The 72089-nt window shown below is 40.9% G+C and overlaps 2 protein-coding genes across 2 annotated transcripts; one reads left to right on the plus strand and one right to left on the minus strand.

The window, feature by feature from the left end:
- Positions 1-17614: 17614 nt before the first annotated feature.
- SYK (spleen associated tyrosine kinase) lies at positions 17615-55043 on the plus strand. Its single transcript, XM_054178852.1, has 12 exons — positions 17615-18061; positions 22816-22976; positions 34505-34643; positions 36030-36111; positions 37097-37146; positions 48177-48267; positions 48947-49124; positions 50084-50293; positions 50760-50949; positions 52179-52319; positions 52555-52667; positions 54099-55043. Exons 1-12 carry the CDS (start codon positions 17648-17650, stop codon positions 54169-54171), a joined length of 1842 nt encoding a protein of 613 aa, XP_054034827.1. The 5' UTR covers positions 17615-17647; the 3' UTR covers positions 54172-55043.
- Positions 55044-64291: 9248 nt separating this feature from the next.
- Positions 64292-65131, minus strand: LOC104301132 (tubulin polymerization-promoting protein family member 2). Its single transcript, XM_009901474.2, has 3 exons — positions 64962-65131; positions 64669-64822; positions 64292-64522 (listed from the first exon to the last, which is right to left on the minus strand). The coding sequence occupies exons 1-3, from the start codon at positions 65129-65131 to the stop codon at positions 64340-64342; spliced, it is 507 nt and encodes a 168-aa protein (XP_009899776.1). The 3' UTR covers positions 64292-64339.
- Between the last annotated feature and the right edge of the window lie 6958 nt (positions 65132-72089).

Genomic DNA, 72089 nt, shown 5'->3' on the forward strand with positions numbered 1-72089 from the left:
CTCTTGTAAGAAAATGAAGCCATGGGCTTTACAAGACCCTTTCCTATTCTTGTATGCAGTAGAGGATAGTATAATGCACAATTACAAATACTTATTTTTTGCATAGTAAAAATACTTTAATTGCAGAGTTGTTGGTCAGTATTTGCATTTTCCGCTTTTAATCTAAGGTGTCAGCAGCAAAGTTGAGTTGATCTTGTCTAGTTTTTAATTCCATGACAGGGAAACATGGAGGCATACAATTAAGCAGAAGAAAACTTTTTGCCACTGACTTCTGCTTTGCTTTTGGAGGTCATGGGGGAACATTAACATTGCAAGTGCAAGAAGTATGAAGAAGCCTGTATGCTGCTACATAAAATGAAACAATTCCAAGATTTGCTGTAGGAAAGGATAATTGATAAACATTGGTAATGTTTGACACAAAGTATCGCTTGCCTCAAATATTAAAGTTTTGTAGTTTGCCTTTACATTCCGAAGTTAAAATTAGATCATAGCTTCCGGTCCCTGTACACAGGATGACTAAATGACCACTTCTTGAAATGTGGTTGCTTTATAAAGGAGCCAAGGAGGGAAAACACTTTTGCGACAGGCATCCTAATGTTCTAAGGAGCAAAATGCAAAATGCCACAAACCTTCCCATTATACCACCTACGAGAGTAACTAATGAAAAACTAACAAGTGTTAGAAGATAAATAGCTAGTGTACAGGAGTATGATATGAGTAGTTTGTGCATACAGATAGTGCTTTAACTATTAGCTCAATTTGTGTAATGCTTGATGTTGAAATGTATTAGTTTGACCAGCTAGGACTACATTGTCATTTCCCCAGCTTTGTTGTATATTGCACTGCAATATTTGTCTTCTGAAGGGCTATGGGGTGCCAGCTGTCCTGAATGGACAGTATGTTCAACAACATATCCAAGAACTTCTCTTCTTTTCAAAATAGAGTGAAGCAATGCAAGGCATCTCTCAGCACTGACACTAAGTAGAGTTAGGATGCAAGGTGTTAAAAGCTTTTGTAAAATACAGACATGTAAATCCATGAGTAAACTTGGAGACTGGGGATAGAGTTGTCATTGGCAGGAATGACAACAGTAGATGGAAGTAGGTAGAAGAAACACAGGTGGAAAATGTTAGGGTAGAATACACACCAAGGAGATGGCCATACAATGTCTAAATGTTTTAAAGTCATGAAGTGGGAAAAAAATCCCCCAAAAAACCAAAACGCTAAAAAAACAAACCTCCACCAACCAAATGAAAAATCAAAAAAATCAAAAGACTTCTAGCAACAGGTTCAGTAAGGTGAGTAAAAGTAGGAGGGGTCATCATCAAGTACATCAGCCACAGCCTACTGCTATCCTCTTGAGTAGTCTTTCTCTTTTTTACTTTTTATCCTGTTTGGATAAAATTATTAAGTGAGAAAACACATTGGGGAAAAAAATACAAAACCACTTTTGAGAAAAAAAACAACAACTTTTGAGGCCACAGCCTCTAGAACATACAGAAGCCAGTGTGTACTGAGTCTTAGGTAAAACCAGCATTACTCACAGCGGCTGCAGGATGCGAAAGCTAAATGCTGAAGTGTGTGCTGGTGTTGACCACTGAGTGTGTTGTTCTGCTTTTAAAAATTTCATTGCTGAATTCAAACGTGGATTTACAGATTTCAGAGGAGTTAAGCTAATTTTAAAACAGTGTCTTAATGTTTTAAAGAAATTATTTGTCTTTATTTTTTGATAGTTACCTGAAAAGATTATTTTGTTAATCCCTATTTTAGAAGTGAGGTTGGAAACTCTCTTTAAAGACATCCCCACTCTCCCCTCTCCCCCCCCCCCCCCCCCCCCAAATATTTTAAAATATGTTGGAGAAAAACTTAGAGACATATTTCATCATTTTATTTAGTGATAACATAGAAAAGGGACCTTGTAAGTGTAGTAAGCAGTTTTTTATGGATAGGTTCCTACTCTGGGAAGCTGAGTCCAAATTTGGTAACTTGAATCAAGCAAACAAGTTCACTCTGTACAAAGCACAAAGCTAAGATGTTGGCAAACTGAAAATCTCAAATATCTGATATATAGGAAATGTAAATAAAGGAGCATTATTTGTCTTTGTTATACTGCTGAATGTCAAAAGAATACATATGAATTCCAGAGTGTCTTGCTCAAAAGTGAGTGAAGCAGCAGGATAGCTTAAGTACAGATTAACTTTGTGTGTGATATTATCTATTTTTTGAACCAGTAAACCATCTTGCAAGTTTGAGAATGATAAAATGGCTATCAAGAGGAAGAGTGCTGCTCTGGGCTGTTCTGGTCATACATGCAGCAGGACACTCCAGAACTGAAGTAAGCATCACAGGAAGCCTTGAACAACTCTTAGTTTTCTTGTGCAGTTGGTAAGAAATCTTGTGTTGCCTCAGATGAGCTGGACAACTGTGTGACAGTCTTCATCATCAGTGGATGTAGTAAAGATCTGGTCTCCTAGTACTCCTGTGCATAGAAGTGCAGAAAAATTGCAGAAAGGGAAGAGTGGACTCAAACCCATTGGAGCCAGCTTTTTGCAAAGGCTGCAGAGCTGTGTTCACCTGGAAGCAGTGGCGTGCTGGAGTGATATTGCTAGTGTGAAATCCAGTTGCCTGTATCTCCCATGAGCTGAGTTTTATCAAATTGAATCAGTTTTTTGGTGTTCTGGTGTAGTAATATCTGTAGCAGCAATTACAGATGAACCATTTAGCAATGTAACTATTGATGCTGTGCAGAGAACTGCACAATATTAGAAGCTTGACTATGAGCTATTTTTTACCAGCCTGGCAGTTCGTCATGCAAGGGCTAGGGAAATTCTGCCTCTTGGCCCAGAACGCACGGAGGCCAGGTGCATCCTTTCTCTGTCCAGAGTGATAAAACAGGCCTTGTCAAAAGTATTTCAGTGGTCTAGGTGTTGCAAAAAGACTTCCTTCATGGTAGGGGAGGAGAGGACTCATGCTTAGTGTTTCTGGAACATTCTTAAGTTCTGTGTGAGAAGTGAGGTTGCAGTTACTCCAAGTGGTTGCTTGCTGGCTAAAAGAGATTGCTGTCTCGCTGAGATGCTGTTGGATCCACTCTTTACAGTGATGAGAGGTAAGATTTATCTGAGCTGCTTGTTACAAAGATTTAGGGTGTATGGCATGAGAACATGGACTTAGCCTTTCCTGGACCACTGATCCACTAATGCACTAGTTGCTATGAGAAACCTATTTTGCTCTGTATTCTTCTTTTCTGATGTACACCTTGACAAAAGCTGGTCAGGAAGAGCTGTCTCCATTGCCAGAGGATAGTGGTTTTGAATAGAAGCTTTCCTTTGATCTAGCTTCTAATTGAAAAAAAAAAAAAAAAAAAAAAAAAAAAAGAAGAAGAAAAAAGGGCTGCTTCTTCAGTACCTGTCTGGGTGTGAACTCTTTCTGAGTGTAATTGCCAGCAAGAGATGAGCCATTGTCAGTTTCAGTGCTTCTATATAGCAAAACATTTACCTTGCTTTATCCTCCTACCAGTAGATTTTCATGGTACAGCTTTTACAGACTCTAGAAAGTGACACTGAGAAACCTTTATCAGTTTTGTGGAAACTTGCCCATTCTAGGAGTAAGAAAAGCTTGTTATTTTTGTTCCTGCAATAATTTCTCTACTTTTATAAACCAGGATGCTCTAGTCTGTTTCAGATTACAGGTAACCTTGGTCTGAAAAAGGAACCTGCCTAATTTTGCCTTGCTGACTTGCAAGGCCAGTCTATTGAGATATCCATTCAGCAACAAGTTTTAGTGATCTTGGTGATAAAGCAATACGTTTTAGAGAAATCAATGAAGTGTAGTGGGATACAAATGTTAGGTTTGTTGTGCACTTAACAGTACACATTTGCTAATATTTGTGTCTGAGAAACTGAGATCATGATCTACGTTTGTCGCCTTTAAGTTAGAAGTTGAGTAGAGAGGGACAAAGCTGCACAAAGAAAGGGAATAATAGATTTTGGAAAAGTCAGACTTCAATGGCTAAACAACTGGTTAAAATAAAAGTTAAATAAAGATACTTGTGAATGTATCTTTTGAGTCTGCTCACTGTTAAAACCAGCCGAAAAGGACAGCGAAGGAAGGAAGACTGAGAGAAAGTTCCCAGCTCCCCTGGGTCCAATCTCACCTCCCACCTCAACTTGGCCAATGAAATTCGTTTAGAATACCAAAATATTTTATAAACATTTAGCCAGTGTGCCCCTTTCTTAAAGGCACAGCCTCAAACTGCCGCAGCTGTCTTGGCCAGAAGTTTTGTCATGGATGTCTTTTTAGTAAGTCTTCTGTAAAGATAAGAACATTCCACCTAGTTCTGGCAGTGGAATTAAATAAACCTATTAAGGACCGTTGCATATATGAAATGGCATTTCTCTGTGCAGTACTAGGCACACAGCGGGTTGTTCCGTGTGCACCAGTTGTTTATCCATGAGCTTTCACAAAGTAATGGCTACCTAATACAATTAATCCACCTACCTATTACATATTCACAGGGCATGTTTCAGCAAAATACCTGTGTGTCAGCACTTGCATGACGCATTCACAGATTTTCAAACCCCCTCCTCACATTATCTTTTTATGGCACCAAGGATGCTTTTGGTGGTTTTCCTCTCATATTTAGTCCTCTACAAATAAAATATTCCATTGGCATTCTTTCTTGTCTATGGTTTCCATATTTGAGTCACACAAATGGTCATGAAACTAATTAAGAAAATAAAAACTTAAAAAATAAGTTGCGATCAAAACAATTTGTGAAAAACACTTAAAAAAAAAAAAAAATCCCATGGCAAACTCATGTGACCAATCCTTAAGGTCTCAAGAAAGTTAAAAACCACAGTCTTGCTCTTTGCAATTCAGGCAGGCTGAAGAGGTGGCTTTAGAGTGCAAGCTAAGGTGACAGTTCCCTCTATTTTTAATGATTCTCCTTGCAAGTAGGCTGATAATGTTTTTTGTTTTACACTTCACAAGTTGTCACTGAATTTGAAGTTTATTGCAAAGCTTGCTCTGTGCAGCTGTAGTAGCATCTGTAGTACAGATGATGTCCCCAAACTGAGTTCTTACCTGGTGTGCAAAAACCAATCAACACACAGAGCTGAGGTATTTGTTTTCTTCCAATTCTGTGCAGAAAAGGGTGGTAGGGGGTAATTCATAAAGGAAGCACACCTTATGAGAAATAAGCTGATAACACAAAATGACAACAAAGTCAAAACTAAGAAAAGTCAGTGACTGGTTAGTCATTGCCACACCCTACTTTGCATATGAAACCAGAAGTGTACCATTCTCTGGTCACCAGGCATCACCTGTCCTTGTTAGAGATGAATGTGCTGTTATCAAGGTTTTGTGCTCCTGGTCTCCTCAGGTGAAACCTGGAATTTTTGTAACTGCTACCCCTTTTCTTTTGACAATGATATGGCCAAGGCAGTTTCCTCCTGATCAAAACAGAGGAACCATTTTAGAAGAAAATTACAAGCGTAAAGGTTAACAAAAGCAGAAGAGTCCCAAAAGGGTGATGGTGTGGGAGAGAGACAACAGATTCTTAGCATCAGTGAACAATGTCCTCTTTTCAGTCATCAATGCTCCTCCATGACCTCAGTGCAGAAGACTGTATAGGAACCCTCTGAATAACATACCAATGATGTGATGCATTTTCTAAGCATCCATTTGCTTATAAAGGGGCAATAATAGTGCTACCAAGATGAGTAGTATTTCCTCAGGAACTATTTCAACAGCTAGAACACCTGGAGTAGTCAGGTATCAGACTGTCAGATGCAATTTAGGATAAATGGGTGCTTTTCTGCCATGTTTCAGTGGAGGTAAAAGCATCTATTTCTCTGTCTTTAGTGTAGGTAAATTGACTCTGGAAAGCAAATCCAAAGAAGAATATTTCTAAAATTATAATTTAAAAAAATAATCATTATAGGCATGTTTGTGATTTATTTTTTTCCTTTCTTTTTTTCTACATCCTTGGATGAATAGCTTTTTGATACAAGAGAGGAGATAAATGGTCTTTTCCCTAAACCTAGCAGATGCAGCACCAATACCACCTGTTCAGCATGCAATGTTTTGTTCTGATATGGCCAAAATGCTGAAGAACTACTTAAACAAGGGCAAACACAGTTTTCTCTTAAGCTGACAAAGGTAATCGTGGGGACACTTAAGTTTCAGAATCCTGTGAACACACAAAACCCCTCACAGACTGGACAATCCCCACAGGTGTTACTAGATCCAGGCTGTGAAATCCCCAACATAAAAGTGTTCTGAGCGCATACCTATTTGTTCCCAGACAGACTTCACATAAACTATAGTTCTGTCAAAGAATATATCTCAGTGTTTAAAAACCCAAATAGAGGAATGCATCTTTACAGAAGCTGGAAATGCCTGAAAGAAAGAAAATACTTCTGAAACTGATCTGGTACAAAGTAAAACGTGGAACTTGGCACCCAAGACAGATGTGTCTGGTAAAAGGGCTAAGGAGAGAGGTCAAAGGTTAAAGACATAGTCAAAACAAAATTTTCTTAAAAACTAGCATGTATGTTTTGTTTATCCATCAACATTGCCTGTCTGTGTGTGGAAAAACAAGTAAACATTTGGAGCTGAAAGGAGACACATTTTTGAGTCTGAAGTGCTGGGAAAAAACCAGTCAACATAATGCACAGATCATCAATAAAAGGATGCGGTGATTAGAGGTAGGCAGTTGATTGCATGAGGAAAACTTCTCATAGACAAGTTGCAGAAAGCACCTGAAGAAGGAGGCCCAAACACGAGTGATAGGCTGCTGTAAGGTGGTTGGAGATGCAAGAGGTGGACCTGAGACATGCTGAGGCACTGGTACACAGCCAGGGCACTTTCTGGAGGAAGATCAGCGTACTGGAAGAGACATACTGGTCATGTCATATGTTAGTTTTCTCTTCAAGGCTGTACTGGACACATGTCCTTCAATATGATAAATGGGACATTATTTGTCGCTGTTTTAAAAGGTTGTAAAATCATTGGTGTTGGCAGTTGAGTTAAACAAGAGTTCAGGGTTTTTATTCAGTAGGTCAGGAAGTTTACCTTAGTGTCCCAATCAAACTGTGGTTTGTTTGAATAACTGAGAAAATAGTATTCTGCTTCATACCCTTCTGTAATGACTTAGTTTTAAACTCTATTGTGTCTTCTTTACTTTTCTCATGAAAGTTCCTCTTCTAAGGTCTGAATAGAAATTAAACCTTCATGTTTATGGAGGAAGGTAAAGAAGAAATTTAATCTGATGAATCAAGACCACCATTCAGCTGCCTAGACAGACTGGAAGGTCATTTAAAAAGTAAAGAAATGAGAATAGAACAATTGTTTAAATCCATTCTATTTGTTAGAAAAAATGTAAATATCTGCTATAAATGTGAGGCAATAACAATTAATTTATAATACCTCGATGGTAATTATTTCAGAATTTACATCATTTTTGAGGAAATCATTAAGGTTATCGTAAACCCTGAAAGTACCAAAATATTTAATGTGTATCTCTAATTTTACACATGTTTAATTCCTTTCAGCTTCTAGATGTGTTGCATAAGATGGAAATAACAGGAAAGAATCTTAGAATGAAGAACTGTAGTGATTCTGATGTCTTGATTCCAAGAAGTCTAATTAAATACAAATTTAGGAGAAAAAAACATGCATATTCACATTGTTCTAAGGTTATTGTATTAATTTTTTTTTATATGAAGAACTGTTGAAGTTACAAACTGGATGCTTGAAATACAAACCTGTGCTAGAAATAATTCAGCCAGTCTATATTTTCATAATTCTGCAGTGTCTAGTGGATCTTTCTTAGTGGGTCTTTTCCACGCAAAAGATACTTGCTCAAAACTACTTTCACACATTACTTATGGAGTGCTATCCCTGTAAAACAGTGGAAGGTGAAAAACATCCCTTGTATTCAAATACAGATCTTACACCCATAGACCAATACTTCTGTTTTTAGTTTTTTGTTTTGCTCACAACTATTCTCCCTTTATCCTCGTCTAAAAATAAGATGTGAAAGAGAATCAAGCTCAGGGTAGTGGTGTGGTCCACATAGATTGTTTTTAATGTTTTTCAGGTGAGTTTTCCTGAGTTTTGCTATTCTGTCTTGTAAGAAAGTTCTGGTTGCCTGCATGCATGAAATGTGCGACATGCTAAACTCTTGCATTATATCTGGAGTACTCGCTGTATGCAAGACTGATGAGGAAGCTGCCTGAAAGGGAAGTGGGTACCGAATTTTCCTATGGATTTGCATTTTTTTTCGCTCTCATGTAAGATAACCAGGCTTGAATTTGTAACTTCCTTAAAAATCAAATTTAATGGCTATGGGGAGTGTTGCACTTTAGACTCTCTTCTACTGTTACGCTGAAGTGCATCTCTCGGGTAACCATCCACACTTCCTTCAATGCTCCCAAGGGTAAAGGCTTACATACAGCCCTTTGGGGACTTTGTTTTCCTTGTACAACTTCACATCTGTAAAACTGTTGATTTGACAAGCTCAGCATTATTTGTCACTTGGAGGAATTTAGAGGAGAAAAGTGTGAAAACAAATATATTTTTCTTCTACTCTATTACCCATTCTAGAAGACTGTTAAATATCCAAAAGGAAGGTAATATTTTGAAAGTCCAGCCAAAGAGAACAGATATTTCAAACTCAGAAATACTTCCAAAATATATAGGAAGTTTTTAACCATTGCCTAATACTTCGTGTATTTGTCCATTCACATATCTATTTGACAGATCAGTTCACACATTTCCTAATATTGCTACACACTAACGACTCCTCATATGTTAGACATATAAATGTGTGTAAATACAAATCAGTCCTTTGCCATTGGACACAGTTATAAATAAGTCACTTGTGAAATGTAAAAGATCACAAGAGCCATGCTGCTATTTTTCCAGTGATTATTGAGAAATCTTCTCCATATTTTGCAAACTTTTTATAGCAGGCCTCTGTATTTGTTTGAGCTTTGAACTTCTTATTTCACATTCTGAAGAATTAAGAGATACTCCCTCATACTGCCACTGCCATTTCATCTGTTTGCAACTGGTGAACTTATTTTTCCTGGCTGGTTCCTATTAAGAACTGGTAAAAAGAACACCATTTTAAAGTGTATTCATCGCAGGAAAGTATTTGGCATAGTGTTGAAATGCCCTCTTTTTTTAAAAAAAGTGAAGAAAATAAATTTTTTTTCTTGACCTTTAGCTAACATCTTGACTAAAAACTCATAAAATTATAAGAAAAATTATGAGGTTTGAGAATAGTTATGGCTGATCTATGAAATGCAGAATACCTGTAGAGAAAAAACAAAACATACATTTGGACTACTGAATGTGTCCCATTCCAGGGAAAACTTTCAAGATGAAGTAGCAGAGTGATAATAATAAGTAGCTGAAACCATGCAGTGCTTACCCAGCTAGAATAGACCAACAGTGAGTATTGGCAGTGGAAGTTTCAGTATTCACATAATATTACACTGATATTTTTCATAGTTTAATTACAAACATTTAACTGATGTTTTACAGGAGTAGCATATGATAATTTCACAGATAGTATATAACAACATACAGCATTAAAGGAGGTCACTGGTGGGCCTTGCCTTTTTGTGAGATGTGGTAATAATACTCAGGAAAGAACGTGAAAGTTTGTATGTATTTGTTGCCTGTTTAGCTGTGTGTATATAAATTCTTGCTCTCTGTAGAAGGCTTTGTGGTTTTGGTTTAATTTTTAGGGAGTGGAAGGACTGAGTTACCCACACATGAGTTTGTTCATGTTCAATGTTCTCATATATATATCAACTCAAGATCTGATGAGTCTCTAACAAATGTCAATGAGACAGTCTGGTTTTTTAGTGAATGCTTTCCCTTAAAATCATCATAAACCAAAAGCCTTTTACTGGTTATTTTTAAGATAATAGAACCTCTAGACGGTCTAGAAAAAGCACCCTGCTGCAGTGTGGTGGGTTGAAAGGAAAGGCCCACTAAGAAGAACTAGCCACAGCCAACTCAGCTGGTGGAGCAAAAGGGAAAAATGCTATATTTACAAAGCAATGATTGCAGGAAATTTATGTACACAAATATACAGAATTTACAATATATACAGAAATATACAGCAAAGAAACAAAAACAGGAATAGGACCCCCTAACAGAGGAGGCTTCCTCCTGTACCCCCTTCACCCCCCGACCTCCCTTCTTCCCCAAAGAGGGTTAGAAAGAGAAAAGGCGAGTTGACAAAGCAGAGGGCCTAGTACAGAAGGATTAGTTCTTATCTGTTATTTGGCCAGAAGCCCAGAAGCAGTCAGCTGGAAGGGTGAGCGAAGGAAGCAAAACTGCCCGAAAGTTCCAGCCGCCCCGGGTCTTAAGATCTTACTCCCACCTAATCTACCAATGAAATTCATTTAGAATACAGTATATTTACAAAATATTCAGACAGAGTGTCTCTTCCTTAAAGGCACAGCCTCAAATGGTCACATACAGCAGAATCACTTATAATAAACAGGCCAGGAACATATCCAGGCAGGTAATGAATGCCTTTAGAGACAGAAACTCTACAGCCTTTTTGGGCAGCCTATTCCAGTGCTCTACTACCCTCAAAGTGAGGAGTTTCTTCCATATGGAAAGTTTGTGTCCATTGTCCTGTCCCTGGACACCACTGAGAAGAGTCTGGCTCAATCATCCTGGCATTCACCCTTTAGATATTTGTAAACATTAATGAGATTAACCCCTCAGTCTTCTCCAGGATAAACAAAGCTCACATAGCCTTCCCTTGTCAAGTAGATGTTCCAGCCCCCTAATCCTCTTTCTGGTAATGTTTTGTTGTGACTGAAGTTTACCAAAGAACAAAGACTTGTTGAACAAATGTTCTGGAAAATTCTGGGATATTGTAGGCAGTTTGGCCCCGCAGGTGTGCAAGTTGCTGCAGCTATGTCATTGTCAGTGCTAGAATTAAGTCATTTCACAAAGTGGAGGTTGCAGATTGTATTACTTTACCAATGACTGCAGCTGGAAGAGGTCATAGTGTCAATAAGGAATCCAAGAAGCCTGAATACAGATCAGTTGTGCACACCTACCTTTTGCTACTCAAGACTCCACTGTATTCTAATTCTTCACAGTGTTTCTATCTCAGTATGTGCCACTGCTTTACTAGGGACCAGACTCTCTTGCCTTTTGTTCTGTTTCGTACTTGAGAGAATTCTGAATTTGCTGTAAACTGCTAGGTCACATTTCAACTATTTTTGCCTGTTTTTCTAGAAACTGTCAGGTTTTCCCTGAGAGCTTTTTACTTTGGGCCTAATTTGTCAGAGGAGAAGGTCTTACTGATAATCTGGACAAACATTTATGGGCAGAAATAAATGTGTCCAGAGGAGAGCAAGCCAACACACTATCTCCATTGCCTTAAACCATGAGCCCACTATGTGCCCATTTTTCTAAGCCTGCAAACAGTAAATTCATGGTTGCAGCAAGTGTTTCCCTGTTCTCCAGTAGCTAATGGAATAGGAAGAAGCTATAGGTACTTGAATAGATGCTTGTGACAACTTTTGGAAGATGAAGCAAATGCAAGTCTAATCCAAGGAGCCTGATTCCTTTCTTAAAGATTGTAGTTCATAGAGAACCGGACACTGCTCACAGAGCAGTGTGCTGTTTGAAAGAGCATAGTTGGAGTTGAAAAGGAAAAGAAGATGTAAAATAAAAAAAAAGGGTTTTTGCAGGCTTCTAGACACTATCTGGTTCTAAAAACTGGGTTTGATGGAGTAGAGTGAGAATGGCTGAGCCACTTGACTCACCCTCTGTGTTGACATGGTTCTGACTCATTCACCATGCTTTGCATATTTACCAGTAAGGCGGGTACCTTTCAAAATGTCAAGGAGTGTGAAGAACAGCACAGAACCCAATCTGTATCTTTAAATAACTGCACAAAATGCATCTCAGTGACTCCTACAACAGTCAGTGTCTTTGGGAAAATTTCATTAAACTCTTTGTAAAAGAAATAGTTTATTTCTATTTCATTGTCGTGTTTAAATGCAACTTAAGCCCCCCACCCCGCAAAACACAAACAAAAAACCACCCCAAACCTACTTCTCTCAATAAGAAGCAAACAGCCCTTAAAATAAAGATCTATAGCAGCAGTTAAATTTGTGTATTTTATTTCACCATTGCTATACCTATGTGCAATGGTGACATTTCGGAGTGCCTTGTTTTAGATGCGTGCATCTCTGACTCAAATCCACAAACTCTAATTGAGTTAACAAGGCTAACTATCAAATCTAGACATAATATCCATAACTCATCTACCAGAAAGGGATGTATGAATACTCAATTTCTCAAAGCAATAGTACCCTTTCACTTGCAGACTTGAACCTGAATGCTCAGGGTAACAAATTATGGACTTCTAGCATAAAATACATCATATTGGGTTTTAAGGGAAATTGAAGAACTCTGTGTAGAACTGCAGCCTGTAGATACTAAGAGAGTCCAGGTTAATACCATGACATAGCAGAGGGTCAGACAGTTGAGGGTCACTAGAATACAGGCTCCAGCAAGAAGTAACAAGGACCAGTTCCAGTCACAGTTTGAATGACAAGGTGCAGGTGAAGAAGAGCCCTCAGAAACTTGCTGGATCTCAGCTCTGATTGTGCAGATTCCAGCTTCAGCTTTGTTGCTGCCTAGTCACAGGTGAACCCCAAAGGTGTGGTTGTATCTTTTGTGGTTAAACTGTTTTCAAGTCTAATAGTTTGATAACAACAGCCCTGCCAGAAGAGCAGCATGACACTCAGCACTGGTTAGGTTTTTTAGCATTTGGTTAGATTTCTAGGTCAATGTTTAAGCCCCAGTGTATCTCCTATGTTTTCTATATCTGAGATGAGTAGTTAGTTTAACTTGCTATGCCTACACATGCTTGACCTTTGCAGAGTGGTTTGGAACATCTTTCAGAAAGACTAGAGAAATTTTAGTTAGGGGCTCTTGGCCCTGTTGCTGGGTATACCTGTGTTTGCATGTGCTGTGACTTCTTAATGAATAGATACATTTTTTTAGCATTTATTTTAATACTCATAAACATGATGAGTTGTCACCTATGGAAAAAATTGGCATTACAGATTGCACAAAAAGCAGACCATCAAAGGAAATGTCCTTCTGGGCCATTGCATCAGGATCTTTTGTGTCCAAGGAATGTGAGTATACCCTCTATTCATACCTCCCAGCCTGCTTTTATTTATTTAGCTCTTAATTTCATTCTGAAGTTCTTAGTAAGTTTTAGACATCAAGGTCCTAACTTTTTTTTTTTTAAAGTCTGAAACTAAAGGTATGGAGAAAGGGAACTTTCATGAAAATAAATTCCTACAGATGAGGAATGGGGTAGTAAATTTCTTCACTATAACACTACTGAGGTGCTTTGGACAAGTACTGCAGTGCAGTACCATCCTTTGCAGGGTAATTGTATGGGATTATTTTGGCCTTTTCACCGGACTAGGTGTACAGTGCTTACAGGGAGTCAGTGTGGATCATTTGTCCATCTGTCCATCAAATATGTCTGTGTCCAGGTGAACTTATCAAACAATGTGCCAACAGAAAACTTCTGCCACCTCAAGATTAAAATTTGGCGTCTCTGTCCTTTGTGTCCCACCTGCCTCTGCTGTTGAGATTCATACAGGATTTTTTCTGTTGTTTTGGTTGTGGTGGAACATGATTTAAACTCTTTCTTTATTAAAAACTTAGTAGCAAATCTGTTTTCTTCCAGCCTTTTGAAAGTGAGATTGAAGATGTGAAGCCTTCCTTCAAAGAGCACTTTGCCAGGGGTGGAACCATGTATGTTTGTCTCATAACCAGCAGTATTTGTGTTGTAGAGTGGTGTAAAAAAGAATTATGTGATGACATAGAATTGTTTTGGTTGGAAAAGACCTTTAAGATCATCAAGCCCAACTGTTACCTAACTGCCAAGTCTGGTGCTAAATTATGTCCCTTAACATTATCAATCCATCTCCTAAACACATCAAGAGATGGGTATTGAGCCACCTTCCTAGGGAGCCTGTTCCAGTGTATGATAACATTTCAGTGAAGAAGTTTCTTCTAATATCCAATCTAAACCTCCCCTGTTGCAATTTCATACAGTTGGCCTCAACTATTAAATTCTGCCTGTCCACGTCACTCCACAGAGCCTTCCTACTTCAAGCAGATCATCATTCCCTCCCAAATTAGTGTCATCTGCAGACTTACCGAGGGAGCACTCAATCCCCTCGTTCAGATCACTGATGAAGATATAAACAAGGTTGTCGCCAATACTGAGCCCTGGGGAACATCACTCGTGACTGGCAGCCAACTGGATTTGACTCTATTCACCACCACTCTTTGGGCCCACCCATCTAGCCAGTTCTTAATCCAGTGAAGCATTTACCCATCTAAGCCATGCACAGACAGTTTCTCCAGAAGGGTGCGATCTGCTACAGTATTAAAGGCCTTGCTGAAGTCCAGGTAAACAACATCCACAGCCTTTCCCTCAGCTACTCTGTGGGTCACCATGTCACACAAGAAGATTGTGTTCATCAAGCAGGATATGCATTTCATGTACCCATGCTGGCTGGGCCTGACCACCTGTTTGCTCTTCACGTGGTGCCTAATGGCACTCAAGGTGATCTGCTCCATGACCTTTTTTAGCACCAAGATTAGAATGCCAGGTTGTTAGTTCCCTAGATCCTATTTCCAGGCCATCTTGTAGATGGGCATCACGTTTGCCAGTCTCCAAGCAGCTGGGACCTCCTTGGTTAACCAGGACTGCTGATCAATGATGACAAGTGCCTTGGTGAGCACTACCACCAGCTCTCTAAGTACCATTGGGTATATGGCATCTGGCCCCATGCACTTGCATATGTTTAAGTGGTGCAACTAGTTGCTAGCCATCTCCTCTTGAATTGTGGTATCTTCATTCAGCTCCCCATCCCTATCTTTCAACTTATGGGGCTGGGTATCAAGTGAACAACTGGTCCTGCTATGGAAGACTGAGGTGAGAAGGTAATGAGTACCTCAGCATTTCCCCTCATCCTTGGTCACTGTGTTTTGCTCTGTATACATTAATGGACAAATTCTCAGTAGTCTTTTTTTTTTTTTTTTTTAACTGCTATATCTGGCACATGAATGGAATTAGGAATTTCTGATTCTGTTGTCCTTTTCTAGTCAAGTTAATGGAAGAAGGGAGAAGAGCTCTGCAGGAACCTGAATAAAATAGAACTAACTATTTTGTAAATTGACATTCGTAGATTTCATATTCAGCATATATACATTTTACTTAATATACATATATACATTGGAAAAAAAGAATACAAGATGTGCACTGATCTTGTAAAGACCAGGAAGGAACAGTGGTTTTCCTTTAATGTACTTGTAGTATTGCCTGGTTAGCCTAAAATCTGCATAATACAGATAGCAGAGTCTGTCAGCTATTTTATACACTTGAAAGTTTGTCATAATCAAGTTGCCACAAATGAGCTTAAAAGACAAGGAAATAAAAATTTTCATGGTGAAGTTGTGAGATACTTCATAAGGAAAAGTTTAATGTAAACTTTGCCCCTCAGTTAAGGAAGGATGTTGACTTGCTGGAACTTGTCCAGAGAAGGGCAATGAAATTGGTGAGGGGTTTGGAACACAAGCCCTATGAGGAGAGGCTGAGGAAGCTGGGGTTGCTTAGCCTGGAGGAGACTCAGGGGTGACCTTACTGCTCTCTACAACTACCTTAAGGGAGGTTGTAGACAGGTGGATGTTGGTCTCTTCTTCCAGGCAATCAGCACTAGAACAAGAGGACACAGTCTCAAGCTGTGCCAGGGGAGATTTGGGCTGGAGGTTAGGGAGAAATTCTACACAGAGAGTGATTGTCCATTGGAATGGGCTGCCCGTGGAGGTGGTGGAGTCACCGTCATTGGAGGTGTTCAGGAGGAGACTTGATAACATGCTTGATTGCATGGTTTAGTTGATTACATAGGTTGGATTAGTTGATAGGTTGGACATGATGATCTTAAAGGTCTCTTCCAATCTGGTTTATTCTATTCTGTTCTATTCTATTCTAGATATATCTCTCTCTGTCTCTATCTACCTATATCTATATATCTCTATCTATAAATAATACAAACATAAGCACATGCTGCTAGTTTTACTCATGTGTTCTCTGAAATTTTAATGATGGAAGTCTTTTTGCAGATGACAGGCAATAATATTGGAATTTTTATTTTCTTTCTAGACTGAAATAAGATGTTAAACTGTTTCTAAATCGATTAAATTTCTTCTTATGCTGCACAAACTCTAGATGTAACAGCCTGTGGCTAGTCCTGATTAACCAATGATTGGATTGTGGAAGTATTTGAAAGAGAAAATATGTGAAAAAATCATAATATTGCAGGAAACGGTGACTCAACTGCTGAAGTTGTGATTATATAAATAATTACATTTGTGGACCACTTTATTGGACAAAAAACAGCTTGCAAATACTCTTTCAAGAATAAAGGTGTCACTGGTGTCAATATATTCACTTCCTATCCACTTAGATGTTATCAGCAAGTAGCTTCCTTGTATCTATTAGATACTTCTGAATAATAAACTAAATACAGCTTTTGTGTTCTGTTGTCTCCTATTGAATAACCTGAAAGAGACAAAAGTAATTCCAGCATGATAGTTAGATTGACAGGGAGTATAGATCTGTTGTGGGGTTTAATGAAAATAAATTTGTCTGCTGACAATGTGGGTTGAGCCTGGGGCAACTCAGGAAAGACAGGACACAAGGAGAACAGTATTCCTGTAGCTAGTGTTCTTGTACATGATTTTTGGTGGGTTTTTTTTTACATCAGTATATATAACAATAAAATCTCTTAAATGTGTGAGATTATGCATTAATTATACTTAGTTTATTGTTAAGAATAAAAGAATTGAAGCTGTGTAAGTTATATTCAGTATTCTTCAGAGATTCTGACCTTCATTCTCCTCTATGGTTTTGCTGGTAGGATGCCTTTGTATTATTTCAATATAAGTTGTTTTAAACAAAAACTGTTCAAAAAAACCCCACTACCCCTTCTGGGTTTTTTCCATTAAAAAACATTGGTAAATGTTTAAGGAGGAGAATGTTAACTATCTTAGTACAGGACTTGTGTTCATTCTCAGCTCACATAATGGCCTGTTACTCTTATGAGCAAAATTATGATGGCACAAATCTGGATTGAAAAACTGTTCTCACTGAGTCTGTCTTACCTAGTTAGTTCCTTTTACTGGGAAATGCTCCAAGGGCAGTAGAACAGGATGAACAGAGGCATTCAGGCAGTTGAAAATGTTCTCACCTCTATAGGGCTAGGCAAAGGAGCAGAGAAGGAAAGAGACAAAGGAAACTTGTTCAGTTATAGAAAATGTTTATATTACGGAATTACAATGGAAAACTTTCTACTGGGATTTAGAAAGATGACTTCTAACCAGATACAAACAAAAATATGATTATCATCTTAACGTCTTTATTACAATATGTTACTAACCTACCACATTCAAACTGCCATGCTACTGGTTTATCCACATTGTTTTCAACTGACACTTACGCCTCGGTCTTTGTTTTTTTCAGATAGAGAATACTAAGTCTGTCACTTAGAAAAGACAAGACATGGCTTCCAACATGACAAACCCTGCTAACCACTTGCCATACTTCTTTGGCAATATTACACGTGAAGAAGCTGAGGAGTATCTGATGCAAGGAGGAATGAGTGATGGGCTATACTTGCTTCGCCAAAGCCGGAATTACCTGGGAGGCTATGCCTTATCCTTGGCCCATGGAAGGAAGGTACATCATTATACAATTGAGAGGGAATTGAGCGGCTCATATGCTATTGCAGGTGGCAAGTCACATGCCAGTCCTGCTGAACTCATTAACTATCACTCAGAGGAAGCAGATGGCCTTATCTGTCTACTGAGAAAACCTTTCAACCGACCACCAGGCGTTGAACCCAAAACAGGACCATTTGAAGATTTAAAAGAGAACCTCATCAGAGAGTACGTCAGACAAACTTGGAATTTGCAGGTAAATCCACACTGCTTTTACCACAAACTAGTATTTGAGTTAGAAGAGTCATAGACTCACAGAATCGTAGAATGGTCTGGTTTGGAAGGGACCTCCAAAGGTCATGTAGTTCAACCCGCTTTGCAGTAAGCAGAGGCATCCTCAGCTGAGCCCTGCTGAGCCTCACTGTGAATATCTCCAGGAATGGGGCCCCAGCCACCTCCCTGGGCAACCTGTTCCAGAGTTTTACCACCCTCATGGTAAAGAACCTATTCCTAACATCCAATCTAAATCTACTCTTCTCTAGTTTGAAGCCACTGACACTTGTCCTATTCCTACAGGCCTTTGTACACAGTCTCTCTTCATCCTTCTTGTAGACCTCCTTCAGGTACTGGAAGGCTGTTATTAGATCTCTCCAGAGCCTCCTCTTCGCCAGGATGATCAACCCCACCTCCCTCCGTCTGTCCTTGTAGCAGAAGTGTTCCAGCTGCCATTTTTGTGGCCCTCGTCTGGTCCTGCTCCATCAGGTCCATGTCCTTCCTGTATTGAGGGCTCCAGACCTGGATGCAGTACTCCAGATGAGGTCTCACCAGAGCAGAGTAAAGTGGCAGAATCACCTCTCTGGATCTGTTGGCAGTGCTTCTTTTGATGCAGCCCAGGATGTGATTTGCCTTCTGGGCTGCAAGTGCACACTGCCTGCTCATGTCCAGCTTCATGTCCATCAGCACCCCCAAGTCCTTTTCCACAGGGTTGCTTTCTATCCCCTCTATCACTTCTGCTTTCCATCACTGTTGTAAAGTATTTTTTCATAATGGAACCACAACTGTTTGAGTTTTGAACAGTGTGGGGTTTTTCCCCCAATGCATGCAGTAACTTGACCATAAGTGTGGTTTTTCTGAAATTTTACAAAACTTAGAACTTCTGAGGCTAGCACAGCCTTTTCTACTGGTGCACTGACCTACATCATCAGATTTCCACAGGCACCACAACTGAAAAACAAGCTAGACAAATGGTTTATGCAATTGCTTTAGATTCTGAATTTTTATGGAGTGAGTGATGTGCAAACAGGCATGGCAACATGATGACTTACTTACATTCTTCCCTCTTAGATAGTTTTGTTTCTTTGATGCTTATTTAGATTGTGTCCAAAACAGGTCTCAACTGCAGAGGTATCAACTGCCTGTAAGATAAGGTACTGTGTGTGAGTAAAGCAGGAATGTTCTTTTCTGAGGAAGACAGGCTGTTTTTTACTCCTAGAATGACTATGAAATCAGTCTTGACATGAAACACTAGCTGACAAGGAAACGTTAGTGTGGATTCCGAACAGGAATCTTACTTCACCTTGGGATGCCACTAGTTACCAATATACACTCATGGAGTGATTCTAGAATAACTCATGGAATTATCCCAGGTTTTTCATCTCTTTTGGTCTAGCAAGTAACCTGTGTGTTCTGCTCTGTAAAATACATGGAGTAATGCCAAATTGCAAAAATCCTAAAAGTTATACTACATTTACTATAACTGTTAAGACTTATAAATTTGGGGTTTTTTTCTGATCAGTCTGAGCCCAGTCTAGAAGGAAGTTGATGAACTCAAGTTGAAAACTGATGCTAGCAGTTTTCACCATAAGATTCTGGGCCAAATTTAGAAGGGATAGGTTATACCTACAGTATTAACATAGTTCACTCTTAAAGTGAAACTGTTCTGTCTGCTTTGGGGAAATTTGCATTCATGTATTCAACTTAAACATACTACAACAATGCAAAATGTGTTCAATTTATTTCAGTAAACTACTGCAGGATAGCTAATATGGAGCCATGTTATGACATCTAAGTGTGAGTGTGACACTGATTATATATAGCTTTGTCTCATACAGTGTAAAAATACAATGTAAATTCCAGTTGAAATAATGATACACTTAATGCCTTATTTACTGATTATATTTCTTTCTGTTTCTCAGAGGTAAAGGAAGACTCCTATCTTTGTGATGTTTCGATTCCCATATGCTTGTTAACAGTTCTAACATCTTTAACATAACACTGTTAACATCTTGTTAACAGTGTCTGTGGGTGAGAATTAGAGGGAAGGCCAAAAAGGCTGATATCCTGGTTGGAGTCTGTTATAAACCACCCAACCAGGATGAAGAGGTTGATGAATTATTTTATAGGCAGATAGAGGCTGTCTCAAGATTGCCAGACCTTGTTCGTATGGGTGACTTTAACCTGCCTGATATCTGCTGGGAGCAAAACACAGCAGGGAGGAGGCAGTCTAGAAGGTTCTTATTCCAGCTTCTGCTGGGGTACCCCAGGATAGCTTCTGACCCCAGCTGCTGAGTGAGCCTACCACGAGTAAGGCTTTGCTTCACCTTCTTTCTGCCAATAGAGAAGGGCTGGTGGGAGATGTGGTAGCTGGAGACTGTCTGGGGTCCAGCAACCATGAGATAATTGACTTTTCAATATGCAGTCAAACTAAGAGGGGCAGCAACAAAACCTCCACTCTGGACTTCAGAGGGCGGACTTCAGGTTACTCAAGGAACTAACTCAGAAGGTTCCTTGGGAAACAGCCCTTAAAAACAAAGGGGTCCAGGAGAGCTGGGACTACTTCAAGGAAGAACTCTTGAAGGCACAGGAACAGGCTGTGCCAGTGTGCCGGAAGATGAGCCGCTGGGGCAGACGGCCAGCCTGGATGGGCAATGAGCTTCTGGGTGAATTAAGGGGGAAAAAAGAGGGTGTATCACCTTTGGAAGGAAGGAGAGGTAACCCATGAAATGTTTAACGATGTTGCTAAGTCATGTAGGAAAAAATTAGAAAGACAAAAGCCCAGTTAGAGTTAGACTGGCCTCTGCTGTGAAGGACAACAAAAAATGCTTTTACAAATATATTAATGGCAAAAGGAGAGGCAAGGACAACCTCCACTCCTTGGTGGACATGGAGGGGAATATTGTAACAAAAGATGAGGAAAAGGCAGAGGTACTTAACACCTTCTTTGCCTCAATTTTTAATAGGTTGTCTTCTAGACAACTGGCCTCCTGAGCTGGCAGATGGAGGCAGGGAGCAGTATAGTTCCCCTGTGATCCAGGAGGAAGCAGTCAGAGACCTGCTTAGCCACTTGGATCCCCACAAGACCATGAGACCGGATAGGATCCATCCTAGGGTGCCGAGAGAGATGGCAGATGAGCTGGCCAAGCCTCTCCCCATCATTTTTCAACAGTCCTGGCTCACTGGAGAGGTCCCAGAAGACTGGAAGCTGGACAATGTGATGCCCATCCACAAGAAGGGCTGGTTGGAAGAGCCAGGGAATTCCAGACCTGTCAGCCTGACCTCAGTGCCAGGCAAGATTATGGAACAGGTCATCTTGAGTGCAATCACACAGCACTTAGAGGATGGCCAAGGGATCAGGCCCAGCCAGCATGGATTTAGGAAGGGCAGGTCCTGCCTGACCAACCTGATCTCCTTCTATGATGGATGTGGGGGAGGCTGTGGATGTAGTCTACCTGGACTTCAGCAAGGCTTTTGACACTGTCCCCCACAGCAAACTCCTGGCCAAGCTGTCAGCCCGTGGCTTGGACAGCAGCACTCTGTGCTGGGTTAGGAACTGGCTGGAGGGCTGAGCCCAGAGAATGGTGGTGAATGGTGCCACATCCAGCTGGCAGCCAGTCACTAGTGGTGTGCCCCAGGGATCAGTGCTGGGCCCCATCCTGTTCAACATATTTATTGAGGATCTGGATGAGAGGATTGAGTCCATCATCAGTAAATTTGCAGATGACACCAAGCTGGGGGCAGGTGTTGATCTGTTAGAGGATAGGAGAGCTCTACAGAGGGACCTTGACAGGCTGGACAGATAGGCAGAGTCCAAGGGCATGAGATTTAACACATCTAAGTGCCAGGTTCCACACACTGTCCACAAGAATCCCATGCAGAGCTACAGGCTGGGGTCAGAGTGGCTGGAGAGCGGCCAGGCAGAGAGGGACCTGGGGGTACTGGGTAGGCTGAACATGAGCCTGCAGTGTGCCCAGGTGGCCAAGAACGCCAATGGCATCCTGGCCTGTATCAGGAACAGTGTGGCCAGCAAGAGCAGGGAAGCCATTGTGCCCCTGTACTCAACACTGGTTAGGCCACACCTTGAGTCCTGTGTCCAGTTCTGGGCCCCTCAGTTTAGGAAAGATGTTGAGATGCTGGAAGGTATCCAGAGAAGGGCAATGAGGCTGGTGAGGGGTTTGGAGCACAAGCCCTGTGAGGAGAGGCTGAGGGAGGTGGGGTTGCTTATCCTGGAGAGGAGGAGGCTCAGGGGAGACCTTATGGCTGTCTATAACTACCTGAGAGGAAGTTGTAGCCAGGTGGGGGTTGGTCTCTTTTCCGAGGCAACCAGCACCAGAACAAGAGGACAGAGTCTCAAGCTGTGCCAGGGGAGGTTTAAGCTGGATGTTAGAAAGAAGGTCTTCCCAGAAAGAGTGATTTGCCATTGGAATGGGCTGCCCAGGGAGGGAGTGGAGTCGCCATCACTGGAGGTGTTTAAGAAGAGACTAGACGAGGCACTAGGTGCCATGGTTTAGTTGATAAGATGGTGTTGGGTGAAAGGTTGGACGTGATGATCTCAAAGGTCTTTTCCAACCTGGTTAATTCTATTCTATTTATAACAACCTGATCTTTTCTTCACATACAAGTATGTACAGATTTTGGATGTTCCAAAAGCAATCCTGTACTGGGATTCAACCTGTCATGTTTTTGCTACAGAAGACAGTTTGACTGTCCCACTGTGTTTTTACCACTCTATAGGGTCATGCTCTCGAACAAGCTATCATTAGTCAAAAGCCTCAGCTGGAGAAACTGATTGCCACTACAGCCCATGAGAAGATGCCATGGTTCCATGGGAGGATCTCTCGGGAAGAGTCAGAGCACCGTATCCTTGTTGGGTTAAGAAACAATGGAAAATTTCTGTGAGTGCTTTTCCTGTTGTATTGCTGTTTGCCACCCATGTTACTAGAGAGCTGCTTTGAGTGAATGTCAAGTGAGAGTGTGCCATATAAGATGGCTTGTTGACAGTTCAGCTTGATATACATGACAAAATAAACCCTGTATTAATGAAGATTAGACTTCCACATAGCTAAAGTACTGGGTTTGATCATCAAGTACTAGGCTTAATTCTAAAAGGATCATGAGAGAACCACAATGCCAAGAAAAAAATAATTGAATTTTGTGTTGTAACTGAGAAGCAGTACTAACTGACTATTACAGGTTAGCCTTGGCTGCTGTCACACTCCTCCTCCTCAGCAGAACAGGGAGAGAAGACAGGATATAAAAGCTGTTGAGTCAAGATGAAGAAAGGGAGATTATGTAGCACTAACTCTCACAGGTGAAGGAGACTTCAGTCAGGGAAAAGTAATTTAATTTATTGTCAATCAACATTGATTTGGACAGTAAAAAATAATGACAAACATGAAAAAATGCCTTCCCCTCACACACCCACACTCCACTTTCACATGCTCAGTTTCACTTCTTCACACCCAACTGCTCCTTCTACCAAGCAGCATGGGGGATAGGGCAGCTGTGGTGAATCTGTAAAACAGCTTTTCTCTGCTGGTCATTCTTCCACATGCTGATCCTGGCTGTAATGTGGGCCTTCCACTGGAAGCATCTTTAAGGAAATAACCCATCTTCTCACAGGCCTGCAGTGTGGACAACTACTCTATCGTGACTTTTCCCATGGGGTGTCAGGGGCTCCCTGTTCCAGTGTTCGGAGTCACCTCCTCCCCGCTTCCTCTGCCCTTTGTGCTGATGCTTCTGGTATATGTTTATTTTTCTCTGTTGCCTGCTAGGCATTTTTCCCACACTTTCTGTATGGTTTTCACTACATACATACCTGAGGGGCTTGGTAGTGTCCTGCAGGGATGTCTATCAGGGTTAGCAGGAGCCAGTTGTGACCAGCCGTGGCCTCTTCACAGAGCCTCTGAAGGCCCACTGTGAAAGCCTAGCCACCTGCACCAGATAATACTGACTTAACAAAGTAGTAGAAATGCAAACAAACTGCCTATGTTAATGACTGTTGGGATCCATAACTGTAAGTTTTCCAAAGGCCAGTGGTATTATAGTTAAGCAACAGAAGGAATTGTTTTTACCTTGGTAATGTCATCTTGGGTCTGCCACTGTCAGTGTTTTATTTGAGCTCGTGATGTTTTATTTTCTGAGTGCAAACATGTCATTTAGGATAATGACTAACAACCATCATCTTGCAAAGACTAGAACCAGTCAAAATCTTACAATAACATTTTTCTTTTGGAAAATTTTCTCTTGTAAAAAAAAATAGTCAATGTTTTTGCTAATCCATTTTCCTTCCTCCCCACCCTTAAACAGAAGTATCTGTATAATCATAGAAAATTAAACTGAAAGGTCATGCCCAAGGAAGACTCATATGGAGCTGTATAATCCCTGAGAGAAATTTCATCACTTAGCTACGTAGTCTCCTTCAGCAGTCAGCTACCTTTGGCTTTTTTTCAAAGCTAGTCCAGAGTAAAACCACGGGAGTGAGTGTGGGACAGATATGCTTCCTCGATACCAACTTTCTCATAATTGTGCCGCACTAATTCCTAATGTAGATGCAGCCTTCATGTGTTTCTGTGTTTCAGTTTTGTCAGGGAAACAACAACTTCTCTAAATACTTCCAGTAGAGTTAATTCCTGTCACATTGTACCTATGAATACTTTGATTGTACTGACATCTCATTTCCGGAAGTCCATTTTCTTCTCTCAGTCCTTGAATTTTTTCCTGTTTCATAGTCACTCTCACTCCCAAGTGTCTTCACATATTCAGTGTTGTACTCCCTGGTTTTTGTGATTCCATCTAGAAGGTTTATCTGGTTGCTTCTGTTGTCATTTGTAACCAAAAACAGTTACAGAAGTTTGTGGAGCCAAAGATTCCCATAATCAGATTTGTCCTTTCTGAACATTTCTCCCTCTAGCACAGGCTAAGTTTCATCAGTTTGCTGATCATAGTTGCTGTTGTGATTACCATGACAGCATTATCATACCACCTCACCTTTTCATTGCCCTGTGATGTTACTAGTTTATTCTGCTGCTTTTTAGACATAGTTGGAAACAAAGCAGCAAGCCTTTCATTTAATGACCTGGTTTGTCTAAAGTAGTACTGCTTTTGATAGTAACTTAGTAAATCAGTGTTACATTAGCTGGGTCATGTATTAAAGCTTGCTGCTTTTCCACTTTACCTCTTGCATGCAATGTTTTCTGTCTGTTCAAAGTGCTTCTCTTGGGGAAAGAAAGGAAGTTAGTTTTTCTTCAGAGAAGTGGATGCCTTAGGTAACATTTCTTAATGACAGAAATGGGCTTTGGAATGATTGAGTGTAACTTTTTAGCAGATTTGACATTTTCAATCTCTGTTATAGGCCCTGGTCTCTTTTTAATCTTTTATACAGCTTTAAATAGAAGTATCTCCCCAGTAGTTTCCTGTTTCCCTTAGAGATGGCCTAGGAGGCATTGCTGGAGCTGTTTGTAGTGACATGCTTGATAAGCTATGGAGAGAGCAATCGGACCTTCTCTTGTGGGACTGGTTATGCCAGTGGGTGTATATCTTTATTTAGCTCTGATGGAACTCAGACAGCTGCTTTCACATCAGGTAGACAAAAAGATAGAGAGGAAAATGCTAGTTTTAAAGCTCAGTTTAAAGCATACAAGTGCCACTGGAACTTAAACAATACGAAAACATAGCTGATAGCTTGTGTTCCTCTTGCTAAGGACAGTACCATTTACTTCTGCACCTGTAGGATGCCTTCTGATGCATTAATTGTTCTTTAGAGCACAGTAACCATGTAGCTGGTTTTCACTCTTATACTCACAGGGAATAAACAGACTGAGATCTTCATCTGCCTGATTCAGCATCCAGAGCAGCAGGAGAAATAAGGTGTTGTTCATTTGTATCAGAATTGGTTATTTTTCCTTCCAGAGCTCCTGAGCAATCAGACTGGTAGATGTTGAGGCTTATAGCAAATGACAAAAAAAATTGATTACTGTCTGTAATCCACAGAGGTTTTCTGTTCTCTGCAGTAGTGTGCCTAGCATGGACTTCCTCAGCAGGTACTGAGAAATGTACCACTCATTTGTTACCTAACTAAAAAAAATAGCAGCAAAATTACTGAGTGCTAGGGAGGCATGTTGTTTTGCAACTCAGGCAGAACTTTTTCCTTAACCTAGCAGAGGCTCATGTCAGAATCTTCTGTACGTCTGTGGACACCTTGTGCTTGTGAATGTAGGTCTGCTTTTCTCACAGTGATGGAGACCCTCAAGCCTGGTAGGTGACTGAAAGGAAAAATTTAGAAACATTGAATGTCTAAGAGGAGTTCACTTGTGTCTCGGTCCGGAGAGGGAAAGAGACTAGTTCTTTTGAATATTCCCGTGTTGTGAAATTAATCGGCACAAACGAGGCCAAAATATCAACAGCTAGACTATTTATTACATAAATAAAATGGAAATAAGAAGGGGAGAGCGAGAAGATAGAGAGGGAGAGAGAGAAGAGAGAGAGAGAAGAGGAAAGGAATCATATTACCACACCCCTCACCCACCCCAAGACAGTTTGAGTCTGTGGAGGAAAGGTGCTGCAGGAGGTGCTGGGTTTGTGCTGAGGCTTTGGCTGGAGATGCGATGTGATCCCTCTGGGCAGCCTGGGTCTGTAGAGAAAGGGTGCTGACGCTCTGGCTGGAGAATAGATGAGGTCCCTCTGGGCAGCGTGGGTCAGCTCCATGAGTGGCAGCAAGCGGGACTTAGGACATGGAGAGAGGGTTCAGTCTGCTTCCTTCCTTCTCAGTGGCATGGTCCTCCTTCAGCGTTTTCCTTCCTCTGCGTTTTTCTTCCTCCGCGTTTTTCTTCCAACTGAGCCAGTAGTGGTCAAGTCTTTTATACAGTTTTTAGTCCTTAGGTATGTGTCCGAGCATTGTCCCTCAGGAATTCAGGAGCCAGGAAATCATAAGTATCCAGGTATCGTTCCCCAGGAAGTCTTGTTGTGTATTCATGTGAGTTTGGACAGTGGTCTGGATGGTGGGGGGGGAGGCCTCCGCCTCCTTCCTCTCCATCTCCCTGCCTACCCACTTATCACACATCAGGAGACAGGTGGAGAGTCCATTGACTCAGCACCTTCCCTTCCTGGGGGTATCTGATAGCTAGGAATGATCTTGTGATGGCTGGGTCCTTGGGTCATTGTTATAGGCCAGCTGCAGTCCAGTGTTATCACGATGCAATCGCAAGGTGATTTGCATCCAGGATTGGTACTGTCTGGGCAAGCAGCAAGTGATTTTATCTTTGTTGAGTCACACCAGGAGTAGACTCTTACAACTTGTTAGGGTAGGAATTGGAGTTTGGGATCACAGAAGGAAGCCACATTTTTAAGGTGACAATATATCCACAGTCTGTTAACAAATCCACAGACAGGTTCAGGTATATGCAAAAAATAATCTTGTTTATTATGATAAAAAAGAATAAATTTTAGCAGGATAGAATATTTCTGTATATTATTTTCTAAGGGTCTTTAAAAACTTCATTATAGCATAAATCTGCTGTCTGATCTACCTACCTTGAAAAATAATCCAGTTACAGTGATCTGCATTAGAATATATCTAACACTTGGATTTCTTTAGCACTGCTTTGCAGCACTACAACATTATCAAACGTAGATTATTTTTATCTATATATAATAAGCATGTAAATAATTGAAAAGCCTTCTGATTGCAGTTCAAAATGTCATGAATAGCATCATAAAACTAATACTAAATTTATTTAAGCTGCTGGGAAAGTTCTGAGCTAACTGTGGCTGTTTTACTACAGAATTTTCAAAGGTCTTTTTAGAGTTTTTGTCATGACTGAGAAGTCAGTGACATAATGTATGTGGGTACTATGCAGTTTGTTTTCAAAGCGATGACACAAAAAAGGAAGCAGTGCTCACCTCTTCCAGGAAGAATACTTGTGAAAGATTGTCATTCTAGCCACAAAATTTGGGGAAAAAAGCATGGCAGAGGGCTAGAAGGAAATTATTGTATCTCTAAAATGACCTGAAGAGTAACTGAAAATAGAGAACTTTGTTTAGTCCCAAGCTTCATTAGTTAGGTTCATTAATACTACTTTGTACTCTCAAGGATACTGGTTCTTGCCAGACTTCTATTTTTCATTAGACTTTGCCTAGTAGGGGGCTTAATTGTTAGAATGTGATGATCAAAATAGTCTAGGTGATCACAGATAATACAATTAATATTATTAATGTTGTCTTTAATTCTGTAATAATATTAAAATTAGTACTCTGTAATTATGTTGATAATAGTGTTAATATTATCTATATGAGTACCTGTATGTGTGGGCCAGTTCCAAAATAAATTAAAAATTTGCTAATGGTGTCAGATTAATGTAAGAAGAACTAGTTTCCTCTGCAGTTTCACATAGGAAACAGCACTGGTAAATGTGTGGTAGCTCTTGGCACATCTTGCTTTGTCACTGGGGGTGACCACTTCAGTTATATGAGCATGTGACCTTGCGTCTGTATTAAGAACGGGAAATTCTGAAGCTGAAGAGAGGTAAACAGTATTCAGAAATATTGCTAAACTAAATTCAGCATGGAGGAAATTGTGAGTGAAGACACTGCATAATTAGCAGTTTAGTCTTTATAAACCTTCTTGTTTGGGTTCATCACTCTGGGTAGTTAACATAAAATGTAAACAGTTATGCAAAGGGGAAGTAAAAGATAATTTTAATATTGTGAGAATAGATACAGTTTGCAATTATATCTACTAAAAAAGGCAAAACTAATTTAGACTATCAGAATGACTCACAGCACTGCTCATCATGTCACCCCATGACATCTGGAGACTAAACTGTTAGATGTCACAGTAGTTCACACTAGTTACAAGCTTTAAAGTGCAGTTGTCTGTAGGACTTTTTTTCTTTTATCAGACCAAAAATTTGTGTCAATCTATATTTACATTTATTGCATTGTCTGTGTTTATGAGTTTATCACTGGTGTCATACTGACTAGGTGAATTATCTGACCTCGTAGGATAATACTTTAAAATATCTTTCAGTATTATCACAGTATCAGCAAGGTTGGAAGAGACCTCAAAGATCAAGTCCAACCTGTCGCCACAGACCTTATGACTAGACCATGGCACTAAGTGCTACATCCAATCCCCTCTTGACCCCCTCCAGGGATGGTGACTCCACCACCTCCCTGGGCAGCACATTCCAATGACAAACGACTCACTCAGTGAAGAACTCTCTCCTCCCCTCGAGCCTAAACTTCCCCTGGTGCAGCTTGAGACTGTGTCCTCTCATTCTGGCGCTGGTTGCCTGAGAGAAGAGACCAACTCCCTCCTGACTACAACCCCCCTTCAGGTAGTTGTAGACAGCAATGAGGTCTCCCTTGAGCCTCCTCTTCTCCAGGAGTTTATATGGATATATGTTTATATCCATAAATGAAACTGGACCTTTTGACATCAGACAGAGTGAAAACAATCCAACTAAACATGACCTTAGTGTAAGGATATTAATTAATTATGAAATTCCCAAGCAGTTCCTAGGCTTAGATGACCTTAAAAATTTTCCATGCTGAGTGTTAAAATTCAGATAGTGAATCATGTTTCTAGATTCCACAGCAGCCTGGATGATGTCCACAGCTGTTTGGGAGAGCTGTTTACTGATCTTCAATTAAATACATACTTGGTGCCACTTGCAAAGCACTATGATAGAGTTGTTGCTTCTCTAAGCTAGCTATACACTGTGTGCTTCAGCAGCAGAGTGGGTCAGAGGTGAGAAGAAAAGCTGTGACTCCTGACTGAGGTAGCTGTTCTGGGAGACCTTCTGATGCAGCTGCAGTTATACAGTAAAGTGGTTGTTAGGGATTTGGTGGAGCATAGTGTATTTTGCTGGCAGGGCAGTGCTACCAAAATAGAATTGCAGTGATGCAGTCTTTCTTGAATGCTTCATCACTGTGCAGCACAGCACAATAGCTTTATCAGGAGATCAAGTTTTAGGTTTCATTGTAGCTAACAACAGTGCATGGCTGAGATAACTTCTGAATTTGGTGGTGTGCTGACATTTCCAAAACAGCTTTGGGTGTGCCAGTAAATAGAGAAGAAGAAATTATATAAGTGAAGATTGCAGTCAATCTGTGTTTTCTTTCATATATCCTTTTATAAATGGCAGAGAGTTCACCCCATGTTGTTCTGAAACCTGGAACATACGCAGTGTGCCTCAGATATTTGAAGAGATAATGAATAGCCATGTTGCTAATAACATTACCAAGAGAGGTGGTCATAGGGCAGGTGAGCAGGGAGTGGCTGGAGCTTGTTAAGCAGTGGAGAATGTCAACTGTCTGGCATCAAGGAGGTTGTTCCCACTGAGAAGGCATGCCCTTGGATTTAGGAATGAGAATAATTTCACATCCTTTCTAAAGCAAGCATTTTGCTGCTTTATTTCCTTCCATTATTCTCAACTGTAGAATGTTGTGGCTTTTTTTCTGACACAGTCAATGAGGCATGCTGTAATATCAGTTTATGTTTTTTTACCCTCAGGGATTTTTTTCTTGAGAAAGAAAGAAATAATTTGGCTTTTCACTCGGAAGCAGAAAAAACTGGGACATACTTTTTTTCTTCCAAGTGAAAACAGAGCTAATGGAGAGCTATTTATTCAGTCTGTAATAATACTCCAAGTAGTTACTGTTTGCTACTTTGAGTATCATTCACATGTTTGCATTCACAAAAAAACATAAAAAATACTCAAGCACAGACTGCATGAAAATGAAAATAAGGAACTAAACCTTCATTGCATTGCATCTTGTAAAAATTTGGGGTTGAATTTCAGTTTCTTCTAAAGTTGCTGTTTTAAAATGTATGTTGTATAAAATCCAGATACCTTGGTGCTTCTCTAATGTGGGTTTGCGCTCTGTGAAGTTGGTTATGTTTCTGATTAATCTCAGTAGATGACAGGGCAATATTTTTTTATTTACAAATGTTTGTAATCTTTAGTATTTTCTTCTGTCGATCAGTAATATTCTGCAATGGCATGAAATGGAAGACCAGGCATTACTTCACTGATGGATTCCTTCCTTGCTAAAATGTGTAGAAATAAAAACAACAAAACCACAGCTTGCTCAAAAGAAAAATCTTTTTGTTGTTGCTGTTATAATTTTGTATTGAACAACAGTAAATGTTGTGTATAATTTCAAAGCACATTAAAACAGAGAGGGCATTTAGAATTTAGGATTTTTTCCTCAAAATTCTGAAAATTGTTACTTTCTATAGAAGGAAAATCCCATATATAAAGGGAGCCCTCTGGTCTGATGTGATGACCTGGAATAGTATAGGCAGCACAATCAAGAAGATGTGAAAACTTTCATTTCCATTTTAAGAGGTTTCAGTTTATAACCTTTCCATTTCAACAGCCTTTTTCTTTGATTCCATTTTATATGGTATCTGTAAGGTCCTGAATACTGTGTATCCAGGTGGAGTACTGAAGGCTTAGCCTAACCTGGACAGCCGTTACCACAGCATATAAAACCACAATGAAGCTGTGAAACATGGCCGTGTGAAAATCCTTGACACCAGAGGCAGTAAAAGTTTTTGGTTTAGACTGTGGTGGTAAGTTCTGTGAGAACTACTTTTGTTCTGGTAAGAAATCTGGTGGCCAAAACTAAGGCATTGGCCATCATTTGGCCATTGCTTTGGTGCTCTTGACATGTTTTGCCTTCAGATATATTTTGGAAGATAGCAGAACTTGCTCATCCATTTTGTAGGGATTCAGATTGTGCTGGAGTTGTCTGGCTACTGTTTGAAATAAGAAACCTGGAGCATAGCCCCAAGAGAACAAGGCTCCCTTTGGACCATAGTCACTCATAAATGTTAGAATGGCAATTTTTTGCATGTGCAGTAACAGAACTGGTGGGTAGAAGTTGCCATGACTGTGAACTGCAGATGTTTTCAGAGTTATATAGGTGTTGATTTGGGGAAAGAAAAAGATCAGAAATGCAGCTATGATCTTACAAACCTGTACTCTGCCAAAATCCTGCACTAGATACTGGTAGAGCTGTGTGGGTCTGTGCCACGGTCTTTAGAAATCAGGACTATCTTCTTCCACAAATGCCTGTGCTCTCAAGAAATGTAGTAACTGTTGTGTGGATGTCTGAGCCTTGACTCTTGGTTTAAGAGCTCAAATGACAGCAAACCGAGAATTCCTCCCGCTCTTCCTCACCCCCCTTTCCAGGAAAAGGGGGAGAAAAAAAGTGGCCGGGGGGAATAGGGAAAAAGGAAATGGAGGTAAATCTACAAAAAGAGAAAATAATCTGGAGTTGCTTTGGAAGTAGAAGTAGTACATTTTTTGACAATGTGTGTGTAGATAGATAAGATATATAGATATATAAGATAGAGAGATACATTTATATCAGTATGGGGGGAGGGCATTACAAGGCTGAGGGAGAAGGTTAAATAGGAAAATATATAAAACCAAGCCTGGATGGCCTTGTATTTCCTTGGATGCAAGTGGATTCAGTTCTTTAGATAGCGTGAGAGCAGCTTGGAGAGGCCAGGCCTGGCCACGTGGAAGAAATCAGGAAAAACTGCTGCAGCTGTTGTCCTCTAGAGCAAGCGAGGCAGAAGAAAGAGAGCAAATGGCAGCACTGTCCTCCTTTTTATAGGCTTGATGGACAGGAAGGGGGAGTGGAATAGACCACCTTTGACCCGGGGGACCTCTCCTCCTGGAGAGGGAAACCAAGTCCCTCTCTGTTCACCTGAATCAGGTTTCTTTTACCCTCCAGGGAGTGGGTAGCACTTTCAGCCCTTCACACAGAATGGGTGTTAGCTCAGCACACTCTTGCAAGTGAGAATCCTTTTCAGTAGAGCCATTTGTATTGGAGCCACCATTTCTTCATGTGAAACAAAGAGCATGTTTCAAGGAAATAATGTATTGCATTTTTATAAACTTACTTGTGCTGTATTCTGAGCAGAAGTCTGAATGTAATGACATGCCATTCATTTGTGGCCCTTGATTCTGAAAATATTCTTCTAAGCCTTATTTGCTAGAAGAAAGTCAAGGGAAAACAAAGCAAAGGTCATTCTTCATTTTGTGGAAACCTGATTCTGTCCACTGGGTAGACAGCACAGGAAATCAGCATGCTGAGAAGATACCTGCATGTCATGAAAAACCACAATGCATTTCAAGTTGCTTCAAAGACAGTAGGCAAGTCACTTTGGCTTCAGGGAGAAAAAAAAAAGGTGCTATTTCCCTTTTCCTTTATCCAGTGTCCTGTTCACATCTTTAGCAACAAGAGTCACTCTGTGGGGGTAGTTCAGACTAAACACAGTATTAGTTCAGCCTTGAGTGAGTCGGCCAAGAAGCAGTATTTAGTGCTTGCCTCTGTGGTCTACTGATATGTGACAGCAAGTGCCAGTGTTGCACCAACAAAGCTTCCCAACTGCTTAGTGAGCATATCCTGCTGTATTTCTATTCAGGACTTCTGGAAAATTCAAGGAAGAGTGAGTAGATTTTTGTTCTTGAATCATCATTCTAGAAAATATCAGTCCAGATCTATTTCTGCTTTACTGTCAGCGGCAGGTGCTGGTCTCAGTATGAGTTACCCTTGAGTACATATAAAACAACTCTGCAACACTTTACAGGCATCTCAGGGGGTGTTTGCAGATCTCACAGAAGAAGGAGATCATCCTATCTACCTGTGAATTTTACACAATGTTTTTTTATATGACATACCATGGTCACAGACTGGTGAAGTTTAGACAAGAAATATTACCCAATATTATGTGAAATTCCATGCGCATTTTATGTGGTCTGCTGCAAAGCATTCATTTCTTTACAGAAATTATAAGAACTGATGATTACAGAAGCATGTAATTGTCAGTGCACAAGAATTTTCCCTTTATTTGTATTTCACTTTATATTCTATTGTTTTATCTTCTGCCCCTACTGACATTTCTTTATTTTTATATATATATATGTGTGTGTATGTATAAACATGAGAAAAATCTTGCTTTGATTAATGCACTTACCTGTTGGTTTTAATTTTAGGTCAAGTGTAGAGGAAATTGTATGTGCTGGATCCTTGCCTCACCCTTCCATGGGTTTTGCAGGGTTGCAGTGCACAACCCTTCAAATGCTTTCTTGCTCAAAGAGCGCTTTGTGCACTACACAGTGTTCTGTAGTTGCCTAGCAAAGGGCTCTATATCATGGATTTTCTACTGTCACCTATTTCTTCTTTTTTTTGAAAAAATAAAAAACTTAAGGAACTCTATCTGAAAACAAATTACACTAAGAAATAAATGAAAGGCTTAACAAAATGTCTTCAGAATTTGCAGTGCTGGTTTTGCTTTGCTTTGATTCAGAAGCTTAAAGGAAAGGATGATTTTAAAATAATTTCAACCCAGATGCACATTTCTCGAAAAGCATAGCCCTGAACATCTCTCTTATTCCTATAGTATCCGAGAAAGGGACAGCAGTGGTTCCTATGCCTTGTGTCTGCTGAATGATGGAAAAGTACTGCATTACCGTATTGACCGAGACAAGACAGGAAAGCTCTCCATACCGGATGGAAAAAGATTTGACACGCTCTGGCAGGTCTGTTGGACTTGAATCACTTGGTTGTCTGTCATCATGTTTCCAGAGAACTGACTAGGACAGCTTGTTTTACTTTGCTGTGTGACAACAGTCTTTAGCTAAACAGCTAGCAGGTTTTGGCAGGTGATTTGTCATGTTTCGAGTTTTATGTGGTTTTGGTACACAAAGAAGATATACATTAATGTATACAGCTGTGTAAGTATAGAGAGTTAAATTATTTTAAAATCCAGTGTAGCAGCATGGCTGAGTTCAAAATTTACTACTCAGTTAGCTGAACCTTCTCTGGAATGGAAGACCATTTGCAAATGCAACTATTTGTATTCCACAACAGCTATGCCAGGTGTAGTGTTCCACTAATGCCATTTACAACAGCAATAAACAGAATTCTAGGAGGCACAAAAGGGGATGGTGTAGGTTGCTGTACACATACAGCATTCTTATATTTGAAATTCTCTATTTTCAGGTTACTGAGGTTACCACCAAAATATGTCTGAATTCTGATAGAGATTAAGCAATTAAGGAATGTGTAATTGACTGTGGCATACTCAATAATAAAACTGAATGCTGGAGAAATGACTGTGTAAACTGAAAATCCTGCAAATCTTTTGGGGTTTTGCTTAAAAGTCTATTAGAATATATAAAGTGATTCACAAACCTTAAATACAAGACTTCACTTACATATTTATTCTGAGGGTTTCCTGTAAATGTCCTGCATGTTACTTTACATTGGAAATTTAAAAGCAGCTATTCTGTCTTGTAAGTGTTGATTTTTTTTTAATTACGTCTGCACTCACAGACCCCCTTCTTTCTACCCAGATACACCAGAGCCAAAACAGCAGAAACAAATCTATAATAAAATGGCATGATGAGGACAATCCAGAAACACAAATGACCACAACTATTGGTGCTATACATTTATTAAATGCATACCTCTTATTGTGCTGTTGAGGTCCAAAGAAAGCAATGCATATTGGCACAATTCCTGCACTGTAGTTACACCCATCCTTAAAAAATAATAAAAAATAATGGTGGGTGGAAATTCAGAGTTACAAAAGGAAGGGGCTTGATCGACATTACAAAGCTGGTTAGTAGCAGAGTCAGTGTAGAATACTGAATCTTGCAAATCCAGTTCTTGGATCAGGTTCCAAATTTATCTATCTACAAGGTAACTTCAGAAACATGCACTCCTGGTAGAGATAAGTAGAGGTGAGGTAAGAACATGTTCAGTAAAGAGTTACTGTATGCCCAGTTCATTTTCTAGAATATCTACCAATTATTGTACATGTGCACACAGTTTTAAAGAGACAGAATATTTAATTATACCTCCCTTACCTTTTCCTGTTCTTTTTCTCCTCTCTTTTTCCTCCCTCCCTCTCATTCTGGTAGTTAGTTGAGCATTATTCATACAAACCAGATGGATTATTAGGGGTTCTTACCATTCCTTGTCCACGATTTGGCTCAGAAAATGGTAAGTTATTCCTATTATTTTGATACTTATAAATAGCCATGCTTATGATGATAAAAATGCATACACTATTTCCACTTGCCTTGTAGATGGATGCCGATTATGGTATTTTAAGGCTGGATTTTTAAAAAAATCATTAATGTTAGATTTCCAGATTTTCAAATTAGTTATGGCCTGCCAGACCATGCAGGATAGAGGCAGATCCTGTAGGTAACAGAGGCTACCAACTCAAGTCTTTGTGAGCTCTTAATTTCTGCCTTTGCTGCTTGAAGTGGCAGTGTCTGCTACTTGACACACACTGATAAGGTGGTTGTCCCAGCACTGCTCCAGTGATCCCTACACCAAGGTCAGGTGTATCAGTGGTGATGTTGCAGGCATTCAAATTGAGTGCAGTGAAGGTGCTCACCCAACAGGTGAGCTTCTGGTACATCAGGAGTTTTTTTCCATATTGAGGAGAACAGGGCAAACCAAAGGATTGACTGCACTTGATGCTGAAAATGGCATCAGAGAGGCATTCCTTGATAACTTCAAAGAAAGGAGGTGAAGGGAGAATGTCCTGAGATCCAGCATGCTCTTTGGCTTGCTTCTTCTTTAATGTCATGTTAAATAGGGATGAGACCTTGTCTTGCCTCTTGCCCTGACTGCTAGGGATAAAAGGGTGCAAAACTATTGCATCTGCCTGATCCCTCTCTAACTTGCACTGTTGCAGAAGATGTGTTAACCTATGTAAGGCCTTTTCTGACTGCATACCAGTGCTCTGGTGAGAGGGTATAACTCTGAGTTATTTAGGCACTGCACATACTTTTGTCCCTATGGCAGCGAGTACCAGAGTCTGATGCATATTAGGGACAATAGCAAAGACGCTGGGCTAAGGAGAAGCCCTGTCATGTGATTTATAAGCTAGAAAGTTGGTCCCATATGTGAAATGTGTTCCTGCAACACATTTCACACCTTGTTGACAATCCTTCTATGTTTGATTCATTTACAGATAATGTTGTTTTTAACACTCGTCCTCCTCTTCCTGGAACACTTGCTAAGGTAAGAGTAGGTGGTGATATAGCAGTAGCATTCATGTGAGAAGGCTTACAGTCACATGCTGTTCCAGCATTCCTAATGCTTGGATATTATAGCTGCAGTGAATTTGGTTTTCTGGGGATATAAGCAGAAAGTTGAGAAGAATAAGCTTAAAATATTCTTGCATGGTTATTGCTTTCATCAGTGTTTTGCATGAGCTACTTACTTGATTTTGTGAACTTTTTAAATACATATAATGTATGTGAAAAAATCAGTATTTTTCATATGCAGAGTGCCTCATTGATGGTCACATTCTATAGTGACTGTATCAATGCTAAAAGGAGAGGTACTGCTTTGCTTATGTTGTCCATTTTGAAAATCTGCTGACTGAAGAAGAACTGGAAGTGCATTTTCAGATTTGGTATGTGTAAGTTAGCCACTTTGCACAAGGGTTTGATTCCTTGTGCAATGAAATTAGGGGCAGTTCTATCATCAATTCCCTGAAGAGTGAGCAAGCCCACATGTGAATACAATTGCTTAAGTTCTTAGAGTCCATTGATTAGAGGAGCCACCTAAGGTGTGATACATAACACCACCACATTCAGCTGTAGTTGATCTCAACTGAAATAGGCAGTTTAATTTAGCTGTTTCACTGCTCCCTAGAAAGCCTAATCATCTAGGTCATTATGTTGCTACAGTCCCATGTTAGAGGAAAAAGTGTTTTTCTTCAGGTAGGCAATTAAAATTGTTTCATTGTTTCCTGTTGTTTGGCAATCCACTTTGTAAAATAATAAAAAAGGATTCAGTACTGCAGAAAGCTTAGAAACTCTAAATCTTTATTATGATGGTGTAAATAATGCAAAGATAAATTGCACATCCTCTACTTAAGACTTCATGAAAGTGTTTCAGTGCTGTTGAATTCCTGGGTGTCTGTAAGCAACCATTTGCATACACTGCTTTCTGAAAATCAGAAGCCCTTTGAAATCATTGGAAATCATGCAACCAAAATCAGCATAATTTTTTTATAAAAACTTGTCCTGGGATTTAGACCTCACATATATTTCACATAACTATCATATATGTATATATGTATTTATGTATTTATATATATATGTGTGTGTGTGTATGCGTGTGGTCTCATATGCTTGAATGTAATGATTTATCACATATATGTTTATTCTTTTGTATATATATATATGCTTATATAAATAAGCACATTTAGTGTGGAATACCACATAGGTTTTAGATTATCCTTAGACAATTTTGCAGTTTAACTGTAAATGGAAGTAAACTAAAGAAATCTTACTTTAGGTATTTATTTAAAAAGTAATAACAAAAAAAAACCAAAAAACAACCCAAACCAAACTTTTATCTGACTAAGTTGACTGATGTTTAGGAACGTGCACTCAAAGTAAATGGAACACCCTCTTTTTTCATCAATGCATTGCAGTAATACTACCCCAATTCTTTATGATGCTTTATGGGTGAAAGAGTCGGTCATGCTAACAGGGTATAATTGATCTTGCCTAACATTAATGAGCTCAGATGAACAGCCAGTCACTCACCACATCACAAGGTCTTGCTTTTGAGTAATTTTGAAGCAAGGAAGAGAGTGACACATACCTATCTGCACATCACTTCAAGCCTAAAAATGGAGGAATGACATTCCATTGCATCAAGAACAGTGTGGCCAGCAGGAGCAGGGAGGTCATTCTGCCCCTGTACACTGCACTGGTTAGGCCGCACCTCGAGTACTGTGTCCAGTTCTGGGCCCCTCGGTTTAGGAAGGATGTTGACTTGCTGGAACGTGTCCAGAGAAGGGCAACAAAGTTGGTGAGGGGTTTGGAACACAGCCCTGTGAGGAGAGGCTGAGGGAGCTGGGGTTGCTTAGCTTGGAGAAAAGGACACTCAGGGGTGACGTTATTGTTCTCTACAACTACCTGAAGGGAGGTTGTAGACAGACGGATGATGGTATCTTCTCCCAGGCAACCAGTACCAGAACAAGAGGACACAGTCTCAGGCTGCGCCAGGAGAGGTTTAGGTTGGATGTTAGGAAAAAGTTCTATACAGAGAGAGTGATTGCCCATTGGAATGGGCTGCCTGGGGAGGTGGTGGAGTCGCCGTCATTGGAGGCTTTCAGGAGGAGACTTGTTGGGGTGCTTGGTGCCCTGGGTTAGTTGTTTAGATGGGTTGCATTGGTTGATGGGTTGGACGCAATGATCTTGAAGGCCTCTTCCAACCTGGTTTATTCTATTCTATTCCACCAGTACATGCCGCTGTCTTTCCACTCAGAAGGGGCCTAGGTTTAGTCAAAGCTGTATGCCTTACTCTTAGGTAACGATCATTAGGTAAGATTAATTCCATGCTTGAATATGTACTTCTTTACAAAGTAGCTGACTAAAGTGTACTTGTTCACTTGCACATTTTACATACAACCATTAAAGTTTTCAGAATTGATCACTAGTAGTCGCACTTCATGATGGAGACAAAGAAAAACATCATACCTGTGAATGAGACATATTGAGTGCATGTTTTGCAGTTATTTTAATAAAATAACTCCTTACAGAGTTCAGAGACTTCAGCTAATATTGTAGGGTTCTCATACATGATCATTTATGTACAAAACCACGAACTCACTAAGCACCATGCTTGTAGCTTTATTTATGTGCAGAGCCTGAAACACAGTGAATTCAAACTGCAAAACCAAAAAACGCATCTTGGGAAGAACACATCTTATGTTTAGGATGTGCAGTCTGTCTTCATATTATTTACACCATCATAATTAAGATTTAAGTTTTACAGTCTGTGAACTTGCTGAAGTACTGCGCTTTTTTTCATTGTTATTTTACAAAATGGATTGCCAAAACAGGGGAATCGGAATTGTGAATGTTTGAATTGTGACTCCTGAGAGAAACAAACTGAAGTTCAGTAGAAACTAGTGCAAGATACTGCACTTCTAATAGCTGTAGAACACAGGATGGGGAGCAGCTACCGTTTTCCAGAGGTTATGGTGTCTGTAATGGATCAGAACGGGAGCAAACACCAGCAGCCACCATGCTGGTAGAAGAAAGGACAACATTGAGAATGTTTCTGGCTTGTACAGTGCTGATAAAGTCTTGGTGTCACCAGTTTTTGGTACTGCACCAAAAAATATTGTCCAACAGGAGATAATCCAGAGCAGGGCAAGAGGAATGACAATAATGTGTGAGAAAAGATTCATGAGAATAAAGAAGTGAAAGAGCTGGAGCAGAGGGACAGACAGAACACAATTAACTGATAATGAAAGGAGGAAAATGGCTTGTTCTCATGGTCATGCTAATATTGCTGTTCCCATATAGACTAGTTTTTAAATAATTATTTTATAGAAGAACTACATACACATTACATACACCAGTGAGATTCCAAACCCAACTCTGAAGCTGCTTTTAAGCTAAGAGAGTATATGACAACTGTAAAAAGATCTGCTGCATGATAGGCAAGGCAGACTGTCCAACTCATTACTGCAGACTGTTGCATGTAAAGACTTGGAGTAAAATTCACAATGTCAGGGAAGGGATTTCTGTAGTACTTGCTAATGGGACAAGAACAAACTTAGAGTAGCAAAAGGTTACTGTTTCTTTGCACTTTTTAATGATACTAATATGTTTTCTCTAACAAAAAAAAAAGAGAAAAGGACTTTCCCTGTGGAGTTTGTGTGGAGATGATTTCTCCATGCAGAATGTGGGAGCTCACTCCTTACTTTTCTCAGCACATGTATGGACTACTGCTTTTCTTGCCTTTCACCAGAGGCTCCATTACTAGATTTATGGTGATTTTAATCCTCCTTTGATTCTGTAAATTCTTTCTCCCTGCAGATCATCCCAATATGTATTTAAACCTGCTATGGAAATTTAGATGTGAACCTCAGATAAGTTGTTGACATTACAATGAAGCTGCCAACTTCTGGCCACTTCCCAGATTCTCCACGTAACCTTTTTCAGTATTTCATTTGTTTAGCCACAGTTTATCAGACTGTAATAACAGACATAAACTTTATGAGTGCAGCATAGTCCTAGTACTGCTGCTTTCCCTGAGTAAAGATTCCTCTTAGCATGCCTTTGCATGTCTAATACAGGCAGCTGAGTTAAGCAGTCTTTCAATCAAGGCAGTAAAAGTGACTGCTTGGTCAAGTGCTGGAAACTACTCTTGGAAAAGTATAATGAACCACGTTCACCCTGTGTAAAAGTGCACTTAACCTCTTAGAGAACTTATCTGTTGCAAAACTATATCTAAGAAGTGCTTCAGGTTTCATTTATTCCCAGTACAGAAAGAGATTTTGTGAGGTAAAAGAATATAGTGGATTCACTGTGGTTTCTCAGTAGGCAATAGCTGAATTTGTATGTATCACAGCTATGAAGACTATCAAACATCAAAAAAGTTTCTGTTCTTCTAGCAAGAATAGGGGCTGCATGGCTGTCCTTGGTATGCTGACACAAAAGATACCTTTTCTGTGTGTGATCAAGCAAGTTTGTTTGGGTTTGTTATGGTTTTTGTTGGTTTGGTTGGGTGGGTTTTGGTTGGTTGGGGTTTTTTGTTGTTGTTGGTTTGGTGGTGGTGTTTTTTGAGTTTGAGGGTTTTGGGTTGGTTTTAATAAAGCTAGGAAAATTACTGTTTGTAAAAAACTCTCAAAAAAAATTATTTTTTAACATCAAATACATCAATTAAAAGGTCCAAACGTTAACTGTAAGTCAGTTCAAAGGCTGTTTAAAGTGGCTGAGAAAGTGGCTCAGATCATTATTTCAACCTCAGCAGTAGCTTAAATGCTTGATCAATAAGTACCGTGTTACAGTTTTAATTGGGCAGGTGTGACATCTCAATGACCATTGCCTTTAAAAATGTCTGTGCAGAACATAAGTGCACATGTAAAATCTGAAGCCCATTTATTTTTGGCTTTAATTTGCATGAGTTTCTATGTAACCACATTGTAAGATCAAGATGTGCTTGATACGTGAAATCTTGCCATAGATCTTGAGTGATACTTCAAGACACTAAAGTTGCCTAGTGATCTATGTTGCTGACTGTATCAGGGTGTGGCTTCAGTTCAGTAAGAAAGACAGGAGAAACATACTGTGGAAAAGATCTGGAGAAATGGCCACATGCTTGGTTTGAGAAACTACCTTAAGGTATATCTACAGATTGAGGAAGGCTTGACAGTAATATGGTTCAAATGAAATTTGGTACTAAGATTTTCTATGGTACGTTCTGTTTGATGCATCATGTGCTTACTTGCAGGTACCTCAAGAGAAAGATGCGGAGTGTTTTGGTTTTATATACTGCTGTTACTTAATTATGAAAATTACTATTAGCAATTTGCCTGACATATTTACTGTTCCTCTTTGACATTGTGGTTTCTAGAGTTGGGCAGGAGGTGGAATTATCTCAAGACTCAAATCATATACCTTTCCAAAGGCTGGCAGCAAAAAGGTGCCTCATACAGTCTTTTTAGGTTTTTGACTGAGTTAAAAGGACTGACACTTGTCTAGTTTCACTCCTTCCCCTCTTTTGGCTTGCTGTTACTAAATGTGCATCTTGGCTACTAACAATTAGATTGTGAAGACTTTGTAAGCTTTCTGCTTCTTGTCATCTGCATCATTACAGCTTTGACAGCTTTATAACTAGAGCAATGGTTTTAAATTTTTTTTTTTTAAATGGAATACTATTTTTTAGAAAATTCTCACATTCTAAAGTATTACTGATCCAATACATAAAAATACATGATAAAATAATAATACAAGTGATAAAATGTTTTTCAAAAAGCTCACTTGTAGGAGAACAAAATTGTATTTTAGCCTGAACTATCCTTCCTAATGAGAGAATTGGCTTATTTACACAAAGCTATGACCATGTTTAGGAAACAACTTATTACTAACAACCAAAAAAACCACGTTTTTATAGAACCTGTGTGCACAAATCTTGTACTGCATTAACGTGAATTATGTTTCAGCAAATGTAAGACGTCACAAGACCAAACAGAATGGTAGTTAAGGGGAGCTGAACACTATACAAATACTGCTGCATAGGCAGAAAATTGTCTACCCAATAATTGATGTCTGTGTGAAACGTGCTTAGGAGCTTTGCGTGCTTGTGAGTAATGTGCATCCCTCTTCCACCCACGAGTCTCTCTTTTGTTTCATGGAATCACAGAATGGTAGGGGTCAGAAGGGATGTCTGGAGAACATCTTGTTCACCCACCCCACCCCACCCCCCGCCAAAGCAGGACCACGCAGGGCAGGCCACGCAGGAGCACGGCTGTGCAGGCTTTGAAAATGCCTGTGACATTGGCAGTTTAGGCAACAATTTAGATGAATTTGTGCCACCTAGTGGCGACTAAGATGTCTTAGCCAAAGCTCGGTGAGTGGTTAGTAATGTCTTGTGCAGTGTTTCACATGAAGGTCTGTATATGAAGGACTATAAAGATGACTTCATAGTCCTGTTTGCATTTTTGCAAATCAGAATTATTAGCCTGAAAAGAAATAGCACTTCCTGTATGTCTCGATCCAGAGGGAAAGAGACTCAGTTCTTTTGAATATTCCCGTGTTATGAAATTAGAGGCACAAACGAGGCCAAAATATCAAGAGCGAGGCTATTTATTAACAGAATAAAATGGATGGATCAGAAGGAGAGAGAGAGAAAATAGAGAAAGCAAAGAGGAAGAGAGAAGACGAAAGGAGTTATATTACCACACCTCTCACCCCCCAAGACAGTTTGGATCTGTGTAGGAAGGGTGCTGCAGCTTTGGTGTGGAGGAGAGGTCATCCTTGTTGGCTGTGCTGTCCTCCAGTGGAGGAGTGAGGGAGAGATCCCAAAGTCCAAGTCCAAGCCCTTCTCTGAGCAGCCTCTTCAGCTCCATGAGTTGCAGCAGATGGAACTTAGGACACAGAGGGAGGGTTCTTCCTGGTCTGTTTCTTCCAGGCTACATGGTGATGTCTCTGTCCTTTTCTCTTCTGGCATTTTCTTTGTTTTTCTTCAGAGCAGCATTGCCCAGGTCTTCTCCTGAGCCAGCACTTGTTCAGATCTTTTATACAGTTTTTAGGTATGAGTCCAGGTGGTGAATATGCATATTCCAGAGATTATCGATAGCAGTGGCCTCTGCCCATTATTTCCAGAGCAGCTGCAGTCTGGTGAGCAATCTTTATCTGTGCACATTCCAGAAAGCCATTATCCAGTGGCATCTGCCCAATACATATCAGCTATTGTCTGGGCAAGCAGCAAAGGTGATTTTATCTTTGTTGAGTCACATTTGTACTCATTGCCTTTGTAAATATATTCTTTACGATAAAAATCAGAGTTGGAGTAGTTGAAGCCATTTCATTCATATTGTGAAGCAAACTGTAAGTGAGTGTTGTTCTCATTGCATCAACTAGATGCTGTCAGTCCTGATTAGGGATTATCCTACTATAGGCCTTATCCATGTGTAGAAAGTAGTATTCCTTTTACTGGAAAAATACCTTTGGGCTACTGCAAACTCACTGCCTCCTGATTTTACTGTCGTCGTAGATGTGGCTTATATTACTACAAAAGTAACACACTAGTATAGCCAGTTCCTAGTAAGAGGAAGAGTAGCACATTTAGATTAGTGTGCTGGGTTGAGGCAGCCCCCTCTCTCCCCACCACGGGCAGGAATAAAAACACTCAGACAAACGGATTGCAAAAGTGATGAAAGTTTAAATAGAAAGCAGTGAATGTTACAGAAAACCCAAAGCGCAGTGACAAAGAAAGATCCCAAAGCAAACCCAGAGGCATCCCATTCCCACCTGAGGGTACACCCGAGACCCTCAGGGCTCCTTCTTCCCCCTCCCTCTGCTGGGCTAGTCTCAGCTGGCCAGGCCTGAGACTGCCCATCCCCCCGTGGCCTTGGGCCTACCCAGGCCCAAAGCCAGCAGACATCTCCCCCAGTTACCGGCTGGCGGAGGAGGAAGAAAAAAGAGAGAGTGCTAGACCCCGCACTGGATCTTATAGTGGTGCAAAGAATCATGGTAGGAAATACACACAATTTCCTGTGTTCATCCCTCTGGGCTGGACTTCTGGACTCAGGAAGTGAACACACCAGGGGAGCACCCAGCTCAAACTGCAACAATTAGCTTAACTATGGGCACTTGAGAAGTTTAACAAATGAAAATTAAATCCTAGTGGAAGAAAAGAATACATTGATGTGAAAAGAGAAGAGGCTCACAACAGCTTTCTAGTATGAGAATGTAAAATAACAGCTTGCCCCATAGTTACTAGTGTACATATCACAAGGTGTCACATAGTACCAGTTTTAATGGGATCCTGTAGTAGACTACTTACTTGGTTTGTTTTTGTTGGTTTTTTTTAAAAACAGATGAGCAAATCTGTAGTCATTTTTCCATTTCTCCAATTCTTGTAAGAATATAAGGGGTGATCTCCTTACACAAATAAGACGCACACAAATAAGACAAAGCTCCACTTTTCAGAGAAAGATCTGCAGAATTAAACTTGCAGATTTTAATATGCTGGGGAGAAAGGACTCTGGATTTTAATGACAGGTTTTAAAAAAGGACATTTTATTGGACTGTTATCCAGACCAGTGAATGTGCAAGAATGCATATACCTCCTGCACCATTTTTAGCCAGCCTCTCTTGACTTCAAGAGAAAAAACTCCAATTTTTCTGGTAGAAAATCCTATTCAAAGGCATTCAGGGTGCTACATGGCACAAATACATAACTGGCAGAACTAAAGAAAAATGTTTTGAGTTTTCCTGGGTGCTGCACAATACTCCTTGTGAAACATTAAACAGCAGTTCATCTGGAAATATTAACGAAAACAACTGTGATTCAAACTGCAGCAAACATACATGTTAGTTAACTAAGCTAACACTAATGGTATGTAAGACATTATCACTCATCTTAAACATGAGCAGCTCTCTGAGAAACAGAACATGCTTTGTTAGATTTGGTGTCACTGCCATTTCCAGTTTACAGCTGCAGAGTTTTATTCACAAGCACAGCAGTGATGCATTCATGAGGGTTTTTTAGTGTAGTTTCTAAACAAGAGCATCCAAACCTTTCTCAGGCCTTTCCCAAAGTGCTTTTCTTGTAAGCATGGATTAAAGTGAAGAAAAGTGGTCCATGATGGTTTTACTCATCTGAAAACAAGGAAGATCTGCTGAAAATGTACCCTACTCTGGGCTAAATTTGTATTCTTTGTTATGTAGCAGCAACTTCACAAACTTTATCCAGCACTTGACTGTTTGGGGGAGGGGGGAAGGAAAGAGAGAAATGGAGTTACTATGCCTCATTATTACCTTAGAGTACCGCCACCCCTGTGTGGCTTTAGCAAAATGTGAATTCAAGAAAGGTTTCAGTGTTCAAATGAAGAATATGTTGTGGAACATTTCAAAGCTTGGGTTCTGATATTCTGATCACCGTTTTCAGTGCACAGTTAAAGTACTCCCCACAATCTTATCAAAGCTTTCAAAAAGCAAAGGAGCCCCAGAGCAGTGCAGTCTCTTCTAGATGTTTTATGCTGAACCCTTTGCATTTGTGTCAGAAAGGTTATTTTAAGGGTAAAATATCCAAAAGCTGTCCTTTGAAACTATGGGTCTATAGTTCTTAAGTATTTCAGAACTTTCCTTCCAGTATCCTGGAAACTGCCACTGAAGACTTAACTTCTTAGTCCCTTTCTTAGGTAGTCATCGTATTTTTAACATTTTTTTTTCTGGACACCTTGGTCAAAGAGTGTTAACCAGAGGCTTCCATAAAATCTGCACCATGTGGCAATTTGCAGCTGATTCCTTTGTACTTCTACTTGTCTAGCAATAGGTGTTAATGTCAGTCCCTGCTGCTCTGTATCCACTCAGTTGATTCCAATCACCTTCTGGTAATCTCACTTTTAAAGCATAAATGTAATTAACATAGGAAGAAGGAATACATCCAAGAAGCTAGCTGGTGGAAATTCTAATCACTTCTTAGTAATGAAGCTGAAAGGGTCATAGTATTTAGCAATGTATAAAGCAAACCTAAGTATGCTGTGCTCATCCCACTTGGCCAGAATTTTGCCAGTGTTGGCCTCCTACACAGGGTTTGCTGTAACAGTAACTCCTGTTTCTCTTTACTTGAAAACCACATTTTTTTCAGGCGGGAACTTATGCCACTGAAAACTGCAGTTATTAAAAATTAAGAATTATATACTAAAATATTTTCAGTATAGCCCTGTCCAGTGTTTTTCAGATAAAAGATATCATAATTTCCTGTTCAAGCTGAGTAAACATAATTATGTTCGAATTTTTGGTTTTAAAACACACCTCTTAAGAGTCACTTAGATTATAAATTTCTCTCATCTATACTTTATTGGGCCAGATTCATCCTTTAGCCAAGTAGCTTGAGAACATACCATGTGTCTGGCTAAGGTGGTTTTTGTGCTCTCTAATATTCCTCTGATGAAAAGTAAAGGCAGAGGGATCGCATTTGAACCAGATGTTCAAGTACAATAATAATTACCTCATTTTCTCCTTCCTCCGAGCAGATAGACTGGCCTAATATTTAGTCCATGCTATTATACAAGCCTATTAAGATAATTACTTTTTACCCCAGCTTCTTCCAAGTGCACTCTGTAACATCCACAAAAGAAGCAGGGATGTATTTTTGGTTTTATTTGTGCTAGGAATTTCTCTGCAGCCTAGATTTGGAGAGTGATAACTTGGAGAGGAAAAAAGGATAGATTAAAGAGAAATCCCTGTAGGCAGATTTGATAATAGCATGTAAACTTAATGTCTGCAGAATAAGATTTGTGCAAGACCCCTTCCAGTTAATTCTCTCCAATCAAATGCTCTGAAATAGTTGCAGTAATTTATGTGCCTACCAGTCTATGTTTCCTTTGACCTGCATATTTACTCAAGCAATAACCTCCAAAACAACTTGGTTGTATCCCTTTCTTACTTTCGGATTCTGGCCTGTGTGTCTCTTGCAATTACTGTGCCATAATTCTTCTGGGGGAAAAAGTGTTTTTAATTACCTATTCATTGCTGGACATAAAAACTATTTGTGTGCTACAGCTTCAACCAACTATTAGCCACCCACCCGATGAAGCGCCTTTTAATCCTTATGTGCTGCAAAGGAGGAGAGGTCTTACTGAAGCAGACAAAGGTAGGCAGAATAATTTAAATCATTGATACAACTTCCTTCTTTATGCCAGAGATCTTTCCTCTATGAATGTCTTTTTTCTTGTATATATTTCACACCATGTGTGTGTTATAATAGCTACTGTTGTAGCTCAAGCCTGATAGCTCAAACTGCCAGATATCACAATCTGTAATATGTCTTCTAGCAGAAGTATTTTTTCTACATTGAAGTACAAGATTAGTACTTCCTTGACTATAACAGCTGCATTCTTACACTTCATAAAAATAATCATGCCCTGTTGCATCCACAATGCCAAGAAGGTGCTCAGGCTTTCTGTTAAATGCAGTTAAAGCTGGGTGCCTAAGAATGAACTATCGGCAGTACTTACTGTGAGGCAGTATTTTGAGTGAAGAAGTCTGAGATATATCATAGAAAGTACTAGAGAGGAGCCAGCCTTTAACCCTTGTTCTGTCAAGGAACCTCCTGGTTTCGCATTACCCAGATGTTCCATAGTTAATAGGTTAAGGTCACTATCTTCTGGGGTATGCTAAAGTGCCTGTAGCTGGGCTGCAGGTCACTTCTTTATAATGCCCTCATAGGTCAAACATACCAATGATCATGAACATAGACGGGATGAATATAATAGGTGTGGCAGCAAAAATGTCTCACATAATATCTAATTTTTCCATTGATTGAACTCTAGGTGATCAGAGAGTGGCCTTACCCATGGATACTGAGGTCTACGAAAGTCCATATGCTGATCCAGATGAAATGAAGCCCAAAAATGTCACACTTGACAGGAAATTGTTAACCTTGGAGGAAGGAGAACTTGGGTCTGGCAACTTTGGTACTGTGAAAAAAGGGTTTTACAGGATGAGAAAGTAAGTGTTCCCTTCGGTTTCCTTCCTGGAGTCCAATATATGAAATCTCTAGTCTTTATTTTTCTGGGCAGTAGTAATCTTTGCACGTTGTTTAGGGTGACAGACTATACCTAAGTAATTTGAGCTAATGTTCGCTGATTTCTCTCTTTGTATACACACTCATAGACTCATTTTCTGTACACTCGTTTTCTTTTCCTCTGCTTGCAGACACCTCTTTGCCTGCAGCACATTCACCTTGCAAAAGTGACCAACAGAAGCAGGAGCACCTGCCTGTGCATTTTCGTATTAAAATGTTATGAGTCTGTTTTAAGTGCATGGGCTGATTATGTCTATACTTTTCACCACTCAAAGCTGGAGGCATTTATTTAACTAGGGTTTTCAGAGCCAGGGAGGATTTATCTTTCTCCAGTGCAGTCTGAGGGGATTTGAAAGGATCTGGTTGTGGTTTGTGTATTTGCTAATCTTGTTTCACACTTGAGCTCTGTTGATCTCATCAATCACTCTTTCAATCAGTTGTATGAGCTGAGGGTTGCAGAAGTAGGCTTAGTTTCTCAGGATTTTAGAACACTGCCTTGGGGTTTTGCAATGCAGCATGTTCTAGTCACAGCCCCAAAACACATCAGTGCTTAGAAAGGCCTTTGTAGCTTTTCATGTCAGAAAAGCTTTATGACTTACTGGTCAGAATAAACAAGAAAGTTTTGCCTGGTCTATTTGTTTTCAAGCCCTGCAAGACATCTTTATGACTATTTATAATATTTTTAAGTTCTTTCCATTCTTTGTCTTTTGCTTAGCCATCTTCTGAGCATTCAGCAGAGAGATGCTCCTGTTTTTCCCTCTCTGAATGCCAATCCTGTCTTTTGTCAGCCTGTACTATGTGTGCAGAAACGCAGATGAAGATTGTGTGGTTTTGCACACAGATTTTTCAGCAACTGAACTCAGAACTGGATTCTTTTTTGTAGGGGTGCCAAGCCAGTGGCTGTAAAAATTCTTAAGAATGAAAGTAATGATCCAGCCATAAAAGATGAATTATTGAGAGAAGCAAATGTAATGCAGCAATTGGATAATCCATACATTGTCCGAATGATAGGCGTATGTGAAGCTGAGGCCTGGATGTTAGTGATGGAAATGGCTGAACTTGGGCCATTGAATAAATTTTTGCAAAAAAATAGGTATGTAAGCTTTGATTCCCTTTAATAGGATTTATGCAAAGGGCAAAAAAGAGAGAAGATGTTTGGGTTTTTTATCTGTTTTGTTAGGCGTTTTTTAAGAGCAATTTTAAATTGATATGCTGGTAATGTAGTAATTATTGATGGTAGTTATTCTTCACCAGGACATGATTACCTTGTATGTCTCTCCTAACTGTTGAATATTTATGGTAAATAGTGAACAAACGAATGAGTAAATAAAAAAGACTTTTCGCATGTCCTTATATTGCGCATTTATTGATATGATCACACATCATCTTTCTCAGAACTTTCTGATGCTGCCTGTTCCAATTAAACCTTAGCTAAACATAAGTGCATCAGGTTCCTAGTATAATGTGGGCAAGTTCATAGTAAAGATTTGTATTTGAACTCCATGAAAAGTCATGAAAATGAACTCCTGACCTCTTAAAAATTCAATTATGATTTTCAGACATGTCACAGAGAAGAATATAACAGAGCTGGTACATCAGGTTTCCATGGGGATGAAATACCTGGAGGAGAATAACTTTGTTCATAGGGATCTGGCTGCAAGGAACGTGCTATTAGTCACCCAACATTATGCCAAAATTAGTGACTTTGGACTTTCTAAAGCTCTTAGTGCTGATGAAAATTACTATAAGGTAAGGTTTGCACACAACATGAAAGCTGTATAGTAACATAGCTTAACAAGGCTATTTTCAGTTCAAGTCAAATTGTTTATAAAAGTTGAATATTGGAAATACTATATATCATTCATATTTTTATAGCCTGATAGTAGGTCATGGATTTTCAAAATGCATGGTCAACATTAAAAGATAGGTAGAGCTGAAGAAGCAAGACCCTGCTTTTCTCTGCTTATTTCTTTCATTTACTTTTGGTAAACTTGTCATTAGAAGGTGGAAATTGACGGTGGAAATGTACCTCCTTATACAAAAGGGGGGAAATATCTTTGTTGCAGATGCAAACTTTTGGGCACCTAGAATTTTTAACATGTCCAATTAAAATGTAGGCTGGCACACTGCATTATTGACTAGCAGCACTGAATTTCAGGAGCGCTTTTGTAGGAATACTATGGGTAAATAATCATTTAATCTAAGCAGAATTTCTTTAGCTTGTTTTTGAATTCATTTGATCTCCATGCAGCTAAAGGGACTGAAGTAACTGCCACATTTAACAAGGTGAAAACATCTGTGGGAAGCAATGGCTCTAATTGTGCCTTCATGTTTTTTTCTAATATATTGCCCTGGTGACCTTCCTATGGGAATAGTAACTGCTATCAGGCAGTAACATCTTAAATCCCTGTTATTAGCCTAGCCAGAGCTGCTTGTTGGAGGTTTGAAAACTCGTATCCAAGGCCCATTCTCTTTTATGATTTCACAAAATGCAGTGGGGTTCTTTCAATAGATCTACCATTGTGGTGTGATAGCTTGACACTTGCATTCTTGTAACACAGCATTATGACGTAATTTAATCAAACTTTGCTTTGAAATGGACCATCAACTTCAAGTAATAATGAGACTCAGTTCACCTGTATCTCTTGCTCTCAGTGGAGAGCTTAGATGAAATATTTTAAAGAGCAACTTAAATGCCACTGAAAACATGACTCCAGGTCATTTAGATAAGATTTGCTTTACCACAGATATAATTCCAGTGTCTTTATTTTGAAAGGAGAAGATCAGGAACAATTTTGCAACACTTTTGAAGAAGCTGCTGCACATTCACTCTTATGCCAACTGAATCATAAATGTTACGGTGCTTAGTATAAACATGTGCAGATCTAAGTGCACTTGGGTTATATGATTTCTGATATTTACTGCTTACCACTGTCTCTAGCCTGGTTTTTCATCCTTTCTGGTATTACTTATTTTAGGCACAAAGTCATGGAAAATGGCCTGTCAAGTGGTATGCTCCAGAGTGCATGAATTTCTACAAATTTTCTAGCAAAAGTGATGTCTGGAGCTTTGGGGTGTTAATGTGGGAAGCTTTCTCTTATGGACAAAAACCATATAAGGTAAGTAGTTCTATCTGGCTTTTTTTTTTTTATTGTAAAAACTCTGAGCAAATTTTAACCTTTTCCTACCTAAAAAGGATTTTTGCAGGCCAAAGTAGCCTTAGAACCTTATCTGTTGTAGCAAAGGAGTCAAAAGATAGCCCCTAAATCAACTCCGGGCCTCTATTTGTTTTATACAAGTGTCTGTTCTGTCATGATTTCCAACTCTAATGACTTTTCTGGTCACCTGTTCCAGGGAATGAAAGGTGGTGAAGTTGCACAGATGATTGAAAGAGGAGAACGAATGGAATGTCCAGAAGTCTGTCCAACAGAAGTCTATGATCTAATGAAATTGTGTTGGACATACAAGTGAGTGTGACATCATGCTCTGCTTTTTAATAGAACTAGATTTTACTCAATTTAGTTAATATCCAGAAAGCGGGAGGACAGTAGCAGGGGCAAGATATTTCCAAATACATCACTTTGGCTTACAAACAACCTCTAAATTAAGGAGTCAGTTGCACTTTTGGGTAATTTTGTGTACTACAAGAAGCTCATTCTGCATCGATGATTTTGCTGGAACAGTTATATACACAAAAAGGATGTCATAGGAATCAGATAATTCCACAAAAAGATTGGTCTGACATATTTTGAAACGTTTGGATTGTGTTTTCTTTACATTTTTATTTCCAAGATTATTTCTTTAGAACTGAAATTTGGAAATTCTGTTGCCAAATTAACATTTCCATTCTGTGGTAATTCATTGTTTTGACCTAATTTTCTCTGTTTTGTGAAGATTTAGTGGTGACTTGGCAGTCCTAGGCTAACTTTTGGACTTGATGATCTTAAAGCTGTCTTCCAACCAAAGTGTTTTCTGTGAATATACTCAGACTGGATCCTACAATGGCATCCTGTTAGATGCAAAACACCTTTTTGGATGATGCCTAATATGTCAGAAACATATTTTTTCTGATTGATAGAAATTCAGAAGTTAGAATTGTGAAATACAGAGAAGAAAAAGCAGAAAGCCTGCCTGATGTTCCTTCTTAATTAATATATTGCAAAACTTTATTACAAATGTTTTGTGATTTATAATTTTAAACTATTTTCTTAAAGTTACTTTTAGCTGTAGGAAGATCTCTGGTACTAGAAAGAATGTGGAGATATAAAATAGTGTTTGCCTTTGGTTTGCCTTAACGCCTTAACAGTTTTAAGAGTGAAAGGGACCAGTTTTTTATCATGGTTGACAAACACACCGTAAAGCATGCTGCTTTTTATTGGTTTGTACACTTAATGTTTTCAAATATTAAAGCTATGAAAAGAAGACTCAAGTCAGACAGTGTAACTGTCTCACGATGCAAGGTAATAAGGGCTCATCAGTTTCATTGTGTTCTACCGAGTCAACAAAGAACTGCAGATACAAAGGAATGAAAGCCAGTACAGCCATATAGTGTAAGTATAGGCTCCTCTCAGTGGTGCTAAGATACTCTGTGTGACTGCAGTTATTGCATTATAAGGCAATTATTGCACTGTAAATGTTATTGATGTAAATGAAGTAGAAAGTGGAGCTGATTTGCTGTTTCTTATTACTAGTACCTTCACCAACTTCAAAGTAACAAGCATGAGATAGATCTACTGACTGGGTTCTCTGTAGTGACATTGACCACTTGGTATTTTGTAGCATAATTTTGGTAGCCTCAAAATATTGTGAGCAGCATTGAATGAACTGTCACTAGGGTAGGCTCCCTGGTGTAACAATGCCCTTGCGCTTTGCCAGTGATATTTGTTAACTTTCCACAGTGTTGATGACCGACCAGGATTTGTGGCAGTTGAGATGAGATTACGTAACTACTATTACGACATTTCCCACTAACGGCATGAAGAGCAGCAGCTTCCTCTCCTTCAGCCAGCACCCTCCAAGAAGCAGTTCAGATTCCGAAACCAAGTGACTTTGATTTTTGTACTGCCACTTTCGCCATGCAAAGCTCAGTGCTAAGCCCTGTGTTGGTCAAGTTGCCTTTTCTTGCCTTCTGCACAATACTAGCTCTGAAATAGGGTGTGGAAATTAAAGAGACTCCAAAGCCAGCAGAAAGGACATCAGAGCAGATGCTTGTATTTTTGCTACATTTAATTTAAGTTGATTTACAGTTTAATTGGCATTACAATTTGCAGTCATAGAAAGCCTGTACAATGTCTTTCAGCCCTCTTCCTCTCTTGTATTTGAATGTGGACTGGAATTTAGATTCTTGTTGCTAATTTTCTTAGCCCTCAAATGTATTAAGAGTTGCTACAGCCTTTCTTCTCCCCAGGGAAGAGTAACATAAACATTACTCACTATAAATGAAATCCACTGTGAAATTGTGTCAGTTGCATCGACTGACTGTGTTTGATTTTACCTCCAAGCTCCTTGAAAACCAAATTGTATTCTTCTCAGTAATAATTTAGGAAGAGGGGTACTGGGAGATAAGAATTTCTAGCATCATCTCCTTTAAATGGGACCAACTTCTTGCATTCCTCATCTCATCTGGAAACACAGCTGTCCCTCAGGGAGTTATTTTTTCCCTCATGAAATGTGGGAACTCAGAGCCTTGTTCTTGTCTTCGAACAGAATGTATCAGCACCTAAGGCAATGATTCAAGTTTTTAACATAAGGACAATCACTGCATTCCTGATGAGATAGCTGCATAGTGAAAGGCGATGGAGCAGCACCTTTCTTTCTCTCTGCTGTTTCAGCCATCTACAGAGATATCTTTTCTATTTCTCTCTTCTTATATAGTGTTTTGAGCAGCAATCTTTTATATCTTTTTTTAAACCTCTCTTGGAAAGCTTTTGTGAGAACTCCCCACACCTTGTCCTGTCTAAAGCTAAAATTCGCTCATAGCTCAAAAATTTTGTATCAGGCATATGGACATCAAGTTCACTGTTGTCTGCTTCTGAATGTTGGTATTTGTCCTGTTCTAATCACTGTGAGCATCTCAGGAAAAGATAGTTGTCTTACCACTCTTTGTAATATGTATCTCCATTAATGTGCAAGTATAGCAATGGTAGTAACAAACCTGAATCTGTTTTTACTCTTATGCTTAGTTTGTCTAATCTCATTTTAAATATAAGTATTAAAATATCTATCGTTTCTGCGGCACAGGCAGCTACTTCACAGGCATTTGATGGTATCTCAGAAATGTACATACATTGCATCTTTCAGATAAAAAAAACTTTAGAAGAATACGAAGGATAAGAGTTGAAATGAGATATATTTATTGCATATGGCTGGTTAAAACAGACATTTTTATTTGTGTGAACAGGGTATTCTTAGAGATGCAGTGGTGGCTTTTTTTCTGTAGCAAAGAAACTGTGTGGGCAGTTACACTGGAAAATTGTGAGATAATTTTCATAGAAGATATGACTATAAACAAACATAGGAATTACTGTAATTTTTTCATTGTTATTTTTACCAAGTTTATGTCTATTAAAAAAAAACAATATTATTTTTAGTATTTTAATCTTGGGTGTCCAGTGCAAGACACCTCAGAAGGCTCATGCTACTGAGGGCAGTAGACCATGTTTCAAATGTGACCAAACATGACTTATATTGAAGGTAATTTGTTTTGTTTTGGTTTTAAGAGATGTTTTTCTACTATGACAGCCTGTGTGAAAGTTAGCCACAGTTGCATCTAGGTGTTTTGTTGCTTTAACCATGTTGCAAATAAATTGTTAGCTCTACATGTGCAATTAGCACATTCACGGGGATATTAGTTTTAAGCAAATTGCACAAATCTTTACTAGCTGGCAAATGACAGTACTCAATTGACCTGAGGTACCTCTCTCTATACATAGCTAGCTGTCTTTCTCAAAAAGTGTTATCTGTTGCAACAAAACTGATGGAATACTTCTTCCTGTCTTTTCTGAGTGAATGTCAGTTTTTGGTGTTACTTGATTTTTTTTGCTTCATTATTATGTAACAAAAGTTTACAATGAGAATATAAACTGTTGTGAAATAAATTCATTGGGATTTAAAATTAAAATTAAACAGTGTTTTGCAAAATACATTGTTTTAATAAGAATCCTTTAAAATTTAAGTGCTTCCTTGTAAATGCTAATGTTGTGCGGAGTTTGTATATTTACTGAATTGCTATGATTGTTCTGGAAGCTTGAGATTCCCATATTGACACTGAAAAGTACCTGACACAATAGATAAGCCTTCTGAAGCCTGGCCTACTTTTGGACCTATTAAGGACTATTGGGAAAATGTCCCAAAACATGTGTGTTGTTGCTAGACCTAAGACTTTCCAAGATACTGCTTTTCAGCAGGGCTGTGCTGGATCTGGAAAGCTGCAGGCCATCAGGAGACAATGCAGTGTATCAGCAGCTTTCTGCATTCCAGGTGTCAACTGTATAGGATTTAATAAGTCACATTATGCCACATAGAGCCTCCCTCAAAGGTGCAGGCAACTGTTCTAGGTGTTCTGAAATAATAAAAGAGAGGTCTTACTCTTTCATTTAGCTTTTGTGACAAGCTGAAGTCTTCAAGAAAGCAAAGGCTGGATGCAGCTGAATATGTATCTGAATAATTAAAGGCTAAAATGTGGACAGCTCTTCAAGCAAGTACTTACCTTTGGGAGGGATCAATTTGTGACTGACTTATGCTGTGGCTGTTCTCCTGTGTGGCAGATATGGCCTAATTGTTCTGCCTTCCCACTTGTGGGACTGCACCATCAATTAAGGGACTTCTGGCTGGCTGTATTTGGTTGTCTTTATTTTTATATTGACTCCATTTGGCAGTGGAGTCCCACAGGTAATTGTCACAGCAGAACTAAGGGGAAGCAAACTGCAGCATGGAGGCTGCTCAGAAGGAGCAGAAGAGAACACGTTGAACAGGTGTTTTAGTGAAAGAAAACACAGTGTAATTACAACTTCATTTCAGGCTCAAAATCTACAAAATCACAGAGTTTTTTGAAAGCATGGGAGGCTGTATGCCTTTTCCCATAAAGACCCACCCACACTTCTTATAAACCCCAATGCAATCTCCACCTGCTTCAAACACTGTGCAAAAAAAGGGACTTTTTGCCAGTGAATCAACCAGTGGAAAATACCCATATGATTAAATCATCTCATTCAGAATTGTAGGAGCTCAGCTGGGCTGTGTGCAGGGAGGACACAGTCAGCCATGTGGCATGGCCTAGCCTGACCCTACCAGGCAGTAGCCATTCTTGGGCACTGCTCAGCTGTCCAAGCATTTTTGGTGCTCTGCCATCCACCCTGGCTGTTGCTGTGCCTGCGCAGTGCAGAGGAGCCTGTTCATCTGTTTGCTGCTCACTATGAGGCAAATCCTGATGTGAGGGGAAATTGTCAATTGTTGATATTGCAAATGGTTGAGTGGTACAGGGGAACACTGTAATGGTAATCCAGGAATTGTAATAATCAGCCGTAAGTTTAGTGAGCAAAGAAAGCCTGTAAGTCATATGAGAGAGATGGGGAAAAATGAGGACAGGAAAGAAAAACAACAAAAACTGTATCTGATTCTTGACAGTGAAGAAAAGCAGCAGTGAAGAAAAACAGTATCAGACTTAAAGCAATTTCAGACTTTTCCCAATGCAGAAGACTCACTTCAACAGTCAGCATCACCATTCCTTAGTATTGTGTCCCAGTGCTACACACCATGGTGCAACATGAGACAGCCGCATTTGGGCCCCATTTTTCCCTTCCAGGTGGCTTGTGGACCTGATGACAGCAATAGGTGAATCCCTCCTGCTGCAACTGAAGACAGCTGGGGGTTGAGACACAAACACCTTCACTGGGGCAGCTGTGTAACCTGTGAAAATTGGCTGTGAGAAAAGGAGGGGAGAAATGAGGTGGGAGCATGCCATAATTACAAGAAAAATGAAGTGTACAGGGAGAGAAACTGTCTCCTATTAAATTGATAGTGCTGGAAAAAACAGACAAGCCTGTGGTGTGTACATTATCCTTCAGTCTTAGTACAAACAAACTGCAAACAACAGTCTTCCAATTAGTGTTCTGAAGCCAGGCTGGTCCTGGGCATCAGCTCCAAATGGATATTTTTTCTTCTCTGTCATACAAGTTGAGGTGAATACCTACTGGGTTATGTGGCATTTAATTAACTTTGCACTGAGTATATCCATAGCTCCCTCGAGGCAATGGAGTTGTACACATAATCAGAGAGCCAGAAGAAACAAGAGGCAGCCCAGGGAAAGATTACACTGCTCTTCAAAAAAAATCGTAACTCCAGGTGTAAATAGCACCTGGATGACAAGACCAGTATGAATGTGCACAGATTTGTAACTCTCCGCATCTGCCTACTAATGCATATGCCTTATAATGTCAGGATATGAGCCTATTGTGTCCAGGCTTTGCTGAATTGTACAAAGTGCTCATGGAGGAGTCCCAGTGCCACAGAGGTACACCTGCATGGGCCTGGCACACCCTGTGTAAGAGCAGGTCAGTAAGCTGAGTGCCAGCTTCCCTGAGGCTCTGTCATATTAGAAATACAGCCTGCAATACACACATAAAAGGGAATGTTTCTTGAAAGAAGAGTTCAATACCATAGAAAATTGTGTTATCCATCAGCCCACACAGCAGCACAAGCATTACTTTTCATGAATACTCACTGGTCTGTCCTGCCACAATGCTACCAACCTGTTGCTGCACTGACATCAGCATCTATTGTTGATCCTACTCTGTTCAAGTGAAATTGTGTAGTTTCAGCAACAGCAAGAGTACCAAGACTGTCACTGTGTATGCCCAACTGGCAGAGCAGATAGCAGAGGACTTTCATACTCTTGCATGATTTGAAAACTTCGCTTTGCAAACAGTTTATGCACACACAAACACACAGAGTTTCTTGTCATCTTTCCTACCCATGTTCAATTCTGCCTTGTCCTACTGCCTCAGTTCTTCCTACACAGCCACTCTAGCTATATCTTCAGATCTTGTTATAAATCTGCATACAGATGTTTTCAATGTTTTCAAATTATTTCTGTCTGACTGGTGTATCAGGTTCCACCTCCAGTAACCTGCAGCAATGACCAATTGTCGAAGAATTAATGTTGGTCTTGAGTGGTATTTCTAGAAGATAAGAAGGGAAACTCTATGGAATAGAACAGCTGTGTGGGGCAGGAATAAATCAAGAGATGCACCAGAAAAACACAGTCACTGGACTTCCCAAAGAGCAGGACTTACAGGTATTTTTTCCACTCTGCTTTGGGGCAGATGTAAATTGACTGGCTTAATCTGATGTTTCTTTCTCCTACAAAGATGTAATTTGGAGCCAATGTTTCCTTATTTTTCCAGAGTAATGACACATCTTAGCACAAATGAGTATAAATACCTAGATTATAAATGTCAGTTTCAGCAAGATTTCCACTGCTGCCAGTAACTCCCCTAAAGTGAAACATTTGTATGTGTGCAGCTACAGTTCTCTCCTAGCAGCTTCCACAGGCCTCATTCTTCTGACTACTGTGCAAGCAGGTCTTTAAATTACAACAGGAGCACCAGCACCTGGCCCTCTCCTTAAGTCCTTACACTGCCTCTCATGGTCAAAGGACCATATAGAGAAGTGATGCACAATAAATTTGAGCCACCATCAAGAGGAAGGCTCCCAGCCTCTTTCTCCCAGCTCAGCTGGTTTTCTAGCTAATAGGTTTTCTTCGAGAAAGCAAATACAAAATGGTACAGATAGTAATAGGTGGCAGAGGTGTAACAGGACACCCCCCACACAACTCCACTGAGGAGTCATCAATTCTTGCAGGCTCCCAGTGCACTGAAGTGTAAACCTCTGCAATTGATACATGCATGTACTGGGCTATTTTAAAATCTTGTATCCACTGGTACTGCTGCTTCCCCAGGGACATGAAGTAATCAGGTACTATTTTTAAACTTTTCAGTTAGCTATGACTTCCTCTTTATCTGTCTACTCTGTAGCTGCCGCAGGGAGTGAGCATGGCATTCTTCATCTTTTTGTGGTTTCTACTTATAAGGAATAAGCAGGACAAGTAGTAATTCTTGTTGGTGCTGGAATGCTACACAAGTTGGTTAACAGGATGAAGTACAGAGTGAGTCATACCTCAAAAATTCACCCTCCAGTGTCACATTGTGCCCAAGTTAATGCAAACCAGAACTCAGACGCTATAGAAGCAGCAATACAAAGCTCTCAGCTTGCTCCCAAAGCTCCCATTTAAGAAATCACTAATGCAACACATTCCTGTGTTTGTTTGCAGAACTGTATTTGGGCAATTTCTTGAGTCATTTCATTGCAAGGAGGCTGAGGCCTGAACAAAGACATACACCCGACATTTGCTCAGTTACTGAGGGTAGTCTTTGTTTTCCTTTCATGCTAGATGAATAGATGCCAAGGGGTTTGAAGTGTAACTAGAAGGAATGGAGACATCAGATGCTACATCAAACCTGACCTTTGATACAGCTGTGAGACTACTGATACCTACATCTTTTGCTTGAAAATTGCATTATTCAGTGGTGGTATGTTGCTGGGCCCATGGAGCTGGTACACTTTTCTGCTTGGCCACCAAAAGTCAGTAGAACACTGCGGATCACTACACATTATGTATTAATAAACATTAAGATGTGAAGGGGTGTAGAAAATACTAGAGAACCTTGAATCCATTATCTTTCATTACGAAGGAACATGTGCCAGCTGTGTTCCCCACCTAGTACTATGTTTCCTTCTGAAATCAATCAGCCCTTCATCCTGGGAAAATCAAATCACAGAATATACACCAAAGCACAGAAGCCAGTTAAAGTGTGGTGTCCAGGTCTAAGGCACCATCTGTGGTAGTATTAGGCTGTGCCTTGAAAATTTTCCACAGATCTGGAACAGAAAGTGATACAATGTAAATAAATTACCATTGGATGCAAAAGGAAAATAATGATGAAGTCTAAATTATCCCGCTGGCCTGGTATCTAACATAAAGCTAGTTGTGTAAATGAACTTTTTGCTTTTTTTGCTTCCTTCACTCTGGCAGATACTAAATGGCTTTTGCTTAGCTGTTGCTCACCTTGGCTGCATTTCTTTGTTGTGGATAAGTACTAACAAGCAACCCCCTGCTTTTCTCCTTTCTTCTCTTGTCCCATGTACAGGGTGGGGAGAGGAGGAAGGTATTGGTAAACCAAAAAAAAGGTATTGGTTTTGTCCAGGGGTGTTCTTGAGTTGTTTATGAGTTGTAAATATATGTAAATATTGTATATTTTGTACAAATTAATTCCATTCCATATTTCTAGATTGTAGTTGTACTTGTAAATACAGCTTCCTTTGCTTTCAGCTGAGCTGGTCTGGCAATTTTATGCTGGGGGGAACTTCAACCCACCACACCATCATACTAGCCCTGCAGCCTCTCAGATACGTTTTGCAGGAGCAGCTCAAGAGCAATAGGATGAGTAAAGCTGCTTCAGAAACGAGTAAGAGAAAGCATCAAGAATAGCAGTCATAGCTCTGAAATATTGTGTGTTGCAATTACCAGCGGACACTATTTAAAAAAAGGAATGCTATGCCCCCAAACGCAGAGCATTGTTTTAATGAGTGTTGTGGGGTTTGGTTTTTGTGTACATTTTTTTTAATCTCTCAGTTTACAGGTACTTTGCTTCAACTCTTGTACAGGCCATGATGTACCAAGACAGCACACGGCTGAGGACAGCCACCTGAGTATGTGTTTTAAAGTCCTGAGTTATAATAAAAACTAAAAGCAAGCACATATTTCCTGGTGCCCTCCTTTCTAGTTTACTATATCCCATTCCTACACTTTTGGGGAAAGAAGCAATCTTGAGTGTGAATTTCAGAATTTATTTTATTGCTGTGATGGTTTAACCCACCCACATCACGTAAAGCTTGGTTGAAGCCAGTCGGAGAAGCAAATGAAGCTGTATTTTACAAGCAATAATGGAATGTAACGAATAAGTACAAAAATATACAGTATTTACAATATTATACAGGTATTGACAAAAAAACCCAACCAACCAACAGCAAAAAAAGCCCCACACAGCACAGAAATCCTCCTTGGGCAGGAGGATTCCACCTTGCCTCCCCCTCCGGCCTCTCCCCTCCCTTTTTCCTCTGGTCAAATTGAAGAGAAAAGGAGAAAATATTAGAGGGATTTTTAGTTAGCTCAAGAGCATCATTAGCAAGTCAGTAATGCTTATCTCAAGTTTTGCTGATAACTGGTCTCTCTCTGTCCAGGACAGCATGCATGCCAGTAGAAACAGACAGGGTGAGACTGAGAGAAAAGAATGTGAGAGACATTGCTATGGTACATCTCACATCTGACCAGTGAAATTCACTTAGAATAATCTTTGTTTTCCTTTTTACACCCAACTGTAGATTTGCTTGGAATTTTTTTTTAAGGCACAGCCTAAGCGATCACAATTTCCTACTTAAATGGACTTTAAATTATCAAGTCTGGTATTGAGAAATAAAGACAAGTTATTAAACAAACACTTAGGGAAAAATGCATGAGCTCTCACTCACACACCTCTCCTGTCCCCTTCTTGGTCTCACATCATCTCAATGCCTTTGAGGAGGCCACAGATGGTACTGGGGATTGGGATTGTTCCCTGTGGTTCCTCTTCTTTTGTTGGTACTTGTTTGTGACTGCTCTTCTCTAGTGTGGCCTTCTCCACCAGGGGCAGTCCCTCTAGAGTCATAAATTCTCCTCTGCTCAGGGGGTTTCTATTCACCAATGCCACAACAGCGTGGTAGGGTGGTCTGTGACCTCTTCCTTCCAGGTTACCACTGCAGTCCCCAGCTACCAAGATGCTGCCAATTATGCTCAGTGCATCTGCTTAGCTTTCTGTTTGACATAGATCAGACTCAGGGGTACAATGGATTGTTTTTAAATTACCTTAAAAGGTCATTGGTACATAAGGAAAGCAGCCCCAGTGGACTGAAAGCTGGTCACATGGTCAATAAGCCCCCCACAGTCTTCTGCTGCCCAGCAGTGTGTCCTGGGAGTGCACCTACACTGGCCACACAGCAACAGATTAAGCAGCAAGGACAAGGGACATGCCAGACCTACCAGCCTGCTGAAACGCCAGGGATGAAAAACAAGTGCCTGGGTGATCTTAGGTCTTGTCACTAGAGATCTCATAAGTAGTCATGACAGTGAAGTTGGGAAGCAGAGGTGAAAAGAGAGAAATGTTGGAGAAAGGACTTGGGTGCTGGCAGGGCTTGCAAACCATACTCTCAAGTGCAGAGAGCCTGCTATGCTGCACACAGGCCCTCCCTCTTTCTTGGTCCCCCCACAGCACACCTTTTTATTTGCCTTCTTCAGGCTCACTCTCTTGCATCTGCCAGCACCCTGAAGACCGGGGAAATAGTAATGAGTGACCATGCCAAGTGCTAGGAATGGCTAAGAGGGTTTAATCTAGAGCAAGGGACAAGCAAAAAGCAGGAACTGGTGTTACTGGTGCCTCTCCCTTTTCCACAGTGTGGTACATGTTGCATTATATGCCCTTTAAGAGAGCTCTTCAAGGTGGTGTCAGGCACCACTAGTGGGCTGCCTGCAACGAGAAGCTGTCAAGTCAAATGTAAGGCAGCATGGTACACACATGTACACACTGCTCCCTAAGCCAAATAACAAACAAACCAAAACACACACACACAAAAAACCCAAAACCACACCCACACCACAAAACAAACAAAACAAAATGAAAAAAAAACAGAAAAAAGTATAGTGTATTGGGAGGGAGAATAAAAATGAGTGACTATTCAGAGGCTAACCTATTATTCACTTGATTGGAATCACAAAACAGTGTGATGGCAGTGGAGTAGCTGGCCCATAGAATTTCCTTCAGAAGGCTGGCTTGTGTTTAGATTTAACACTACCATACAGCAATGAAAGTGTGGTTCAGATAGGGAAGCTGCACAACTCTTTCAGGTTGTCCAATACTCCCCTCATGCATTTCCCCCTGCTGCTAGACTTGGGTGCACAGACACAAAAGGCTGGTTGCTTCAGGTGTTTATTTTGCTGTCCTTTCATGTTACAGGTTAAGAGTTCTTATTTCCTTAAACAGTTTCCGTCCTAGTGTGTCTTGTCATATGTGCCAGCTCCCTTGTAGGCTCCAACATAGCCACTGTTGTCTTTCAGATCCTCGCGGCCAGCAAGACCTTTCCCTTTGCCACTCTCATCAAAACGCTCCTTGTGGGTGCCGGTGTATTTGCTAGTGTCTGTCAGCCTGTCGACCCCACCAACCTTTGTGGCTTTCTGCAAGAAACAAGACCAGCAGCATTAGGAAATAGCTCATGAACAAGATCTTCCTTACACACAAGGATGGCACACATCACTACAGCAGGGATGAATGCTCCTGTAGCAGCTCAAGGTGCACAGCAGGTGAAGAAACTCATACTTACTGTGGCACCCACGTGGCCGGGCTCCTTCCCCTCAATGAGGCCATACACAGCCTGCAGTGCTTCCTCTGGTGATTTGCCCTTGAAGCGCTTTCCACAGAGCTCCTTCATGGCCTGCTGGAATTCAGCAAAGGTGATGGTGCGGGCACCCTTGGTCCTATAGCAAGGAGAGAACAAAAGAAAAATTGCCCTGGCATTAGGTGACAACAGGATGGTAAGCCACCAGAGGCTGCCTCTTGCACTCTCCCTTCTCCCACCCAGCTCTGCTGCCCACTGTGCCTCCCTGCGACACTCACTTGACTTTGTTGAATACGATGTCAACATCGGTGCTGGTCACAGCTTTTCCATCCATCACACCACACTCCTTGCACATCTTGGAGAAGTTTTTCCCTGTCATGTTACTGCCACTGGCAGCTGTGTCACCGTATACTGCAAATTTGAGGAAAGCTGCTTCTACCCCTGACATCTTGCTGTTCTGCTGGAAAGAAGTTAGCAGAAAGAAGCTGAGGAACATCTGCAGCTACTGAACACATTCATGTCCCACACATCTTATTACTAGCAGAGCAAAGGACACAGACACACTCACAGGTATCTCTCCAACATGGGGCAACCATGGTAACCACATGAGCATTGGTACAGAACACCTAGGATACAGGCAGGATCAGGGCAGGAATGTGTTGGGACTCAAGACAAGGCAAAGGAGGAATTCCTCCTGAATCTTTCTGAAATACAAGTTTCAGACTGTCTCAAGAACAAATGTCTGCATTTGTAAGGTGGTTTATGTTTTGTCTGTTACTTGATGTTAAAGAGTCCACATTTGTCTTCTAAGCTCCAGATAAGTTCCTAAGTCATACAGACCTTCTTGCAAGTGTTCACAAAAACAGTTATTCCTCTTTCCCCATCACACTTTATTCCCTGAATTAGGTTGTCCTGCTCCTAATATTAGTAAATTTTACACTGCTGATCAACTCAGACCATTGCAAGCAGGTATGAGGGATCTCTGATAACATAAAAGCCATAACTTGGGTTGTAAATCAGTCTACCACAACTTCAGCAGACTATTCCTGCAGCTTGTGAGACATCCTCAAATCTTTCTGAATCACCTAGATTGTTCTAGAGATTTGTTCTTCACCCATGGGCTTGTGTGGGTCTCCACCTCCCTAGAGGATAAATCAGGCAGCCTTGTACCAGGGAGGCTGTGTGCTGCAAGCAGGAGTGGGCAGTGGGGGTCCCCAGCTGGCTTTGCTTCCCTCCCTGGGTGGCATTACTTCCCTCCCTCCCTGGGAGATGTGGATCCAGCTTACCTATGTGAGCCAGTGGTGATGTTGCCTGCACCTTCCCTGTTGTCCTGGAGGCAGTGGGTGTTCGAAGCCACCTCTTATACCTTCCCAGCTGATTGTGACCTCAGCACCCATGCACATCACAGTCCTCAGATGGTCCACAGCCAGGTGGGGAGTGGAGGAGGGTGGAGGGTGGGAGAGGAGGAAGAAGAAAACCTGTGCCTCCAGAAACATGGTGGTCTAAAATCTTAGGAGGAGGTTATTGAACCTGCAGTCTACTGAGGGGAAAAAATGTGAACATTGCAGCCTCCTCACCTAACATAAGCATTACACACTAGAAAGGTCATCCATGCTGGGATATGTATTTCAAAGCAAAGGGGCATTTAACCCTATAACTAGTAAATGGAGTCAGATCTTGTTCTTCCTTCCTTGAGGAGCTGATCTGCTGCCAGCATGCTCATGTCCCAGCTAGGGGGTGTACCTGCATGCCTGTGGGGGTCACTAGGAAACCTGTAAGTCCAAAAGGCAGTGTGGGGTGGGCAAGAATAAATACATCACACCCATGACTTGTGAAAAAAAGTTTGAGAAACACAATTCTCCACTCATAGGCTCACAAATAATGTAGCTGAAAAGCAGGTTTGCGATCTTCATGACAGCTGCAAGGCACAGCTTGCACCTTGGTAGTCATACCATTTGTAGGGGCACTGTGATAGCACAACATTAAAAGAGGCATTTAATCTTTGTGGCCCATGTAAGATTAAATTAATGTGCCTTCATTTGTGGATTTACCTCTTTTCCTTCAACTGTGCTCAGCAACACAGAACCAGGTATAAACATGCCTTAGTTCAGAAATATTTTATTCTCCATACTACTTAAGAGGCACGTATTTTCCAGTCTTGCTGCTGGTCACAGCTAGCAGCAAGGTGAATTTGGCTAAGCTCTACCCATATCATCGGGAAAACTTTGCAGGTAATGCTGCCTGTCCACTGCTCCTGCACCTCAGCATGCTTTTAGTCCTCCTCTTGGGCTGGCCATAAATCTTACAGAATCATAGCATCACAATATGCACTAGGACAAAAGGTAGGCTGGTGAGAGGCCTTGAGCACAAGCCCTATGAGGAGAGGCTGAGGGAGCTGGGATTGTTTAGCCTGGAGATGAGAAGGCTCAGGGGTGACCTCATTGCCCTCTACAACTACCTGAAAGGTGGTTGTAGCCGGGAAAGGGTTGGTCTCTTCTCCCAGGCAACCAGCACCAGAACAAGAGGACACAGTCTCAAGCTGCACCAGGGGAGGTTTAGACTCGAAGTGAGGAGAAAGTTCTTCACCGAGCGAGTCGTTCATCATTGGAATGGGCTGCCCAGGGAGGTGGTGGAGTCACTGTTCCTGGAGGTGTTCAAGAGGAGATTGGATGTGGCACTTGGTGCCATGGTCTAGTCGTGAGGTCTGTGGAGACAGATTGGACTCGATGGTTCTTGGGGTCTCTTACAGCCTTAGCTATACTGTGATACTGTGATACTGTAATTTTAAAGGTCACTTAGTCCACCCCCCTGCAGCAGGCAGAGACATCCCCAACTACCTCAGGTTTCTCAGGGCTCCATCAAGTGGGGCTGTCCAGGGATGGAGCCTCCACCACCATTTAGGTACAGGAAGGCCACTATGTGGTCTCCCTGAAACTTTCTCCAGGCTGAACAGCCCCAGCTCTCATAGCCTGTCTTCACAGGAGAGGTGCTCCTCCCCTCTGATATTTTTTGTGGCCCTCCACTGGACCTGCTCCATTAGGTCCATGTCTTTTCTGTGTCAAGGGCTCCAGAGTGAGGTCTCACTAGAGCAGAGTGGCAGAATCACCTCTCTCAATCTGCTGGCCACATTTCTTTAGATGCAGGCCAGGATGCAATTGGTCTTCTGGGCTGCAAGGGCACATTGTTAGCTCATGTCCAGATTCTCATTTACCAGTACCCCCAAATCCTTTTGTGGAGGGCTGCTCTCTATCATCCCCCAGCCTGTACTGATAATTTTCCCAAGTGCGGGACCTTGCACTTGGCCTTGTTGAACCGCATGGGATTCACATGGGCCCACTTCTCCGTCTGGTCAACATAGCTCTGGATGACATCCTGCCCCTCTGCCATATCACCTGCACCACTCAGCTTAGTGTCATCAGCAAACCTGCTGAGGGTGAACTTGATCCCGCTGTCTATATCCTTGATAAAGATACTAAACAGCACTGACCCAAGTAAGGACTCCTGAGGAACGCTATTTGTCACCCATCTCCATCTGGACATCTAGCCGTTGACTACTACCCACTGGATGCAGCCGACTCCTTCCCCACTGAACAGTCAAGTCCGTGTCTCACCACCTCAGGCAGGTTGTGGTGGAACTGTGTCAAAGGCTTTACGGAGTTCCGAAGAGGTGATACCTGCTATCTGTTGATATTCCCTTGTCCACTGAGGTAGTAACTCTATTGCAGAAATCCAGTGGGTGGGTCAAGCAGGACTTGCCCTTAGTAAAGCTATGCTGGCTGTCTCAAATCACCTCCCTGTCCTCCATGTGCCTGTTACGGGGTGTTCCAAACCCCCCTTCCTCCATCTCCATCAGCAGAGGTTTGAATGGGGAAAGACAAAGGTGTAAAATTGCCTTCCAAGGTATAAAATTGCCTTCCCCTTCCCCTGGGGACAGGTAAACAGCGCTCATTCTTCCAACCAGGGCAGAGGTCCCTCACAGGTATTTACCCTTTGGGGAAGTCCACTGGGATTGGAAACTATCATTAGTGAGGTGCATCACACCCAGTAATACATTGGCCCTGGACACGTTGTCTAGGAATGCCTTAAATAGAGTGATCAGAAAGAGGTCGGCAGTCTCATTTTCCTGCTCATTCTCATTTTTCTGCTCTCATTTTGGCTCATCTTGTACTCGCTTGGCATTCATGGTGAAATTGGAGAAACTAACACTCAGACCTGGCTTTTCCCTGGACCTGCCTGCCCTGGGGTCCTGCTCCCTGCTTGCTGCTGGAGTGACACTGCCTGCCGTGAAGCTGTGGCTTTCTTGCACTGCTCAGTGCAGTGCTGCTGCACAAGTTTTCCCTTGTGGCAGCCATGTCTGCAGACAGTTTGATTTTGGCAGGTTCCTTTTCCTTTGGATTTTTTTGCCACGTTATTCACAAATCAGATTATAAAACCTGTAGTTCTGGAGCCTGACACTGAAGAAAGACCTAGGGACCATTGCCAAATTCCTGCTCCATCCCCGTGAGTACCACCAGCGTTCTCATACTTTCCCTAAGGTCCTGGCTTGCCTCTGATTTCATAAGTGGGGTGAAGCTATTTTGTGGCTTAGCCTTTTCCATTTTCTAAAGTCTCTGAATTGTACTAAAGTTGCCCATAAGCATCCTGGTAGAATTCATGACCGAATAGAACCTGTAAATAATCCAAAGAATTTTACACACCATTTTGGGATGGGGCTTTAGGGAAAAATAAAGATAGCTACATTTGTATAATTCCTGCCTCGTTAATTTAATCTCAGTCAAAACAGTGCCTTATCAGAGCTTCTGGAAAGGCCTGTTCCATGATCATTCCAGGCACGGAGGTGAGGTTGACAGGTTGGTAGTTCCCAAGGTCCTTCTTTCTACCCTTAGAAAAGATTTTCTTAAGGTGTTGCCAGGTGTTTTCCTGTTGGCTTCTACTACCTCAAAAGCCCCTGGCTCTTCACTGTAAGCCTGTGTGCTGCAGTGTCCCTGGCATGCCTCAGGACAAGAAGTTGAAGGCCCTCACTAGCACCTCTAACCTTGGTGTGTCATTCCACATCTTGTCACAGACAGGACTGTTATTGTTATTCTCTCCTCCATATCTATTTCAAAGCCCTGTCAATCAGCCCTGAAAAATCCTGAGCAAAGACTCACTTCCCACTTTGAGAAAGGTGTTTCCCATTAGATGTCAGCAAGCCTGGTGCTTGCATCCCTTTTAAAAACAAATAAAATAAAATTGTGGTGGTGACACCAGCCACAGAGCCATATATTAATAGAATGGATTAATCTCTTCCTTCCAGTGTCACTGCCTGCAACTGGAAGGAGAGAGAAAAAAAATTACCCAGATTCCCTTAACAACCACCCCAAGTCTCTTTTGATCACTCTTGAACTACAGGTGTGGCTTCCTATCCACCTACATGGAAGATCAGTAATGGACAATAGCAGGAGACTAGAAAGTGTCCTAGTGATGTCCTGCTCCAGGGAGAAAGCCTGTTTCCCTGTGAGGGGGGTCTGTGCAGCATATTGGATGCTCTTTTCATAGAATCATAGAATCAATAAGGTTGGAAAAGACCTCAAAGTTCATCAAGTCCAACCTGTCACCCAACACCTCATGACTACTAAACCATGGCTTCAAGTGCCACGTCCAATCCCCTCTTGAACACCTCCAGGCATGGTGACTCCACCACCTCCCTGGGCAGTTCATTTCAATGGCTAACAACTCTCTCTGTGAAGAACTTTCTCCTCACCTCAAGCCTAAACCTCCACTGGCACAGCTTGAGACTGTGTCCCCTTGTTCTGGTGCTGGTTGCCTGGGAGAAGAGACCAACCCCCACCTGGCTACAACCTCCCTTCAGGTAGTTTTAGACAGCAATAAGGCCTTGCCTGAGCCTCCTCTTCTCCAGGCTAAACAATCCCAGCTCCCTCAGCCTCTCCTCATAGGGCTTGTGCTCAAGGCCTCTCCCCAGCCTTGTTGCCCTTCTCTGGACACGTTCAAGTGTCTCAACGTCCTTCTTAAACTGAGGGGCCCAGAACTGGACACAGGACTCAAGGTGTGGCCTAACCAATGCAGAGTACAGGGGCACAATGACTTCCCTGCTTCTGCTGGCCACACTATTCCTGATGCAGGCCCGGATACCATTGGCCTTCTTGGCCACCTGGGCACACTGCTGGCTCATGTTCAGCTGGCTGTCAACCACTACGCCCATGTCCCTTCCTGCCTGGCAGCTCTCCAGCCACTCCGACCTCAGCCTGTAGCACTGCATGGGGTTGTTGTGGCCAAAGTGCAGTACCCCGCACTTGGATTTCTTGCATGCCATCCTGTTGGACTCTGCCCATCTGTCCAGTCAGTGGAAGTCCCTCTGCAGAGCCCTTCTGCCCTCTAACAGATCAACATCTGCTCCAAGCTTGGTGTCATCTGCAAATTTACTGATGATGGACTCAATGCCCTCATCCAGATCATCAATAAAGATATTGAACAGGATGGGGCCCAGCCCTGATCCCTAGGGGACACCACTACTGACTGGCTGCCAGCTGGATGTGGCACCACCACTCTCTGGGCACTACCCATCAGCCTGTTCCTAACCCAGCACAGATTGCTGCTGTCCAAGCCATGGGCTGACAGCTTGGCCAGGAGTTTGCTGTGGGGGATGGTGTCAAAAGCCTTGCTGAAGTCCAGGTAGACCACATCCACAGCCTTCCCACATCCACCAGGCAGTCACCTGATCATAGAAGCAGATCAGGTTGGTCAGGCAGGACCTGCCCTTCCTAAATCCATGTTGGCTGGACCTGATCCCTTGGCCACCCCTCATATGTGCAGTGATTGCCTCCAAGATGATCTGCTCCATCATTTTCCCTGGCATTGAGGTCAGGCTGACTGGCCTGGAGTTTGCAGGTTCCTCCATCCGACCCTTCTTGTGGATGGGGACCACACTGGCCAGTTTCCAATCATCTGGGACCTCTCCAGTGAGCCAGGACTGTTGAAAAATGTTGGAGAGCAGCTTCGCCAGCTCATCTGCCAGCTCTCTCAGCTCCCTAGGATGGATCCCATCTGGTCCCATGGATTTGTGGGGATCCAAGTGGCTAAGGAGGTCTCTAACTACTTCCTCCTGGACTACAGGGGAACTATACTGCTCTCTGACTATCAACCAGCTCAGGAGGCCAGTTATCCTGAGGTCCTCCTGTCTTACTGTTGAAAATGGAGGCAAAGAAGGTATTTAGAACCTCAGCCTTTTCCTCATCTTTAGTTACCATTTTCCCCTCCCGGTCCAATAAAGAGTGCAGGTTCTTCTTGCCCCTCTTATTAACATTAATGTATTTGTGAAAATGCTTTTCATTGTCTTTCACAGAGGTGGCCAGCTTGAGTTCTAACTGGGCTTTTGCCTCTCTAATTTTTCTCCAACATGTTCTAAC

The sequence above is a fragment of the Dryobates pubescens genome, chromosome Z, assembly GCF_014839835.1.
Source record: "Dryobates pubescens isolate bDryPub1 chromosome Z, bDryPub1.pri, whole genome shotgun sequence".
Taxonomy (NCBI): domain Eukaryota; kingdom Metazoa; phylum Chordata; class Aves; order Piciformes; family Picidae; genus Dryobates; species Dryobates pubescens.

Coding starts and splice junctions, on each gene's coding strand:
- SYK (XM_054178852.1), top strand. CDS start 17,648: ATGGCTTCCAACATGACAAACCCTGCTAACCACTTGCCATACTTCTTT. Junction 48,268..48,946: donor TCTTACTGAAGCAGACAAAG/GTAGGCAGAATA, acceptor ATTGAACTCTAG/GTGATCAGAGAGTGGCCTTA. Junction 52,320..52,554: donor ATGGACAAAAACCATATAAG/GTAAGTAGTTCT, acceptor CACCTGTTCCAG/GGAATGAAAGGTGGTGAAGT.
- LOC104301132 (XM_009901474.2), bottom strand. CDS start 65,131: ATGTCAGGGGTAGAAGCAGCTTTCCTCAAATTTGCAGTATACGGTGAC. Junction 64,823..64,961: donor ATCGTATTCAACAAAGTCAA/GTGAGTGTCGCA, acceptor TCCTTGCTATAG/GACCAAGGGTGCCCGCACCA. Junction 64,523..64,668: donor CCGGCCACGTGGGTGCCACA/GTAAGTATGAGT, acceptor TGTTTCTTGCAG/AAAGCCACAAAGGTTGGTGG.